Consider the following 72,089-nt stretch of genomic DNA (forward strand, 5'->3'; position numbering starts at 1 on the left):
CGCTGCGCTTGTCATCGCCGAGGCGGGTCAAGACGACGTAGGCCGTGTTCTGGTCCGGGTAGGCGTCGTTGCGCATCGCGCTGGTACGTCTCCAACGTATCTATAATTTTTGATTGCTCCATGCTATATTATCTACTGTTTTGGACATTAATTGGGCTTTATTGTCCACTTTTATATTATTTTTGGGACTAACCTATTAACCGGAGGCCCAACCCAGAATTGTTCTTTTTTGCCTGTTTTAGGGTTTCGAAGAAAAGGAATATCAAATGGAGTCCAAACGGAATGAAATCTTCGGGAATGTGATTTTCTCACCGAATACAACTCAGGAGACTTGGACCCTACGTCAAGCCAATTAACAAGAGGCCACGAGGTAGGGGGCGCGCCTGCCCCCCCCCCCCAGGCGCGCCCTCCATCCTCGTGGGCCCCCTGTCGCTCCACCGACGTACTTCTTCCTCCTATATATATATCCACGTATCCCCAAACGATCAGATCCGGAGCCAAAAACCTAATTGCAACGCGGCAACTTTCTGTATCCACGAGATCCCATCTTGGGGCCTGTTTCGGAGCTCCGCCAGAGAGGGCATCGATCACGGAGGGCTTCTACATCATCATCCAAGCCCGTCCGATGAAGTGTGAGTAGTTTACTTCAGACCTACGGGTCCATAGTTAGTAGCTAGATGGCTTCTTCTCTCTTTTTGGATCTCAATACAATGTTCTTCCCCTCTCTCGTGGAGATCTATTCGATGTAATCTTGTTTTTGCGGTGTGTTTGTTGAGACCGATGAATTGTGGGTTTATGATCAAGTCTATCTATGAATAATATTTGAATCTTCTCTGAATTCTTTTATGTATGATTGGTTAAGTCTCTTCGAATTATCAGTTTGGTTTGGCCTACTAGATTGGTTTTTCTTGCCATGGGAGAAGTGCTTAGCTTTGGGTTCGATCTTGCGGTGTCCTTTCCTAGTGACAGAAGGGGCAGTAAGGCACGTATTGTATCATTGCCATCGAGGATAACAAGATGGTTTTTTTATCATATTGCCTGAAACTATCCCTCTACATCATGTCATATGGACCACATACAGATGTATCCAGATACATTTTAGAGTGTAGATTCACTCATTTTGCTCCATATTTAGGAACGAAGAGAGTACATATTAAAGAAGAACGGAAGAGGAACATGGTAAAGAAGAGCAAGCAGATTTTGGATAATAAAATGTTGGTTGCGCAGTGCCCACACATGATGAACCAGAGCGCATTAAGAATGCAACTCCCAGCTGCCTCTCGACCATTTCAGGCGGTTGGATGAAGATCCTACGTCTCCTAACCCTTCTTCTTCCTCGTCTCTGATTCTTCCCATACAGAACACCGCACAGGCCACCGGCCGGACCACCGGCCCCCACCGCCTGTGTTCCTCTGCCACCCCGACCCCCACCCCCGCCCCAACCCCCACCCGCATCGAGTTTTCTTCGTTCGACGAGTCCCCACAACCACCCGAGCCCCTTCGATCGCACCGGCGAACTCCGGCGAGCTCTGAAAAATTGACTGACCCAATTTTCAAATTTAGTCTACTGTGATTTAACTAGTGTGGAATATAAAAGGGGAAAACCATAAGCATTGGGAGTGTAGTGTTGAGCGTGCCATGGCGGATTTGAAGGTGCAAACCGGACAAAGGAAACCTCGCAACCAAGACAAGAAATCAAAGTAAAGAAGTGGCGATCTATTTTCTTGCTGTCATAAATAAGTTGAGCAGATACGAAAGAGTACCGCCTCTGGTGCGGTGCCGTGTACGCATCTGCTGAGAATTTGACGGTGCTATGGTAGCGATGGCTGTCGGCGGCGTGGAAGCAGATCTAGGAGGGTAGACGGTGGCGGCGGGGCACGATGGACGAGACGGTCGTACGAGCGGTGCCGGCAAGGTGGACGACGGCGGGGATGAAGCGAGAGGACGGGATGCAAGGATCCCGGTCCGAAGCCGTGGATGAGAGAGGTCCATCTCTTGTAATGGACGGCGGCGTCGGGGTATCAGCTCCGGCATGGTGGAGGAGGACGGCAGTGGATGGGGTGGCGGACGGAGGAGGGTGGGGTGGAGAGGGTGTTTTGGCGCCCACGGAGTACGAATGGGGAAAAGGGAGGTAGAGAGGAAGGGGGGAACCATGTATTCAGGGCGAACTTGTCTCAAATGTGAGGAGATTTACAAACTTAGCCCCCATTTCAAATTTCTACTACATCACGGCAACATTAGTCGGCTGGGGATAGGACGGTAATCTCGCATACACCGAATATTTGCCGACGAGAGTTTGTTTTTGGCGCCCACCGTGTATGAATATGAATCGGGGAGGGAGTCGATTTCGGCCGAGGACACACTTTGTTTTGGCGCCCACCATGTATGAATCCGGGTGAGAGGCGGTTACGTCACGTTTGGGTGAAATTACAAACCTACCCCTATCGAAACCTATAGAAATCCAGCAGATAGGCTTTGCGTGGCAGGGATAGGCAGTAGTGATTTCCATCTTGCAGATTTTGGTTTCGGGCGGTTACTGCAACTTTCCCTGCTTCGTTCAAATTTTGCAGAGTTCACGTTTACCGTGCCAACTCAATTCGAATCCCATTTGTATTCTATTTTTTTGGGCGGGATCCATTTTCAATTGGAATTACATTCTATATACATCATTTTTTATATATACTTTCAAAAGCACAACAAAGAATTATGCTCCTTTATATGTATAATATGATTTACAAATACAACGATCTCGAAATCTTAAGGTTGAATTCGAAATTTTTTAACCAAATTATGTTCTACTAAAATGTATGGATCAATAATATCTACATATTAAATAACATAGATGTGCGTGAATTCATATGAGTATGCATGTTTGATAGATAAATTTTGGTTCGAGTATGGATTACATGTATCATCATCTCGAATTCAAATATTTGAATCCCTTTTTTGTTCACTCCTTTCACGCCCATCTCTCTCGCATGCATGCTCCTTCAGGTAGCTCTCACTCTCTTTTCTCCAGCTCACCCGCACGCTCACTTCATGTTTCTCCTATCCTCGCAAACATTGTCTCTCGACGTCTCCCTTGAGAAGTGTCACACTCTCCCTATCATTATACATTACACGGTTTTCATTATCTCTCACATCTCTACTGTTCTCTGGTATCACTCGGTACCTAAGCTTTCTTTTTCACCGCCACACACACAGTCTCCACTCGTCTTTCACTTTATCTTTCTCTCTATGGGATTCTCTCACACACCCAATATGTCTCTACATATGACTCATACCACTAAAATTACTCTCTCTCTCTCTCTCCTGTAGACACAACATTTGTTGCGGTCTCCTTTTCGTCTCCATCCCAGACTGACATTATTCATTTGTTTACCGATCAGACAACCCCGACTACCGTCTCCTATCTCTCTCACATAGACACACATGCAACTCCTGCTTCCACTCCCTTTCCCGACTACCGTCTCTCTCTCTCTCTCACACACACACAAAACTCTCGCTTTTTCGCACCCCGACTCGTATTTATCTCACAAACATTTATCGACTAGCTAGCCTCTAGATAGGTTTATACACCCGCACACTCATGCTTCCACCATCGCATACATGTCTCTCTCCCGCTCCTTGTATCTATGTAGATTTTTCTTCCCTTCTTGAGACACGCCCTCTCGATCGTGCACACACACACACACACTATCGCCTCATTTTAAGTTGATACCTATCGCACACACACTCCTTGTGTCTTGGTCACACATGCACTCCGCCCTCCTCCACTCTCCCTCTCTCTCACACACACATGGGCTTTTTGCAACAACTAGCAAGATGCCCATGCGTTGCACGGAACATCAAGATGCATTTGTATGAGTAGTTTATCTTGTGGGGGAAAAGGATGAACGAGGGAAGGCCTTATTTGCAAATGTGGAGAGGGGTGTGGGTATCTTTTTGCAAAATTGCCATTGTTTCCTTCCTATCCGTCAGATATAGATCGGACTGCCTATAGCAGGATGGCAGGCACACGATAATGCTTTTTATAAGAGTAGGGATAAAAAATAGAGTTGGTAATGATGGTGGGCCTGCCATCCTGCAATGTAGGTCATCCAATTTATATCTGACGGATAGGAAGGAAAATATGGCAATTTACCCGCACTCTTCACCACATTTGCAGCTAAGGCCTTCCCTCGTTCATCCTTTTCTCCCACAAGATCTTGATGTTCCGTGCAACGCACGGGCATCTTGCTAGTAAGAGTAGAAATTAGACATATACCACTTCTCGAATCTTGAAACCAACAACATTCCTCCCTTATCTCATCAAAACCGCCAAAGGAATATATTTTGAGTGAAACATAACATATTTTTAGTGATATACGTATTTCAAAACTAGACTTTTTTCTATCAAATCGGTGAACATGTATTAATCTACGTTGATCATGTGGCAACGCATTGGCACATTACTAGTAGTTTATAACTTTTTGGACACCAGACAAACGGTGGAGTACATATACGAAGACAAGAGGCGCACGCATGCAGTTGGCCTCTCGCTGTCTCGCACACATGAGTGTTACGTAAAGGCGACGTTAACAAATAAACCCTAAAACCCTAGGTGCACGATTGCTGCATTCCTGGGTACCGGGTACGTGGTGGAGCACCTTTGTAGGAATAGTCAGCTGAGAACGCCTCCTCTCCGCGTAATTGCTCTGACACGGACGCGACCTCTCATAGCGCAGGCATTGAACCAGCGCGCCGGCCAAGAGGGCCACACTCGCTGCAGGCCCGGCTGAGCACGCCTCCTCGCTGCGTGTAACCAGCTTAAGACTGCCCCGCCTGCCTTCATTGAATCCACGCGTGTGCCGGCAACACGTCCTTCCGCGAGCCGTCAGGCATTTTAGAACACAAAAATGACTAAAATATAATTAATTTACGCATGGTCTTGACTTGTTGTGCTCGCACTGGTAGCAGGAACTAGTAGAGGATTTTCTTTATTTATAACTCTCCTCACATTTTTTTGGCTTTGAAGTGAATCATGGTTGTGGACATTATGTATGAATGTGCAGATATCTATGAACATGAGTTTGATGTGGAAGTTGAACTTGGAATGTCGGGCTTGCACGTGAACTATACCATGTCCAATGCTTCGTCTATTATTGTTTGGAAAGTAATTCATGTTATTACATGACCCGAAAAATACATTTTGTGCCACATTAGTAGATGAACGGACATCACAACAGGCATGCTGACTGGATAAACATTTGAACCTAGCTATTATGAAGGAAATTTTGTATTGACAACAGTTTTAGATAGCAGGAGACGCCTAGCCTGCTCTGCCTCTGCTAGCTTATTTCTGGCTTCTTCCATCTCTTCTTTGCCTTGGGTGAAGAGAGCATCTGATTGCTCTTTTCGCTTCTTCAGGAACTCAGCTACATTCTCAAGGGCTGTTGCACGCTTTCTTTCAGCCTTTACTAATGCCACGAGGACACGAACAGCTGACGACTCCACCTGGCTTGTGTGTAATCCAGCATCATCTAGGAATTTGCACCTTGTGTCTAATCCAGCATCATTAGGGAACTGGCACCTTGTGTGTAATCCAGCCTCATTTTGGAAACATGATCTCGAGGTTGACCATACTTCCCTCCTCACAGGAACTGCATCCTGACATGTCTTCTTTTTTAGACCAATACTCAGATCAACCCAGATCCATTTAGTAGAAGCCAAATAAATAGAACTCGGAGAAGTGAATTCAAAAGGAAAAAACAGACTACAAGGTGAGAACACCCACTTCCTACATCAAGCTAAAAACGAAAGCATTACGACGATTAAGACTCTTCTTATTACACATCGAAGAACACCACGCTTAAGAGAAACAGAAACTACAACATATACACATCGAAGAACACGAGGCTACACGAAAGTAATTGAAAGGGTGTTACTTACCAAAGCTCGTTTTACAGGTTCGGTGCAGCTCCTCTTTAACTTGCCACGCCCCTTGAAGATGTCCCGAATATCCCGTGTTTGGTCTTCATTGCTCCTCTGCATGTTCGCACACGTGGTTTTAAAATCTCAACATGGCAAGAAAAATATACTACTAGTAATACTCGCGCATCTTGTGGGCAACATTAAAGCACTCGTCTGCCATGTTAGAGCATCTCCAACATAATCGCAATGCGCGGCGCTTTAAAAATCTCAACATGCTATCTCTACTCTCTTCTCTACTGTTATATTTATTTTATATTTAATATTTATCTACTTCCTTTACTGTCTACTTTTTTCTCTATACTTTTTTTTCTTGCAATATAGGTCGTCCGATTTATATCTGACAGATAGGAAGGAAACAAATGGGAATTTTCCAAAAATATACCCATACCCCTCTCCAGATTTGCAAATAAGGCCTTCCCTCGTTCATCCTTTTCTCCCACAAGATAAACTACTCATACAAATGCATCTTGATGCGTGCAACGCATGGGCATCTTGCTAGTTCTAAAAACCTTTCCATCATTTGCCACACTACTGGTTGCAGATGAAAAACCTACCCAAGCACAGCGCGATACAGGAGCGATGCACAATTACAAGCTGATATTCTATTGAACAATGGAGGCTATAACCAATTACTTTACGGGAACAATAGCACCCAGGAAATTTGAAGGGTAGGTATGAACAAAATTGGAACTGCACATGTACTTCTAAGCGATTCAATACACACATTACCAATCGAGGAGGAGAACGATGGTCGCGGCGGCCTCTATGAGTCATGGTCGGCAACGGGAGTCTGTTCATTGTCCACGACGGTGGTACTTCTGCGCTTGGCATCGGCTTCCGGGAAGCAGATCCGAGACCGTGGAAGACGATGTCAGGGAAGAGGCTCCATGTACGACGACGACGGTGGACCGGCTCCAGTGCGGCGTACGAGGTCGTCGATGAGGTAGATGCGCTGCGGTGGACGAGTGCGCCGATGTAAGGGGGAGGAGCACGAAGGCTGCGGTGCCATGGAGAAGTCAATTTTGCGGTGGGGATAGAAAATGGGGAGTATTCAGGTGTACTACTGTGGGTGCCAGGGTGGGGTTGGCTGGGTAGGGTGAACCTGAAGTTACGAAAATAGCCCCCTACCAAGCGTCATCCGTAGGCCTATTTCCGAAGGCTATGATGGTAACTTCCCACTGCTCGAATCAGGGTCGCGGGAGATTTTCCCGCTGACCTCAAAATTTTGTGACACTGGACTCCCCGTGGGGCGTGTTGAGTGATTCGTCTAAGCAACTAGCGAGTAGTAGTAGTAGTACTAAACTCTGCATATTAGGTTTGACCAAAGTCAAACTTCCCAAAGTTTGACCAAGTTTATAGAAAAATATAAACATTTACCATAACAAATATGTATGATCTGAAAGTACATTCAATAATGAATCTAATGGTATTTATTTGTTATTGTATATGTTAATATTTTTTGTTATAAGCTTTATGAGAGTTTACAAAACTTTACATTGACCAATGCTAATACGCGGACTTAAATACAAATGGAGGGAGTACGCATTTGTTTTCTTAGTTTGTAGTGAACTAATCATCTGTTGAAATTGTGAAATAAATATATTAGGCTATTGACTTCGAATGTAATGGTCTATACAATTCAATAGTTACAATCATTGTCGAATCCCAAGATGTATACAAGGTCTATAGTACTTCACAACATGCTCAAACTCACATAATCCCAGTCAAATGAGAATCTAAATGCATTTCATAGTTATTACTTTGTAGGATGCAACAAAAACAACCATAACTCTACATCAGCCATTATAGAAGCAACATTTTGACAAATCCCAATGTGCGAATGAAACGTGCAGAGAGAGCTTTTGAAGATGGAGCAGATAGGGCGGGAAAGATTGTATGTATGTGGACGAGAGAGTAGGAGACAAACCTAACGAGATAGTGAGAGAGAGATAGAGAAAGAGAGAGGAAGAAGTTAGGTCTATGAGAAAGATGGATACATGTAATATACATGAGATGCGTGTGCATCTGGATTTTGTATACATGGAAGGAGAAGAGACAACATGTTTGATGAGAGAGCTGGAAAAACATGGACGAGAGGGGAAGGATCTCGTGGGTTGAGGGATTGACAATTTTGTGCAGGGGAGAGAGGGATTGGTAATCTTGTGCAAGAGAGAGAGAGAGAGAGGGTGGGGGAGGAGTCAGTCAGCCGTCGTCACATCACCCTGCTTCCAAATGACCCCGCATTCTCTAGCATGGTGTGGTCGCCGTCTTCGATCTGCTCGATGCCCTCTTTGAAGATTGAGGTGTTGTGCATGTTGGGGTGCAAAGAAGCACAAGAGAGAGTGGTCGCCGTATAACCTTGGATGGGGATGAATTGTGTGCTCGGGGGAGTGTGTGTGTGTGTGTGTTTTGTGCTGCATGTGTCTGTCTGTGTGTGTGTGTCAGATATTGAGAGAAAACAAACCTAAGGAGAGAAATGGGTATTCACGAAGAGATTGTGCGGGCCTTGAGTGGGCAGGGGCCGGGTGAGGGTGTCAAAATGTGCGCGTTGATGCATGTGTTGCATGCGACCGTGCGAGGGACGGATGAATCGAGAGAGATGGTTGTTGTGTTACAGATGCTCCTCTCTCTGTCTCTCTCTCTCTCACACACACACAAGTAAGGCCCTATTTGGTTCCAAATAAGTCACCAACTTATAAGTCGAAAAGTGCAAAAAGTGACTTATTTTGCCAAACGGACCCAACTTATAAGTCATAAGTTGCTCCACCCCAACTTAAAACTTATAAGTTTCCCTTTTTATGTGGGTCCCGTCACCTTTACATTAAAATACAAGGTGGGAAGGTGTGGTCAGGTGACTTATAAGTCAGATGACAACCAAACAGGCGTGACTTATAAGTCACTGATTTTAAGTCACCTGACTTATAAGTCAGGTGACTTATTGGAACCAAACAGGCCCTAAACTAGAAGACCGTTCTCTCATGTATACACAACGTATCGGCATCTGTCTATGTCTCACTCATGCATGATCATTTGCACATTCACACCTCTCTATGTCTGTATCACACGCACACCGTCTCCACATTGCCCTTCCGCCACAACACACATATGGACACATACACACGTTCTCTCTCAGTCACACACACAAAATCAGTATTAAAAAAACTAGGGCGCACCTAAAACGTCCAAATCCAAATAAACACGAATTGGAGCTAAATTCAAATATATGGAAATATTGCAGCGTCAAGAACTTTCACAGGAAAAAAAGTTGAGTGATATTCGAGGATTGTTTTCACACACACAAAATGGTTCGGGGGATGTCCTTCGAGCGCGACATGGTGACGCACCGTTCGATCGACCGTGTGGCCGCGGTTCACGCGCTTGCACTGGATTCCGTATTGTGGTTGTGGTACTAACTAATAAAAGCGCTGCCTAAGTCAAATGTTTACGTGTACTAGTACGGTTTTATTTTAAGTTTGACCAAGCTTATATATATATAACTAAAGTAAGCTCCCACACGCGTACTCATCAATATGCCGCCGCTGCCGTTGCGCATGCCGGTGCCCTCCTGCTCCGGCCAAAAATTTCTCACCCATCACCGCCGTGTCGCCGCCATCCCTGTGCCATGAAGCCGAAGGCTCGCCCGCTCACGTCGTCTGCAGTCCCTCCTCGCGATGCCGCCGCGCTGCCAAGCACGCGAGCAGCTGGTGGAGCCGCGTCTATGCATGCAGCATACAAAGAGGAGGACGAGTGCGTGCTCCAGCATGCCGGCGAGGAGGAACTACCGTGTCATTGTCGTCTCTGGCCGCGCGGAGGAGGCACGCATGGTGGCTGTCGCGGCGGAAGCCGGTCGCGCGTGCGTTGAGCCCGCAAACCGGGTGCGGACGCGGAATCTACCTTCGAGACCTTGAATGCCACGTGGATCCTACAATCTGAAGGAGCAATTTGGGTCAGTCGACTCATGTGAGCCGTTTGATGCAACATGGATGGCTAGAAGGGCTTCTTCCACCTCTTCTGCCGTCTTCTTCCTTCGCTCCGTCGAACTTCTTTCGCAAATCGACTGACCCAAATTATACTACTAGTACGAACATATTAAGTACAGTAGGAACACGAAGATACGACCAGTAGTACCAACTGCAAGAAGAACAGTAGTAAGACATAGTACTAGTACTACTATACGTACTAAAGAGTTCAAATAATGAGAAAGAACATAAACATAGTTCTGATGGGGCCTCAGCACAACACACCCTTGAAAATAAACTAAGCAACTAGTCCGCTTGACACTGCAGTAGAACCAGCATGAGCGACGGCACTGCCACCTACTCGGAGTCTGAGTCCATGTCCTCGACTTCGTCCTCGTCCCTCTTCCTCTTCCTCTTCGCTGGCGCTTCTTTGCTTGAACCGAACACTGGGCTCTACTTCTTCATCCAACCCTTGTAGATATTTAAACAAAGGTAGGCATCCATTGCTGCGTACCGGATGTGATATTCATCTAATGTCTTCGACTCCCATGCATGATGAAACTCGTGATGAGGTTTCTTCAGTTTAGCGTACGAAGGATCAATCATGGCTGCTGCCAGGGTTAGCATTGAAGGTTGAGAGGAGGACACCAGGCTTGCCTTATGGAGATCGAAGGGCTAGCCTACAACGAGACCTATCCGACGCAGGACATCCCTGTCATTCTTAAAGCCTACAGTAACGAATTTCACTCTTTTGTCCTTGAGGAAGTTCTTAAAATCCTGGCACTCAACGTCGGCATGGCATATGTGGTAGACCAAGCAAACATTATGTATGCAAACCTGGATCACGGCGGGCTTCTTCCTCTCTTCATCCTTTAGATCCTTCTCTCGTCCCAGGACTGTGGTGTACTCAACATCTAGCCCAGCGACCCACTCATCCGTTGAACTGTTGAACATGTGTAGGAAGCAAGCAAGCCATGCTTTCACCGTCTCGGATCCACGTGTGTAGATGACGATGAACTGATCATCGGTGATGGCTCTAACCTGGTACTCAGCGGCGACCATGGAGATTTGGGAGGCCATGGATTTTGGAGGAGGGTTAGGAGAAGTTGAACTATTGTACCCCGCAAAAAAAACTGGGAGGGAAGTAATGTGAAAGGACGGGACGACTGGGAGTGAACTATTGTAAGGTAGAAGACGGGGACGAGTAGGGCGTGCGAACGGCGTGGGGTTGCTGGCTTGCCCGGTGGATAAACGGCTGCAAGCCCCCAAAGAGTTCTCGAGAACTATGCGGGACCCACTAGATGTCATGTCTACTAGACCCATATTGTAGGCCTGATGGTATAGCTTCTGCCTGTTTTGCACGCCATGCTGGCGCGTGGATGTAACTTCACTTAATTCCGTCAAACGTCGCGCCTCCCACGACCTTCACCTCCCTCACGCGGTCGCGCCCTTTGACACTTCGACCGACTATAAATGAGCAATTTTTTTTGGATTTTTTAGACAAGCAATTTTTTTGCCTACTCCGCATGCATGATACTCCCTCTGGTCCTTTTTACTCCCGTCAACCGTTTGCAAAGTGTTTGACCAAATTTATACTTTTTTAACACCACCTTATATTAATTAACCAGCCACACCAGTACACTCATTCGATACAATATTCACCACACAGGGCGGTACGTTATTTACAAGAATACCATCGAATCTATTGTCAAAGCTATACTTAGCGATTAAGTGTGCCACCTTATTGGCCGAACGGCTAATCTTTGACAATTGAAGATTGTTGATCAACTTCAAGATGCTCAACGCTTTCATCTTTAGGTCACGCATAGCAGACCTGTCATAGTACCCCGATGCAAGAGACGCTACCACAAAAGCGCAATCAGTCTCTAAAATTACAGGATTATGAAGAGAAATACCTATGTAGAGACCGGCAATGCAAGCCCTAAGCTCCGCTTCCTCCACGCTTTGACAGGCATCAATGAAATCCCACGACCAAATTTATACTAAAAATATCAATATCTACAATACTGATTATAATGAGTATAAGAACTACGTTTTATAATCAGTGTAAAAATATTGATTTCACATTATGAATGTTGACACATTTTTCTATAAGTCTGGTGAAGTAGAGGTACATTGACTTCAGACAAAACTTAAATGCACAATGCAGACTAGTTCCTCCGTCCAGGTGCGTGCCATGTCCTATCTTGTCATCACAACAAGGTTAGCTATTAGAGTACCACTACCTCCCTTCTAGTTTAAAGGGCTCGATTCAAAATTTTCACCTACTCTTAGCAAGATAGTAGAGGCGGTGGAATAGTTTTTGAAGTCTGCAAAAGTACTCAACTAGTGCTGTCGTTCTTCACAAAAAAATGTGTTTACCAATGCATGCATGAACACTAGTTACTCTAACCCCCCTCTCTTCTTTAATTCTTTGCCACATCAGCATGTTTGCTATTCCCATGTGCATGATACCAGCTAAGATACCACCATTATGGCCAGCCTTAATCATCGCTTGCAATAATTTAGTGCACCTTGAAATATGAACATGTGTGGGGCGTGTATGTTTTTAATGACTTGAGACTATACCTAGCCCGGCATGCAAGATGACTTATTATGCACCGTTCCCCATACATGCAGGAAGCCCGTTCGTCTCCGAATCTTTTCCTCTCCATGTGTGGAAACAATATGCCTGCCAAACTCTCCTTCTCCCTCCAGCGGTCCCACCACTCCACCCCGTGTGAAAAAATCTGCATGCATGACTCTCCTCCCCCCATGCTCGTCCAATCCATTGTGACCAGCAATATTTCCACCCCTTTGCTCCCTCGTAATTTACTCCAACAAATATGCCCACGTAGATGTTACTTAACTGTAGGTGCATTGGGTCACTGACATATGGGCCCAACCGGGGCCTGACCCACATGTCAGTGACGCAACTGGACCTGCAGTTAAGTCAGTGCAGCTCAGTCCATATCTTACGTAGGTGTGCCATTGCTCGCTATAAATAATGCGCCTCCCACGACATCGCTATCGCCTCCCCCTCGCGTTCACGTTCATCGCTATCTCCTCCTCCTCCCTCTCACGTCGATCCTCCAGCGACTCCGGCATGGTGAATGGGTAGCACATCTCGTACTTGATGTTCTCCGCCAAGGGCCAGTAGTGACCGCTGCATGCATCCGTGAGGTGATGCACCATGTCCGTCGGTGAGCCACAAAACGGCATCAGGCACTCATAGCAGTGGACGAAGGGCTCCTTGGAGGCATCGACCAGGCCGTCCATGAAACGGGAGTGGCTGTAGGGGACGTTGCACCAGTTGAATATATGAGCGAGTTACTATGAGATTTAATATGAATAAGCAGAAAGTAAATCATGAATTCTACCATGATTTCGAACAGGAAGGACAGAAACACATACGGTGCAACGGGAGCAGCACCATTGGCGTTGAGGTTGTCGCCCATGTCCAAACACCACGTAGACATGGTCTTTGAGCACGGTTCGTAGTCCTTCCACGCTTGGGCATTGAAGTTTGTAACAATTTTAGATTAGAATATACTACTCCTCCGGTGCTAGTAGTAGAGCAGAGTCCTAATCTACTACTCTACTCAAGCAAGTTAGGGCATAGCACTGTAGGGAGTATCAGTACTGTGATCACTCAAGCAAGTTGTCTGGCATCGACATGACCCTACGCTACTGGTATGTGTCTCGTAAGTCAAGCGGCGTGCTATAGTCATCATCACCTGTCCACTTCCCGCAGCACATATTCGCTTCTCCATCTTTGTCCGCACATAATCTTGTCCAATCTTCAATCCCCGCTAAGGCGCCTCCTCCCCTCGTCCGAAACCCAAGCACTAACAATGGCAGAACTGAGAAGTGTCCGCTGACAGAGTGGCTGGAATTCGCTCCCCACAGAGGTAATCAAGCTCATTGTTTCACTGTGGACAATCTCAGTACCATGCCGCTCGCCGTGTGCTCGTCGGGGTTGTACCGTTTACTCAAATCCCTTAGGCCGGAGCTTTTTAAGCCAACTCCTTGCTTGCTGATGCCGCCTGATCTTCAGAAACGGCGTGTCACGCAGCATAACGATCGTAGGGTGGCGAGCATCAACCCCCTTGACTGCGATCCGATCCCCGTCATCCTCAACTACATTAACGGTATGTACTGGGTCGGCATGAACACGTCTTGGATGGTGCTCGTCGACGGTCGCGGCAGCTGGATGCTCGTGGAGGTCTACACCAGGCGATTGATCCCCCTTCCTTCGATTAAAACTGCACTGCTTTGGCACCGCGGCCCAGAATACTCGGAATCTTATAGTAGCCAACATGATACCAAGTTTGATTTTCTCAAGGTTGTAATCTGCCAAGTGCCCACAAGATCTGCTAATTATAAAGATTTCAGGCTAATTGCGTTCTTTAACCGCGGTCTCGCCTATCTAACAGGTCACTGCGGTAAGTGGATAAATCTGCACGTCCATCGCAAGATCATACATCCTCCACGGTTCTCTGATGCCATTGAACACAAGGGCTTCATTTACGCTGTCGACTCCTTCTATGGCTGGACATATTGCTGGCCTACTCCAGTCATCGCTACAAACGGCTGTTACAGCAGTATGTTACTTTCCTATGATATCATGATGGCTTTCTTATATTACTGTCAACATTTGCTGAAAAAATATTCATGCTCATAACATGCTGTTCTTAAGATTTACTAAATCAAGAGCCCTTTTTTATTTGACTCCAACTTGATATGATGTTGTAGGCCGCCTGGTGTCCCTACCCTTCCTAATCCCAGAACCTTTCAAAGAAAAGCGGCATGGCAGTTGCAGGTGGTTCCTGGCTCGATCAGATGACGGTGAAAGATTGATGATCGTTCGCATGTACCGGACGTGTTGTTTCGCGGAATACAATCACAGTCACTGCAAGGTCTTTGAGCAGGATCCCAGGTTCTCTGGGCCTTCATGATTTTTTGACTGGAGGATGGTAAGTAGCCTTGGTACACGCTCTCTGTTTGTTGGACTGAATTATCCGATTAACCAGGAGATAACCGATGGCAAGGATCATGATGGCAGCGCGGTTTCGTTCATCAGGCAAAACTGTGTGTACACAGCGTACCATGCGTCTCTGCATGCACCATACCAAGATATGTGCCGCCACACTCTGTAGCCCAAAGTAGGAGAGAGGGTCGCAAGTATCAGGCTTCGACCTGCTGGCTGGAGTTTCCCCCGTCAGGCACCCATCTGGTTCAAGCCATCAGCCAATCTTCACGGCTTAATAAATAGTAATGTCTAACTGAGCCAGTTAGTTAGATGCGTACACTTGGTGTAGTAGGATCTTTATTTGGTTTGATGCATACACTTGTTATTTTATGGTAGCCCTTTTGTAATGATGGCTGATGTTAGGTTTGGAAGAGAGAGTTGCGTCTTCACTCTTCTGGCCTGCTTACTGCTTCTGTTGCACCCCCAGCCCTGGTTGCTGCTGCCGCTGTTTTCAATGTACAATCAGTAGTATATTTCGTCTGTTGGTTGAATAAATGTGTTGTTACAACGACAAACACAATGTTTTGGAAGTCGTTGCATGGTTTGATCCTTTAGTGCCCCGTACCGTACGTAGCGCATACTATTTTTCGTACGGAACACATTTTCCACTTGTTGATAACATGCAGCCCACTAATGAAGGCCCAATAGAGAAGCCCAAAATTAACTGGAAGGGAGGCTCTCACATGAATCCGGCCCAGGTACATGCTCATAGTCCCTTAAACATAAATAAGTAAATAAATAAATAAATAAATAAAGCTAAATGCTCATGCACAAGTTCTTTAGGAAAATAGGTAGCCCAGTATTTCTTTTTGAAGAATACCCAAGCTAGGCTTATTTGTTTTCTCCGAATTACTGGGCTGCAAATCTTTCAAGACGAGGAGGGATGCATTCCGGCCTGGCTTAAGAGTATGGTCAATGTCTGTTAAAAGTAATATCAAAAGGGGTTGAAAATTCCAAAAAAATTATAGCAAATCGGATATAAGTTTCTTTTTTTGTTTTTGTTCTTCACTGATATCTTATACGTATTTCATTGGATTTAACATGACATAGTACTAATTTATTTTTAAATTTGTTTTAGTATGGCTATTAATTTTTGGATTAAGAATATTTCGTCCGCCAGCAGAAATTTGTGAATTTTCGAAATTTCCCACATATTTAGTTAATTTTTTGACCCTGGTACTGACCAGAAAATGGCCAGCAATTCTAAAAATGGAAAACGGGCTGTAATAAATTCCATACGAAATAGAAATTGAGTAAAAATTATAAAAATAATAGCAAATGGGTTGTACACGCCATAGATTTCGAGGCTGACTTGTTTATGCAAGGCTTTGTCAGTGAACACACGATTCTAGCAACAGTGACTGTTGGATGTCCATCCAACGGCCGGCGTGCTTCTTCAATCTCTGATCTTCCTGCTCCAGCCGCCTAAACTAGCGCTGGCGGGACTGCCTGCTCCCTCCTCTTGTGGCCCGCTGTGATGCCGCGCAGGCTTCCCCGGCCCACCCTACTCCCTCAGCTGGCCTGGCCGCACGCAATCAACTGCCTCCTTATTACGCGAAAAAAATGATTCCTCCAACTGACATCTGGGGCGCACCAGTTGGGAGGCTGACCTATGGGCCGACTAAGTTGATGCGTATGCAGGGCTTGTCAACTTAGTCAACAAATGATTCTAGCAGCAGTAACCGTTGGATTTGAATCGAACGGTCCTGCTGCTTCTTCAATCGCTGCTCTTCTTGCACCAGCCGACCAAACCAGCGCCGGGGAGACCGCCTGCTCCTACCTCCAGTGGTCGGGTGTGCTGCCGTTAAGGCCTCATCGCCCCTACTACTCCCACCGCTAGCCAGGCCCTGCGGCGACGGTAGCCTCACACCGTAGCCGAACCAGTGAACCCTCGTACTGCTCTCCGCGTGGGCATCCACTGCCGCATCTTCCCCGGCTCCGCGTCGTCCCCTTCCTAGGCCTCGCCGTCATCCACCGCCTTGGTGCTCTCGGCGCGGCGTGGTCAACGACATTCCATCGGAAAGAGTACTGTACGTGGAGAGTCTGACAGCTGGGTCCATGGCCACAGCCCAGTTTTTTATGATTTGCCAAGTAAGTCGCTTTGTCAGGCCTGTTGGGCTACAAATCTTTCAAGACGAGGAGAGCTTTCATTCGGCTGGCCGAGAAAATGGCCCATCAGTAATGAGAAATGGGTTGTACATTTTTAAAACACATCAAACCGGCAATTAGTTTCAAATATCTTTTTTTTCATTTCGAGATTTTAAATTACATTAATTTTTATGCGTGGAGAATTTGTTGATATACATTTATTTTTAAAATCAGTTTGAATGTGAGACGAAATTTCGGGATTAAAAACAGTTCGGACCGCACCGAAATATGCAAAAATTCGTATAATTTTTTAACCGTGGCCACAATATGGGTTGTAATGCTAACAAAAAGAATATGGGCTCCAAAAAACCTTAATAATTAGCAAATGGGTTGTAAATTATTAGAAATAATGGCAGATGGGTTGTATGTTGTTTTCCACAGATTTGAGGCTTTCCTAAAAAAGGTTGATGCACAAGCAGTGACTGTTGGATGGCCATCCAACGGCCGTCGTGCTTCTTCAATCTCTGCTCTTCCTGCTCCAGCCGCTCAAACAAGCGCCAGCGGGACTGCCTGCTCCCTCCTTCCCGCGGCCGGCTCTGCTGCCGCGCAGGCCTCACCGCCCCACCGTACTCCCACCGCTGGCCTAGCCATCCCTCTACTCACCCACACCTGCTGTTATTCTCCGGCGATGAGAGACGAACTAGTAAACCCTCATACAGTCATACTCCCCTCTGCGTGGGAAACAACTGCCGAGTCTTCCCTGCCTCCATGTCGTTCCCTTCCTAGGCCTCGCCATCATCCACCGCCCTGGTGCTCTCGGCGCGGCCTGGTCAATGTGGTCAACGACCGACATGCATCAGAAGTGGACTGTACGTGGAGAGGCCAACAACTGGGTCCACGGCCGCATGCAAGGAAATGCCTCCTTATTACACGCAAAATAATGATTCCTCCACCTGACATCAGGGACCCACCGAAAGGGCCTCTGTATTTCGTGAAAAAATGTTACCGCCGCTGACAGCTCGGACCCACCAGCTATATCTTCGCATGCAAGGAAGTGCCTCCTTATTATGCACAAAAAAATGAATACTTCCCCTGTTAGCTGGGACCCAGTATAGTGGCAGGCTAACTTGTGGGCCTACTAAGTTGACGAGGACGGAGGGCTTTGTCAACTTAGTCAATATGCACGATTCTAGCTCCAGTGACCGTACGATGTCCATCCAACGGCCGTAGTGCCCAAACCAGCGCCGGTCGTGCCTCGTGCTCCTGCCTCCCGTGGCCGGCTGCGATGCGGCAGAGGCCTCACCGCCCCCTACTACTCCCACCGCTGGCTAGGCCATCCCTCTACTCACCCACACCCCCTGTTATTCTGCGGCGACGACGGCCTCACACCGCAGCGAACCAGTGAACCCTCGTACTCCTCAACGCGTGGGCATCCACTGCCGCGTCTTCCCCGGCTCCGCGTCGTCCCCTTCCTAGGCCTCGCCATCGTCCACCGCCCTGGTGCTCTCGGCGCAGCATGGTCAACGTGGTCAAGGAACGGCTTCCATCGGACGTGGACTATACGTGGAGAGGCTGACAGCTGGGTCCACGGCCGCAGCAAGGAACTGCCTCCTTATTACGTGCAAAATAATTATTCCTCCACCTGACAGCAGGGACCCACCGGACGGGCCACCGTATTTTGCAAAAAAACGTTTCCCCTGACTACTGGCACCCACCAGCTACACCTTCGCATGCAAGGAAGTGCGTCCGGGAAAAAAATAAAACGATTCGCCCCCATGACTGCTGGGACCCACCAGCTACATCTTCGCACGCAAGGAAGTGCCTGATAGTCGGGACCCACCTGGTCGAAGCGTACGTAGCGTTGTCATTCTGGTCGCGAATGTGTACGTACATACTGGTCGATGTAGAGGCGCGCACGTGTCGTAGTAGAGGCGCGCACGTAGCATGTACACGTACGTACAGCGGCCAGGGTGCAAAAAGAAAATACGACCACGTATGTGTACATATGGGCGGGGTCTCGAATGCCTACTCGCGCATACGTACGGCCAGGGCTCGTGTACATGGCTGGGTCGGAACGGAGAAAGAGCGTCGTCGTCGTGTTCATGGGGAGGCAATGGAATGCTTGTGTTCTTGGGGAGGCAACGGAATGCGTCGTGTTCATGGGGAGGCAACGGAATGCATCGTGTTCATCAGGATGCAACGGAATGCGTCGTGTTCATCGGGAGGCAACGGAATGCCTGGGAGCCAACCAGCTGGGTTGGAACGGAATGCATGGTCGTGTTCATCGGGAGGGCTTGGACGGAACAGGCGATGGAAACGAGGCCTGGCGTACCGCGGAACGGAGGAAACGGACCTCCTACGGTCGAAACGGGGGTCCTATTGATCGGGAGGGGTGTGGCGTACCGCAAAACGGAGGAAACGGACCTCCTACGGTCGAAACGGGGGTCCTGTTGATCGAGAGGGGCGTGGCGTACCGCAAAACGGACGAAACGGACCTCCTACGGTCGAAACGGGGGTCCTGTTCATCAGGAGGGGTGTGGCGTACCACAAAACGAGACTCCACGGGATACTTTGCATCTCCACCGTCGACCTCCTCCAACCTCCACGGGCTACCGTCGACCTCCTCCAGCCTCCACGGGCTCCTATTCAGCCAGCCTCCACCATGCGCTACTCCACTGGCTACTGTTCAACCACCCCTCCACCATCTACTATTCATCCAGCCCTCCACACCACGGGGTCCTGTTCAACCACCCCTCCATGGGCACCCCTCCACCGTCTACTGTTCATCCAGCCCTCCACCACACCACGGGGTCCTGTTCATCCAGAGGCAAGGCCACCGCTCACTGTTCGTCCAACCCCCCCCCCCCCCCCCGCAACGCTCACTGTTCATCCAATCGATCGGCTTTAGTTAGCAGCAGTAGCGAAGGAATCGCTTGGGTTCAGTTAACAGCCATCGATCGATCGCTCGGGTTCAGTAACGTGTAGCCTGCAGTGCAATCGCTCGGGTTCAGTTAGAGCCCAACGCCTCGCTCGGGTTCAGTTAGAGCCAACGCCTCGCACACATGCGTGTACGTGTACGAGAGAAACGCGCATCGCTCGGCCCCCGACCTCCCACCATAACCGGGAACTCCCCGAAATTTTCCTCGCCCTCACTTCTACCACGGTTTTTTCCGTCATGGACGGCCCAAAGAATGTCATGCAGCTACGTCTCCGGCCCGCCCAGGACGAAAATCCCATTTTTTGTCATGATTTTTTATCATAGAAGTAGGAGCCCACCACATCTATGATGATACCGGGTTTTGTCACAATTATCATCATAGAAGTGTCATATGTATGACAGAAAAAAATTTCGTTTGGCCCAAAATGTCATGGATGTGTCTTTTTTTTGTAGTGAAGAGTGTGTGCGAGAAAGAAATGTTGACGGAGAAACTACAGATAGATACAGAGATGGAAATTCTAGCTAGAGGGACATCGGCTAGTTTGAGAGTTGGAGATGACCGCCGGGTGGTTCAGAGGGTGAAGTTATGTGTGTGTGAGAGAGAAAGATAAAAAGAGGGCACTTGACTGCATGTAGAGATAAACATACATAGTGTGCGTGATAGGAAGCAAGAGTGAGGGCGAGAAAGAAGGTTGATGGAGAAACAGATAAATAGAAAGATAAAGACTCTAGCTAGTGTGCATTAGAGATAGGATTCGAGTGGATCAAAAGGCTGAGTTATGTGTGTGGGTGTAAGAGAGATGAACAAAGGGTGCATGTGACTCACATACAAACAAATATCGGAGAGAAATGAGATCCCGAGAGACAGAGTTTTGTGTCTGCGAGAGAGAAAGATATTTCACAACGAGAGTGATAGCTAGAGAGACATGAGGGAACGCAAGATATCTCTAGAGAGAGAGTGTGTGTGAGAGAGACATACAAGAGAATGGTGGATATATATGAGACCCTGGGAGATAGAGTTTGTGTTTGTGTGTGAGAAAGGATTATTTAAGAGGAAGACTCGTAGCTTCTCGTATGTAAGGAGCGAAAGACATCTCTGTGTGAGAGGGTGTGTGCAAGTGGCACACAGGAGAATAGTAGAGAGAAATGAGACCCCGGGAGACGAAGTTTGTGTTTGTGTGAGTGAAAAAGATTTCACATGGAGAATCATAGTTAGAGACACATAGCAGGGAGCGAGATATACTTAGAGAGAGATAGAGTGATGGAGGTCGAGGGAGAGAGTACCGTCAGTGTGTTACGAAGATAAAAGATCATTGTCGGAATATAGGTAGCATGAGAGATACCCGAGAGACGATGAACGTGTATAGGTCTAGAGAGATACTCATATATAAGCATGAGTGATAGCTATATGAGACGAATATCTAGATTAAAGGGGATTCAAATATTTAAACTGGAGTTCACGACATCGATAATATCATAACGCAAATTGGTGTATCAAACATGCATATTCATTTGAATTTGGGGACACGTGTAATGTTATAGAGTTTATCAATATTAGTGATCCATATATTCTTTAATTAGAGACAATGCATGGTTTATATGCAATTAATGTGTAAACAGGATTACACTATATGTTGCGTGTGTGAAACACATTATACATGTTTGAGAAGTAAAAAATAAAAACCCGCATGAAACACACAATAATTGGAGACAGTTAGCGAGGAATGCATACATTGGATTTCAACATAAAGGGTGTTGTGCTTTTGAAAGTATATATATATAAAATGGTGTATATAGAATTTTATTCCAATCGAAAATGGATCGTGCCCGAACAAAAATAGGATACAAACTGGATTCGAATTGAGTTGGCACGGTAAACCTGCACTCTTGCTCTGCAAAAATTTGAACGAAGCGGGGAAAGTCACAGTAACCGCCCGAAACCAAAATTTGCGAGATGGAAATTACTGTCTATCCCTGCCATGCAAAGCCTATCGGCTCGATTTCTATAGGTTTCGATAGGGGTAAGTTTTTAATTTCACTCAAATGTGACATAACCGCCTCTCACCCAGATTCAAACATAGGTCATATTCGAACCAAAGAGAACATGGCTGTTGGTACCCTCTTGATCGGCGCAATGCCAAACCCACCAAGGGGCTTCTTGATCGTATTCGGATCATAGCTTAACCCCTTTTGGGTCTAACTTTGATCATATTCAAATCAGAGTCGTTAAAAAACTCAAGGTCATTTGGGGGCTTCCTGTTTAAACATAGGTCGTATTCGAACCAAAGAGAACATAGTTGTCGGTACCCTCTTGATCGGCGCAATGCCAAACCCACCAGGGGGCTTCTTGATCATATTCGAATCATAGCTTAACCCCTTTTGAGTCCGACTTTGATCGTATTTGAATCAGAGTCATTAAAAAACTCTCAAGGTCATTTGGGGGCTTCCTATTCAAACATAGGTCGTATTCGAACCAAAGAGAACATAGCTGTCGGTACCCTCTTGATCGGTGCAATGCCAAAGCCACTGGGGGCTACATGATCGTATTCGAATCCTAGCTTACTGATCGTGTTCGAATCAGAAGCCTCAATTTTTTTCTCTCTGTTTGACTTATGTTTTTTGAAACAGTCTTTTGGGTTTGTCTTGCGACTTTTTGCTCATATCTGAAGCATATATATATATATATATATATCTGTGTGTGTGTGTGTGTGGTTTCTATTAACCCGGCCTGGCTTTCGATGACAAGTCGCTAGCATATGACAATATTAATACTTGGAAGGTTTGGCTTCTAAGTTTTGGGTTATCACCCTTACTGCACAGGTATCATAAGCCGGCAATACGATTCAATATCACAGGTATGATATTGTTTATACATGATTATGTTTAAACCGGCCCTGGCTATGGATTTTAAGCCACCGGTATATTTTGAATTGCGCCGGCCGTTGGAATGATGCGCATATCAATCATTGGATTATTGTCCTTATTGGATACGGCGATATAAGCCGGCGGTATGAGCCAATTCCACAGATAAGATTTTCAAAGTCGCTTTAGTGCAATGGCTATTATATTATCAATGGATATGATTTATTCTACAATGGAAGGAATACTCCTGAGTCGCTGCAGGCTTACAACCCGACACTTGGGGGCTACAATTATTCAAATTGAGATTACATCAAATATGCAAGTCTCATGTCACTGCCAGCATGCACCATGGCACTTGGGGGCTAATGCAAGGACATTTCTTACTTACCTCATTGAAGACCCGACTCATCACATCGTAATGAGCCGGCCCTTGGGGGTTACCAATTGCTCTTGTCGAAAATTCAAGGTACACAAGCCTTAATCCATCATATTGAAAGATCCACTACTCAGTTGGTAGAGTACAAAGCTCTTAACCTTGTGGACATGGGTTCAAGCCCCATGGTGGAGATTACATCATATGATGTTATTATCAATGAATCATATACAAAAGTCCCAGCTCAGTAATATCCTACTGAGCCGGCCCTTGAGGGCTACACGTTGCTGCTCAAGTTTACATGATCATATTTACAAAGTCCCTTCTCATTATTGCATAATAACCGGGGTACACTGGTTGAAATTTTTATGAGCATAAGGCAATTACAAGTCCCAGGTTGCTACAAGCATGACAACCCGGCACTTGGGGACTACAGGTGATATGCATATAAGGAAGGAATAACTTCAAATTCTCAGTTTTGAGAAAATCAGATATTATATTATTATCGGAGAAATATGCAAAGTTTATGACCCGGTGTCATCATAAGATTAACCCAGCATCAGCAACAATTACATGACCCAGCATCATTTGTTTATACCCCGACAATTTTGGCAATCATAAATCGGCAAGATCTACATCTTTAAGCCGGTTGAATATCAGTTGAATATTTCAAGACCAATATTTTTGTCAAATCAGAGCATTGAAGGCCGACTCAAATGGATTATTTCTTATAATATTTCTTTATAAGAGCCAATGTCAGCAAATGGATTATGAAGCTGGACTATTGACCCGGATTTCCAGGAGAAAATGTCAAGGACATAAGGATGATCAGGTGCCGGATTACAAGAATATTTAACCCGGAGCACAACCTGTCAATTTTGTTCTTGTGTTTATTTTACAGGGTCAGTTTAACATGGATAAATCCAAATTAAACTGGGGGCTAATGTCGGGGATATACCCCGTGGTATGACCCGGCTGGAAGTATGACCCGGCCGGATTTGGCGACTCACTAGTAACCCGCCCTTACTTGGCGACTCACGAAGTGACCCGCCCGGATCTCTCCACTCACTGATGACCTGGCTGGGCCTGGTGACTCATTGGTAACCCGGCAGGCAGGTCAGAGGAGTGACAAGACCCGGTGGCCCAATGGGCGGTTCATGGAAGGCCGGCTCGTATTACGGTGGGCCGGCTTAAGAGAAAAGGCATAAGGAATATTCCCTTACAAAGGAAGCAAGACTAGGACTCCACTTGTAATAGAGTAATCATAATCCTAATAGGACTAGTCATGTAAGCCACCCCTTCAACATATATAAGGAGGGGTAGGGCTCCCCAAGAGGGACAAGTTCCACAAGTTAGACAGATTAGGGTTAGACAAACAAGTCTATAGCTCTCGAGTTAGAGCACCCGTCTAATCGTGATCATCATCATCAATATCAATGAAGCAAGATGTAGGCTTTTACAACCACCGTGAGGGGCCGAACCTAGGTAAAACCTCGCGTCTCTCGTCCCACTCAACCCCTCTCAAGATACCACATAGATGTGTTGGCCTCACGAGAAAGTCCTCACACTAGGACATCTGTCATGACAACTCCATGACAGTGGGCGCCAAAACACAGTGTCTCCTCAGCCGAAATTGACTCCCTCCCCGATTCATACACGGTGGGCGCCAAAAACAAACTCTCGTCGGCATATATTCAGTGTATGCGAGATTACCGTCCTATCCCCAACTGACTAATATTGATGTGATGTAGGAAATTTTAAACGGGGGCTAAGTTTGTAAATTTCCTCGCATTTGAGACAAGCGCGCCCTAAAGACATGGTTCCCCCTTCCTCTCTCACTCCATTTCCCCATTCATACTCCGTGGGCGCTAAAACACCCTCTCCACCCCAGCCTCCTCCGTCTGCCACCCCATCCACCGCCGTCCTCCTCCACTATGCCGGAGCTGATACCCCGACGTCGTCGGCCATTACAAGAGATCGACCTCTCTCATCCACACCTTCGGACCGGGATCCTTGCATCCCATCCTCTCGCTTCATCCCCGCCATCGTCCACCTTGCCGGCACCGCTCCCATGATCGTCTCATCCACAGCGCCCCGCCGCCACTGTCTACCCTCCTAGATCTGCTTCCACGCTGCCGACAGCCATCGCTACCGGAGCACCATCAAATTCTCGGCAGATGCATACACGGCGCCGCACCAGAGGCGGTACTCTTTCGTATCTACTCAACTTAGTTATCGCAGAAAGAAAATAGATCGCCACTGCTTTACTCTGATTTCTTGTCCATCACTTACTTGTTAGTGGAAAGCAAACATTGGTTCCGAAGTTGCCTTTGTCCGGTTTGCACCTTCAGATCCACCATGGCACGCTCAACACTATACTCGCAAAGCTTATGGTTTTCTCCTTTTATATTCCACACTAGTTAGATGACAATAGACTAAATTTCAAAATTGGGTCAGTCGATTTTTGAGAGCTCGCCGAAGTTTGCCGGTGCGAAGGAAGGGGCTCGGGTGGGGACGGTGGTTGTGGGGGCAGTGGTGGGGCCTCGCCGAATGAAGGAAACTCGACGTGGGTGGGGGCGGGGCTGGGGTGGTGGTGGCGAAGGAACATAGGCGGTGGGGCCGGTGGTTCGACCGGTGGCCCGTGCGGTGTTCTGTATGGGAAGCACGGTATGTTCCTTGTCAGGAAGGGGAGCAGGGACATCTACAGTCAACACCTCTATTGGGCCGGTTCTGCTAAATGATTTCGCACTTTGAGTTGGTCTGCCATAATACCCCAGAAATGGTGGGAGCCTCGCGGTCTTTGATAGACTAAACTGATAGTAACAGCTGTGTGCCTTCAGATGAATAGAGCTGGCCTGTAGGTGATCGATAGGCTGCATATTAGTAGCGGCAAAACCCTATGTTTTCCAGCCAGTTCCGCTTTCCTGATTTATTTATGGTGGTTATGGTGTAACCTTATTATCTACACTACGATATGCCTACTAGCTCTGCGCTCTCGCTATCATGGTTTGGCAATAAACTTTCTATACGGTATATTATGAACCTATCATCTGCCAACTATCCTTACATCTGGGGCCCCCAACAGGGAGCCTATTTTTTGTGTAGTTGTGCCAGATTATATTAATCTACTCACCATATTACAGCACACATGGGCTCTCTCATCAGAATCCAGTGATAGCACACAAGGGTTTACAGGGAGCCTCTATTATATTACAATATTATCTGCATTACAAAGATAATCTCACTACTATTTGTGTTTTCATGCTTTACATATATTGTACGTAATCACAATGAATATAAGAATGCGCACATCAGAAGAATATTGCGGAACAGTTCAATGGGTAACAAACTTGGCATCAAGGGATTGAGGTCCATTGTGGATGCAATGAAACCCACATGCTCCCGACCTATAGATTCGTATTCAGAATATGATCCTAATGACTATTCTGAGCTCAAGGAGTCAAAGGAAGATGGCCTATCCTGTTCACCCAATAAGGTGCCTGTTCTAATTTGGCAAGGTTTTATTGGTTGCACATATCTTGCATAAGGTGTCTTGCATTTCTTTTGCTTCATTGCACCGCCATCTGCTTAGTTTACTCATGATATATGTGAAGATGTCATGCCCATACATTATCAACACCTATTCCATTTGTCGGCATACCATGTTTTTCCATTCAGATGTTGTTCTTGTGTTTCAGACATCCAAAAGGAAGAGGGTGATTGCGGAACCTGAAGGAGTACAAGCAAAGTCCTTGAAAAAGGTGGTGCTACCGGAGAAATCACATAGCACCCGACGTATATTGCTAATAGAACCAGCACCGCAAAACCTAGGATATCGCAACTATGTTGGTCACTGCTTTGCTCTTTTGAGTACCTATTATCCTATCGATGTCCTTACATTCATACCTGGTGGATTATGTGACATCATTGTGCATTATAGCTTGCTTATCCACTGTTCACTCCAAATTATCAGATCTATATTAATGCTTAAATTAATGTAGAATAAACCCAATGCCTATGAAGAAATTTAGTTCTGCATTGTTCTTGTAAGTATCTGTTGTCCTTATATTTGTCAGCTAGTTGTTCATGTACACTTTGCAGCTTATTTTCCCTTGTCCTCCATTTTTCTACACATCAGATCTACATTTACTCTTGCCAAAATATTGAATAAAACAAATGTTACTGAAGAAGTTTAGCTCCGCATTGCTCTTGTCAGTGCCTTCTGCCTATATGTTGTATTTACATTTGTACTCTGCATCTTAAGTTAAATAATCGCCATTTGTTCCTATATTTTCACATCTATATTTACTCTTAAGAAAATGTATAATAAAGGCAATACTCTTGAAGAAGAGTGTGAGGTAAACTTCTTGAATTGCCCCCCCCCCATCAATATGGACAAGGCCTTTATAGAGCCTGTCTTCACTACTAATGTAAGTTTATCCTCCTCGAGCCTTCAAACTTTGTTGTTTATATTTGGATAGATATGAGTGCAAATGCTGTTTATTTTTGTCGCCTGCATCAAATTGCTTGTTCAAAGTTTATAAAGTAGAAGTACATAAACATAAGTTTGTCCTTCTCAATTTCAGTCTTTAGTTGTACAATCTAGTTCCTTATTCGTACCATGTAAATTAAACTAAACATAGCAAGTTATCTTCTTTAGCACTATGTGTGTGCTTGTGTTCTTGATATGTAATCCAATGGTGTGGTGAGACTACCAACAACAGCACAATGTCATATCCTGCTATGTCTCAACTATGAACAATGCCATATTATATTAATGTTATTTAAATCGTGTCTCTTTATTTACCAATCTGAAATGGTATAAATTTATAGTACACTCACCATTCATGCTTATACGTTGTTTAGAACTACATCTATGCTTGTGTTCCTGATCTGTAATCCAGTGGTCTGGTGAAGCTGGCCGCTCCTGCACAATGCCATTTCCTGCCGTCTTAACTATGAACAATGCCTATTATGTTAATGCTATTTTAAACCGTGTCTCTTTATTTCTGACAAAGAAATGAGATGAATTGACAGTGCTGATCCTTATACGTGCAAAACCTGTTATCTACCTACTTGTTTCTCTTTTAGGGTGACAACACTGCTGCTAGGAAGAACTACCACAATGATAGTGAGACGAACCCATTTTTTGTCCCTCTAACACATATTCCAGAGGAGAAGGCAAAACATACTGAGGGTAGGGATACAACCACGAAGTCACATCTTGATGTAGTGTCAAACTTACTCAGTGACACAAGCTCGATGAAGTCGCCGCATGAATCTGTTCGACTTCTTCAGTCTGAAATTCAAGCAAAAATACATGCTTCCGCTCAAATACGACTCGAACTCCAATCGCTATGCAAGATTAACTGTAAGTATAGGACGTTTATTGATGCTATGTAGCTTAAGTTGGTGGATATGAGCGCCAAAGAAGCGCAGTCTCATCAGGTTGCTAAGCTGCTTGCGCTGAAGCTGCTGGGCTGGGCTAACCTTTCTTGAATTGTGTTGAGGTGCTCTCGATTCTGCCTATTATATTGTCCGCCTATTAACTTCCACTAGTGGCGACCTGCCCAGTTTATGTAATCTGTAGTCTGGTTGCCCTTTATTATCACTAGCGGCGAACTTTGATGCCGAGGGGATGTAATATGTTGTAATTTCTTTGTTGTATAGTCTAGGTTTATTCTTGATCGGTATGTTGTAATTTAGGCCAGAAGGATTAGTGGATCTCAGTGTTGTCGGTCTTCAGGGCAGCCCGTTACTCATATGGGCCAAAACGTGGGCCTATAATCATCTTGGGCCATTAGCAGGTCTAAACCTTATGGTTGTTTCCTGCCTTTTACACGCCAAGTAAAGTTCTAGCCAGCTGGGCCAGAGAATACAATGGGCTTTTAACAGGCTAAAACCTAGATTGGGCTAGCGTTGAGCCGAAAAATTTATGGGCCAATACAGGCCGAAACTGCCTAAGGCCCATGTTTGGTCCAAATAGGACGAGCAGTTAACAGGCCAAAATATATCTCGGGCCCGTTTGGGCCAATAAAATTATGGGCTTCAAGCAGGCCGGTATCCACGTGGGCCATAGGCCCAAAAGTGTCACGGGCCATTATCAGATGGGTTGTAAGCAGGCCGGATTCAACGGGTGTTGTAATTAGGCCCAACTGTTACACGGGTCATTAATAGGCCCATAGGCCAGTTGGGCTGAAATTTATCCACGAAGACTACGAGCCATTAAGAGGCCTAAAGTTACTTTGGACAAGAAATAGCCCAGTTTCTGCGTGGGCCGTTAAATGGCCTAAAGTTAAATCGGGCCGACAACGTCCCAGATACTCCACGGGCCGCTAACAGGCCGAAACTATTATTGGGCTGAACTGGTAAACATGCATTTAATAGTCAGAAATACAAACCTGTCTTAGAATGGGCCCAAAGTTACAGTGGCCTGTTAACGGGCCTGATCCGATATGGGCCGTAATTTGGCCCAAAACTTGGCAGGCTGTGAATGGGCCTGATCTGATATGGGCCTCAATTTGACCCAAAACATGGCAGGCTGTTAACGGGCCAGCCCACTAGTGTCTGAAAAAACATGGTGGGCCTTTAGCTGGACCGGCCTTTTCATCAGAATGGGCCTCTATTGGGCCATCCATGTGTCGACGTATCATAGGCGCCTCCTGTCCAATGAGTGGATGAAATCTGTCCCAACAAGGAGCTGACACATGGTTCCATCGGCCAATGAGAATTTTACACGTGGAAAATCCCCATAGGTCCGGGCTGTTAATGGGTTATCGGATCCAAAACCGGACCCGGTAGCTTAACAGCGAGCCGTTATGGTCGATGCCACATGTCGGTCACCCTTGACGAAAGAACTTCTATGACGCGTGATTTATCGTCATGGAAGTGGACACTTTCGTGATGATAGTTTTGGTAATGTCATGGAACACTTCTACGACAGCACAGGTATGACTATCTTGATTCTGTCATAAAATCATCATGGATGTACATTCATGACAGAAAACGTGACCTACTATGACAAACATGTATCATCATGGAAGTGTTTTTTTTGTAGTGCTAGAGGGGGGTAAGGACTCCAAGATGTGTATCAATGTTGCTCTGATCCAAGATGTTGTAGGGTGGAAACCTAGTTCATGATCTTTTCAAACTTGGAGGGGGAAAGGTGAAGAACAATGAGAACAACAAGAAGAATAACTCAAACAAAACCCAAATCATGCATCCACTAGAATAGCATACATAAGATCTGCATCTATGACACAAACAATCAAGGGAAAATAGCACAAAGGTAAGGTTCTTCTCAAATCCAAAGGAGATGGGGTCTTGGTGATAGTCTTCTACAAGAGGAGGTCTTGAAATACACTTGGGACCTTCTCCCAGGAAATCTTGATCTCCAAGAGGAGGCGTAGATGAGGAAATCTCTCTCTAGATAATCTCATATACTTTGCTAACCCTAGCTAGGAGGAGCGGTCCTGTATATAATCTTTGACGGAGTAAGAGAGAAGGAGAGGGTTACATGGGTCTCTAGCCTGGCTACGCATGCACAGGTGTGGGATGACCACGCTGGCAGCCAGATATCCAGCGGCTCATGAGGCCCTGAATGTCCGGGGCAGGGGCTGGATGTCCGGCCTGGGACTGGTCTAATTTCGGTAGGCTTTAGTGTCATGTCTGAGGCGGTCATGCCGGATGTCCGACTCTTGGAGCTTTTCCAGCGCTGTTCTATTGTTGCTGCTATCCCAGGGGCGCCGGATATCTATGCTAGTGGCCGGATGTCCGACCACTGTAGCCTTTCCATGATCCCTTGTCGTGTTCCTTCGTCCGCCTCCGTGGTAGCTTGATATTCATTTCGAGTGTCTCCGAGGTGGTCTTCTTCATACCTGAGCACACATAGTATTTCCGCTTGAGGAAGTAGCCATGCCTCATGTGGTTCATATGGAAGCTCATTAAGGAGAGATGTCATCTCCGTCTCGATAGCTCTTGCACGTGGTCGTGTCATCGGTCCACTTGGCGCTTGGGGAGACGGCGGTGGGTCCATGGGTATGACTATGGGATGCTCTGCATCACACACACAGAGAAAGGAATGTGTACATGTTAGAGAGAGACCTAACTAAATATATATATAGGGCGGGGAGAAGGAGAGAGGTGTGTGTGTGTGTGTTAAGAGAGAGAAAGAGAGAGAGAGAGGTGGGTATAGCTAGAGAGAGGGGTGTTCATGTGTATGTTGGAGAGAAAGACCTGGCTTGGTAGAGATTGTGTCCGTCTTGGGGTTAGACCTAGAGAGATAGGGGAATGGAGGGACCTCGTGGGTGGTTCCTTCAAGGACGTTGGTAAGATCTTTGACGTTGGCAACACGATGGTTGGTGGGTGGGTCAAAAAATCAACTCTCACCAGGAGTTCCACGATCTGATATGACACTAAGATATGGAAATCCAACTTAGCGAGCTCCTAAACCCGATCTAACATCAAGTCCAGGAGAAGTTTCTCACGCTTCTCTCGGGCCTGATCTGACATCGCCCTAGAGAAGCAACTTTAAGATCTGATCTGACATTGCTTCACACTCTTCAAGGGCCTAATCTGACATCGTGCCTAGGGAGAGCGGTTTTAGGATCCGATCTTACATCGATCCCATTGAAGATTTATCACGCTCTTCTAGGGCTTGAGTTGACATCGTGCCCGAGTAGAGTGACTTTAGGATCTTATCTGACGTGGATCCTCGTAAAGGTTTCTTACACTCTTTAGGGGCCTGATCTGACATCATGCCCGAGGAGAGCGGCCCGTGCTGCTCTCGGATTGGGCGAGAAACCAAATCCATGAAGAACAACTCTCCATGGTGTACTCCATTGGAGCTAAATACGGAGAAGTGCATCTTCAGCGTGCCATCCGGGTAGGTCCTTGAGGACGCGACCTTGGTGAGCCCATGATCCACCAAGGACGCTTCACAACCCACGTCGATGGCAGTCGCGCCACATGGACGCCGAGTCATGAAGCCTAGTTATGGCCCACGCCACATTGCTGGTGTGTTTCCGCTTGTGAATCCCGCACTTTTGCAACGCCCGACGTCTGCGCACACAGGCGCCACGTGCCACCATGTTGTCCATACCATGATTGCCGACGCCCTTGGGCCACCGCGCCACCATGTGCGTAGCTGCACTCAGATCTACACCAGCTGCCACATTGCAGTCGCGCCAGATGTGTGCCCTGGGCCAGCACCGCGATCACGCACCTCCTCCCTCATGTCGCCTAGCACATCGAGAAGCAAACACCGCGCCGAGCCCATTTCTCCACCAGATCAAACTATCCAGCGACGTTCAACATTGTACCAAAGGAACAAAATAGCCTCGCTGCCGCCGCTATGTTGGCTTTGTCCGACGATGCACCCCAACGACAGTGAGGGGAGCAGGTGCAATGGAGGCTACCCGACGACGACTAGAATTTTTCTTCTCACGAGGGGAGGAGGTGCAATGGAGGCTACCCGACGACGGTGAGGATTTTTCCCTCATGAGGGGAGCAGGTGCAGTGGAGGCTACCCAGTGATGGTGTCTAGATTTGTGAGAGGTTTCCATGATTGGAAGACAGTTCACTTGGGCGAACAGTCTTCCGGAACCGACATATGAGAAACTAGATCGCGTATTAATGGATTCCGACTGGGAATCCAGATTCCCTATGGTTTCTGTACGCGCTCTACCTCGTATAGAGGCTATCTTAGACCACACACCCATCATTTTAACTACTGGATTGCCACCAACGCAGCACACACGCAAGTTCAAGTTTGAACTGGGTTGGTTGCATAGGAATGGATTCCATGGCATGATCAAGAAGGTGTGGAATAAACTGGTTATGGGGCTTACCCCAATACACAAATGGAACAACAAAAGTGTGCATTACGTAAGTTCCTTAGTGGCTGGGCTAGGCACACTAAGGGTATCCTCAAAAAGGAGAAGCTTCTTCTTTCATCTATCATTGATGAATTAGAAGCTTTGGCAAAGGTTAGACCTCTATCTGAGCATGAAATCGAGATCAAGAGTCATTCAAATGCATAGATAGCTAGCAAGTTGCGTGAGGAGGAACTCAAATGGTACCAATATAGTAACTCTCAATTTATCCTGAAAGGTGATTTGAATACTAGATTTTCCATGGAGTCGCTAATGGCAGACACCGGAAGAAAAACATTCATTCCCTACAACAGGATGAGGGCACGATTGAGGGGCATGAGAAATTTAAATCTTACATCACTAATTATTATAAAAATTTGTTAGGAGCCCCATAGGAAGGAAACTTCTCAATGGATGAGTCCCGAACGGATGACATCCCCTAGGTCTCTGATGAGGAAAACGGCCTTCTAACAGCCCCATACTCGAGGAGGAAGTTAGAAAGGCGATTTTCCTAATGGAGCACAACAAAGCCTCTGGTCCAGATGGTTTCCCCGCTGAGTTCTATCAGAACTTCTGGGAAGTCATCAAGCCGGATCTCCTACTTTTGTTTAGCGACCTACATGCTGGCCATCTGGAATTGTTTCGTTTAAACTTTGATGAGATTATTTTATTACCTAAGGTTGATGAGGCTGAAAGGATACAACAATATAGACCTATCTACCTCCTTGTTGTTAGTTTTAAAATATTCTGGAAGGTTGCGACTATTAGGCTAAATTCAGTTGCTGAACATGTGATTCATCCTTCACAGACTGCTTTTATGCAAGGAAGAAACATCCTAGATGGAGTTGTTATCCTTCATGAAACGGTCATGAATTACATCGGAAACAGTTGAATGGGGTGTTACTCAAAATAGACTTTGAAAAAGCGTATGACAAATTCAAATGGTCATTTCTTCAACAAACTCTCAGCATGAAAGGATTTTCTGCGGAGTGGTGCGCCATGGTCCATAGCTTCATTTCTGGAGGTAGTGTTTCCATTAAGGTCGCTGATGATGTTGGACACTATTTCCAAACAAAGAAGGGATTGTGACAAGGTGACTCGGTATCACCCATGCTATTCAATATAGTGGCAGATATGCTAGCGGTCATGATTGAGTGTGCCAAGGTTGATGGCCAAATTGATGGGTTAGTAAGTCATCTAGTTGATGGTGGTCTCTCTATACTTTAATATGCCAACGATACGATTCTCTTCATGGATCATGACCTCAAGAAAGCGAGAAATCTGAAATTAATTTTATCAGCATTCGAGCAACTCTCAGGTTTGAAGATCAACTTTCATAAAATTGAATTGTTTTCTTTTGGTGAGGCTCAAGACGAGGCCCACCTGTACGTTGAACTGTTCAGATGTAGGTTGGGCCAATTTCCGATCACATATTTGAAGGAAATATGCCCTAGAGGCAATAATAAAGTTGTTATTTTATATTTCCTTATTCATGATAAAGGTTTATTATTCATGCTAGAATTGTATTGATCGGAAACCTTGATACATGTGTGAATACATAAACAAACACTATGTCCCTAGTGAGCCTCTACTAGACTAGCTCGTTGATTAAACATGGTTAGGGTTTCCTAACCATGGACATGAGTTGTCATTCGATAACGGGATCACGTCATTAGGAGGATGATGTGATGGACAAGACCCATATGTTAGCTTCTCATAATGATCGTTCAGTTTTATTGTTATTGCTTTCTTCATGTCAAATACATATTCCTTTGACTATGAGATTATGCAACTCCCAGATACCGGAGGAATGCCTTGTGTGCTATCAAATGTCGCAACGTAACTGGGTGATTATAAAGATGCTTTACAGGTATCTCTGAAGGTGTTTGTTGAGTTGGCATTGATCAACAATAGGATTTGTCACTCCGAGTATCAGAGAGGTATCTCTGGGCCCTCTCGGTAATACACATCATAAGATTGCAAGCAAACAACTAAGGAGTTAGTCACGAGGTGATGTATAACGGAATGAGTAAAGAGATTTGTCGGTAACGAGATTGAACTAGGCATGAAGATATCGATGATCGAATCTCGGGCAAGTAACATACCGATGGACAAAGGGAATTACGTATGTTGTCATAATAGTTTGACCGATAAAGATCTTTGTAGAATATATAGGAACCAATATGGGCATCCAGGTACTGCTATTGTTTATTGACCGGAAAGGTGTCTCAGCCATGTCTACATAGTTCTCGAACCCATAGGGTCCGCACGCTTAACGTTTGATGTCAATTTGGTATTATATGAGTTATGTGGTTTGGTGACCAAATGTTGTTTGGAGTCCCAAATGAGATCACGGACATGACGAGGAGCTCCAGAGTGGTCTAGAGGTAAAGGTTGATATATAGGACGATACTATTTGGTCTCCGGAATGGTTTCAGAATGCACCAGAAAGTTATCGGAATACTGGAAGGGGTTCCGGAGGCACCAGGAGAGTATTGGGCCTTATTGGGCCTTGTAGAGGGAACATACTAGCCCACATGGGCTGGTCGCCCCCTCTAAGACAGCCACACCCAATTAGATGGAAGGGGGAGGCGCCACCTCCTCTTACCATATCCCGGAGAGGGGTGGATGGAAAGAAGGGGGCGCCTCCTCCATTTCCTTCCCCCTTGTGCCAATTTTTGGCAAGGGGGCGCACTAACGGGAGGAGCCCTAGGGCTGCCGTCGCACCACTTGGGGTGCCCATGGGGCTGCCTCCTCCCCTCCCACACCTATATATATATATATGTGGGGAGGGGTGCCACACAATACACAACTTATTCCACGCCGTGTATCGGCACCCTCCGCCTCTAGTTTACTCCTCTGCTCTAGATCGTCATAGTGCTTAGGCGAAGCTCTACGGGATTGCTTCACCACCACCGTCAGCACGCCGTTATGCTGACGGAACTCATCTACTACCTCGCCCCGCTTGCTGGATCAAGATGGCGAGGACGACACCGAGCTGAACGTGTGCAGACACGGAGGTGTCATGCGTTCGGTACTTGATCAGGAGGATTGCGAAGGTGTATGACTACATCAACTGTGTTGAATAAACGCTTCTGCTTACGGTCTACAAGGGTACGTAGACATACTCTCCCCCTCGTTGTTATGCATCTCAATGGATAGATCATTGCGTGTGTGTAGAATTTTTTTGTTTTTCCATGCAACATTTCCCAACAGTGGCATCATGAGCCAGGTCTATGCATAGATGATATGCACGAGTAGAACACAAAGAGTTGTGGGCAGTGATAATCATACTACTTACCACCAACGTATTATTTTGATTCGGCGGTATTGTGGGATGACGCGGCCTAGACCAACCTTACATGTCCACGCACATGAGACCGGTTCCACCGACTGACATGCAACTAATTTTGCATAAATGTGGCTGGTGGGTGTCTGTTTCTCCTACTTTAGTTGAATCGAATTTGAGTGCGTCTGGTCCTTGAAGGTTAAAACAACAAACTTGACGAAACACCGTTGCGGATTTATGCATAGGTAAGAACGGTTCTTACTAGAAGCCCGTAGCAGCCACGTAAAACTTGCAACAACAAAGTAGAGGACGTCTAACTTGTTTTTGCAGGGTACGTTGTGATGTAATATGGTCAAGAAATGATGTGATATACGTTATTGTATGAGATGATCATGTTTTGTAAGTTATCAGCAACCGACAGGAACCTTATGGTTGTCTCTTTATTGTATGAAATGCAAACGCCATGTAATTGCTTTACTTTATCACTATGCGTTAGCGATATATGTAGAAGCAATAGTTGGCGAGACGAGCATGATGCAACGATGGAGATCAAGGTGTCGAGACAGTGACGATGGAGATCATGACGATGCTTTGGAGATGGAGATCAAAAGCACAAGATGATGATGGCCATATCATGTCACATATTTTGATTGCATCTGATGTTTATCTTTTATGCATCTTATTTTGCTTAGTCCTGCGGTAGCATTATAAGATGACCCCTTCACTAAATTTCAAGGTAAAAGTGTTCTCCCTAAGTATGCACCATTGCTACAGTTTGTCGTTTCGAGACACCATGTGATGATCGGGTGTGATAGACTTTACGTTCACATACAACGGGTGTAAGAAAGTTTTACACATGCAGAATACTTGGGTTAAACTTGACGAGCTTAGCATGTACAGACATGGCCTCAGAACACTGTAGACCGAAAGGTCGAACATGAGTCATATAGTAGAAATGATCAAAATAGAGATGTTCACCATTGATGACTTCAAAAATGTTTTGAACGCCACGGAGCATATGAGATGTTCCAAGAGCTGAAATTTTTATTTTAGACTCATGCCCGTGTCGAGACGTATGAGACCTCTACTTTTCCTACAAGATGGAGGAGAATAGCTTAGCCAGTGAGCATATGCTCAGAATGTCTGGGAACTACAATCACTTGAATCAAGTGGGAGTTAATCTTCCAGATAAGATAGTAATTGACAGAGTTCTCTAGTCACTATCACCAAGCTACTAGAACTTTTTGTTGAACAATAATATGCAAGGAATGACAAAAATGATTCCCGAGCTCTTCGCGATGCTGAAATCAGCGAAGGTACAAATCAAGATAGAGCATCAAATGTTGATGGTTAACAAGACCACTAGTTTCAAGAAAAAGGGCGAGGGAAAGAAAGGGAACTTCAAGAAGAATGGGAAGCAAGTTGCCACTCCCGTGAAGAAGCCAAAAGCTGGACCCAAGCCTAAAACTGAGTGCTTCTACTGCGAAGGAAATGGTCACTGGAAGTGGAACTGGCCCAAATATTTGAGGGATAAGAAGGATGGCAAAGTGAACAAAGGTATATTTGATATACATGTTATTGATGTGTATTTCACTAGTGTTCTTTGTAACCCCTAGGTATTTGATACCGGTTTAGTTGCTAAGATTAGTAACTCGAAACAGGAGTTGCAGAGACTAGTTAAAAGCGAGGTGACGATGTGTGTTGGAAATGATTCCAAGGTTGGTATGATCACCATCGCGCACTCCCTCTACCTTTGGGATTAGTGTTAAACCTAAATAATTGTTATTTGGTGTTTGCGTTGATCATGAATATGATTAGATCCTGTTTATTGCAATACATTTATTCATTTAAGTTAGAGAATAAGTGTTGCTCTGTTTACATGAATAAAACCTTCTATGGTCATACACCTAATGTGAATGGTTTATTGAATCTCGATCGTAGTGATACACATATTCATAATATTGATGCCAAAAGATGCAAAGTTGATAACGATGGTGCAACATACTTGTGGCACTAACGTTTAGGTCATATTGGTGTAAAGCGCATGAAGAAACTCAATGCAGATGGACTTTTGGGATCACTTGATTATGAATCATTTGATACTTGTGAACCATGCCTCATGGGCAAGATGACTAAAACTCCGTTCTCCAGAACAATGGAGCGAGCTAATGACTTATTGGAAATAGTACATACCGATGTATGCGGTCTGATGAGTGTTGAGGCACATGACGGGTATCGTTATTTTCTGACCTTCATAGATGATTTGAGTAGGTATGGGTATATCTACTTGATGAAACACAAAGTCTGAAACATTTTAAAAGTTCAAAGAATTTCAGAGTGAAGTGGAGAATCGTCTTAACAAGAAATTCAAGTTTCCATGATCTGATCATGGAGGCGAATATTTGAGTTACGAGTTTGGCCTTCATTTAAATCAATGTGGAATAGTTCCACAACTCACACCACCTGGAACACCACAATGTAATGGTGTGTCCGAATGTCGTAACCGTACTTTATTAGATATGGTGCATTCTATGATGTCTCTAACGATTTACCACTATCGTTTGGGGGTTATGCATTAGAGACAGCTGCAATCACACTAAATAGGGCACCGTCTAAATCCGTTGAGACGACACTGCATGAACTGTTGTTTGGCAAGAAACCTAAGCTGTCGTTTCTTAAAGTTTGGGGTTGCGACACTTAGGTCATAAGGCTTCAGCCTGATAAGCTCGAACCCAAATCGGAGAAGTGCGTCTTCATAGGATACCCTAAGGAAACAATTGGGTACACCTTCTACCACAAATCTGAAGGCAAGATCTTTGTTGCTAAGAGTGGATCCTTTCTAGAGAAGGAGTTTCTCTCGAAAGAAGTGAGTGGAGGAAAGTAGAACTTGATGAGGTAATTGTACATTCTCTCAAATAGGAAAGTAGCACATCAGAGAAATCCGTTCCCGTGATGCCTACACCAACTAGAGAGGAAGCTAATGATGATGATCCCAAAAGTTCAGATCAAGTTACTACTGGACCTCGTAGGTCGAACAGGGCACGTTCCGCACAAGAGTGGTACGGTAATCCTGTCCTCGAAGTCATGTTACTAGATGACACGTCTCCAACGTATCTATAATTTTTGATTGTTCCATGCTATTATAGTATCTACTTTGGATGTTTTATATTCATTAATATGCTATTTTATATGATTTTTGGGACTAATCTATTAACCTTGAACACAGTGCCAATTTCTGTTTTTCCTTGTTTTGGAGTTTTGCAGAAAAGGAATACCAAACGGAGTCCAAGCAGAATGAAACTTTCGCGATGATTTTTCTTGGACCAGAAGACATCCAGAGGACTTGGAGTACACGTCGGGAAAGCCAAGAGGCGGCCACAAGGACGGAGGGCGCGCCCAGGGGGTAGGGCGCACCCCCCACCCTTGTGGGCCCCTCATGACTCCACTGACCTATTTCTTCCGCCTATATATTCTCAAATATTCAAAAACCTATGAGGAGAGCCACGAAAACACTTTTCCACCGCCGCAACCTTCTGTACCCATGAGATCCCATCTAGGGGCCTTTTCCGGCATCATGCCGGAGTGGGATTCGATCACGGAGGGCTTCTACATCAACACCATTGCCTCTCCGATGAAGCGTGAGTAGTTTACCACAGACCTACAGGTCCGTAGCTAGTAGCCTTTTTGTGGTATGTTTGCCGAGATCCGATGAATTGTGGATTTATGGTCAGCTTATTTATGAATATTATTTGAATCTTCTTTGAATTCTTATATGCATGATTTGATATCTTTGCAAGTCTCTTCGAACTATCGATTTGGTTTGGCCAACTAGATTGGTTTTTCTTGCAATAAGAGAAGTGCTTAGCTTTGGGTTCAATCTTGCGGTGTTTGATCCCAGTGACAGAAGGGGAACCAACACGTATTGTATTGTTGCCATCGAGGATAACAAGATGGGGTTTTCATCATATTGCCACTGGTACAACGATGTCCTAAACAAACAGTTTAAAACCCCTTTCTGCGACGGCATTTGGAAGCGTCGCCAAGTGAGTGTGTGCGATAGGGTGTCCTTCCCACACGACCCAGAAATCGTCGGGGATAGGCCCTCCTGGGACCAGGTTGGGGCCGTGTGCAATAGGGAGAGGCATCGAAACCCAATCATTTTCATTGGTATGTACATCCCACATGATGAATCCCAGAAATCATTTCCATAGGTATGTACATCCCACATGGTGAATCCCAGAAATCATTTCCGTAGGTATGTACATCCCACATGGTGAATCCCAGGAATCATTTCCGTAGGTATGTACATCCCACACGGTGAATCCCAGAAATCATTTCCGTAGGTATGTACATCCCACACGGTGAATCCCAGAAAATCATTTCCATAGGTATGTACATCCCACACAGTTCTTTGTGTGGAAATGTTTGTGCAAGGTGGCCTAACGCAAACAGTTCACTGCCGGAAGCCGTGTGATTATTAGTTGATCGAACACGCCTACTTTCTAGAAACCGTGCGGGTTGTCTGAGTTCATCGCCAGCGGTGCTATCTGAGTAACCATTTGCAATAGAAAACCTCAATAAGCAGGGTAATTAGCCTATTATTGATAATCCATGTACTAATCAAACTGATATTTCTTGTAAAACATGCCAGATATTTCATATCCGTATAAAAGCAACCAGGATTTCATAATCGAATTACATTCAGATAGCTTCGACACTCAGTTACGCCATTACACAACAGCACCAAATTTCACATGCAGGATCAAAAACCTTTGGAAAGTAGCATCATACACGGTAAATAGACAGATGAATCTCATCTGGGAAACTGCAGAAGCGGAAGGCAAATATTGAGCCTTCAGTGATGTTGAATGCCCTTGCAACTTCAGGCCAGTGGCTATGGATAATTGCCCGCCCAACCTTCGTCCTCTTCAGCAAGACTTCAATATTGTACCGTGGGTGTTGAATGAATACCTTCCTCACCTCTTGACCATGTAGGTGGTTTGAGAGGTAATCATCGGTGAACTGCTTTGAAAAGTACTGAAAATAAAGCTATGCATAAATCGCTGTTGTAAATTTTGAAATGGCGCAAGGGGTAAAAACAAGGTAAAAGAGTTGGTACCATCCTATAGTTGACTGATGTCTTCTTCATTGTGCAAACAAAGATCTTGTTGTTATTCGTCACAAGTTTCTTCATCCTAACAATCTTTTTGAGTTACTTGACTTGACTGATATTCATGGACATCTCATTTCCCCATATGCAAAATGGGTCGAGCAGTGGGTCTAAGCCTCTGACAGCAGGACATGTGCAAGACCAAACTGTAAGAAACCTAAATATTAGAATGATTCCTGCAACTGCACAATAATGTGCTATTAGCCAAAGGACCCTACTTGAACAAACCTCGATGGTAAACCGTAGTGTCTCCCATTGTTTCCCTGCAACACACATAAGGAAGATCTTGATCAGGTTAACAGAGAGTTGCCATACTATCAGTACAATATGTATTGAGTACAGCCAAATTCGATTGGTGTCACATGCATAACAATACAAAATTGTACCCACAGCAAATGAAAATCAAACTGCAGAACTGAACCAAACAATTAAATGGACAGCAGACCAAATGAACCAAAATAGTTAACTAAGCATGACATTGCAGAATAGAAACATCTACTAGAAGATAAGATAGTTAACAAAACAAAGAATGCTTGAGAACAGTACTACGAAATGTAGCAATTGTTTGACCAAAGTGTTAACTGAACATTACATTTCAGAGGACCAAACTATTAACTGAACATCAGATTGCATATTAACATTACAAAGGACAAATCACTAGAAGGCACTGGCGATGGCCTCGAGAAAACATCATGAACTGTATTTTAAAGTAGACAACCGCGCGGCGGTGTCGACGGTGGCCTCGAAGACTTGGTGCTCCTCCAAGATATGGCGGTCAACACGCATGTCAGCCATAGCGACCTCGTTTGTGCGTGAGGTCGCATGCTACTCAGCTCCACGTTATACTACACGTAAAATGGATGTGGGCGGCGCTTAATTGGATGAGAGGCAGTGATTTCGGTGGAAGGTGTCGCTCCGTCAGTCGGGGCATGTGGGATGGGAAAGGAGGAGGATGGTGTGGGTGGGGTGTGGATTACCTGACCAGATCGACGAGGCCGCACAGCAAGAAGAAGGGTCGGCGGCGAGGAGGACGTGCAGCAAGAAGGGTCGCTAGCGAGGAAGCGGCGCTGCAAGAAGAAGGGTCGCCAGCGAGGAGGCGGCGCTGCAAGAAGAAGGGTCGCCAGTGAGGAGGCTGAGCTGCCAGTAAGCAGCAGTGAAGGTTTTGAACTTGGAAAGCAAGGAGGAACGGTGGAAATGTGGCTTTTGGTAGGAGGGAGGGGCCGTGAGATAGATATTTCCGCGGTGGCAAAAAACTTCGCTTGGTGCCGTGAGAAACTGGCGCGCAAGTGTGGTTCAAGCGGGGGCGTTGGACTATAGACGACGAAGCTTCCTGCATAAGCCAGACAAGATGGTGCGCCAAGATATTTTATATCGCAACCCACATGATTCTTTCTAGTAAACTGTTTGTGGTATACCTGATATTTTCATTATGTTTTGAAAGACAAAATGGTGTTACGGACAGATAGGATGGTGTTTGAATTGCTAGAACATTTACGTACAGTGAACATGTAACTAGTACATGAGCGTCGTGTTTAAATTTGGAATTATTTCAGGTTCGTTTGGCATTTTTATGCATTAATTGAGTTTCTGGGCATTTAATGTGCATAATTCAAATTTGAACTACAAGCACATGCTCCAATGCACCAAAGTTTGCTGAAAAATCACATGCGTGTCTTTGGGTGAATTTATAGGTCCCATGCAAGAAATGGGAATAAAATTCAAACATCTGGGTGTCGTGGCTCGGCCGGAATGATTGATAAACTTAGTTTTTTAATTCCTATAAATCCAAAACACGACTGAAAATCAAGAAACTTAGCATGGTGTCATGAAATGGCACCAACATGCTGCAGTAAATTTTTTGGCCGAGTTAGGACAAGCTTCTTGCAAACCGGAGCTTCCCTCAAGAAGGCTCCTCGTTCCAAGAGAGAACGTGTCACCTCCGTGTGCGAAACGACATACGTACACTGCCTTCTCTCGCCTTAATTGTTTTACACAGGAAGGTTAGACCAAATAGAAATATCGTGCTAAATTTTGGAATTCTTCTGTGTTTGTTTTGGCCTTTTTTATACATTAATTGAGTTTCTGCGCATTTAATGTGCATAATTCAAATTTGAACTACAAGAACGTGCTCCAGTGCACCAAAGTTTTTTGAAAAATCACATGTGTGTCCTTGGGTGAATTTCTAGGTCCCATGCAAGAGATGGGACTGAAATTCAAACATCTAGGCATCATGGCTCGGCCGGAAAGATTGAGAAACTTGGTTTTTTAATTCCTATAATTTCAAAACACGCCTGAAAATCATGAAACTTGGCATGGTCTATTGACATGGCACCAACATGCTGCGGTAATTTGTTGTCCAAATTGGGACAAGCTTTGGTGTAGGCTTCTTGCAAACTGGAGCTTCCCTCAAGAAGGCTCGTGGTTCTAAGAGGGAACATGTCACCTCTGTGTGCGAAACGACATGCGTACACTGTCTTCTCCCGCCTTAATTTTTTTTACACCGCTAGATTAGACCAAATAGAAGTACCGTGCTAAATTTTGGAATTATTTCGGGTTCGTTTGGCCCTTTTTATACATTAATTGAGTTTCTGGGCATTTAATGCACATAATTCAAATTTGAACTACAAGCACAGGCTCCAATGCACCAAAGTTGTTTGAAAAATCACATGTGTGTCCTTGTGTGAATTTCTAGGTCCCATGCAAGAGATGGGACTGAAATTCAAACATCTAGGCGTCGTGGCTCGGCCGGAAAGATTGAGAAACTTGGTTTTTTAATTCATGTAATTCCAAAACACGCCTGAAAATCATGAAACTTGGCATGGTGTCATGACATGGCACCAACATGATGCGGTAATTTTTTGGCCGAATTGGGACAAGCTTTGGTGTAACCTTCTTGCAAACCGGAGCTTCCCTCAAGAAGGCTCGTGGTTTCGAGAGGGAACGTGTCACCTCCGTGTGCGAAACAACATACGTACACTGCCTTCTCCCGCCTTAATTTTTTTACACAGCCAGATTAGACCAAATAGAACTACCGTGCTAAATTTTGGAATTATTTCGGGTTCGTTTGGCCTTTTTTATACATTAATTGAGTTTCTTGGCATTTAATGCACATAATTCAAATTTGAACTACAAGCACAGGCTTCAGTGCACCAAAGTTGTTTGAAAAATCACATGTGTGTCCTTGTGTGAATTTCTAGGTCCCATGCAAGAGATGGGACTAAAATTCAAACATCTAGGCGTCGTGGCTCGGCCAGAAAGATTGAGAAACTTGGTTTTTTAATTCCTGTAATTCCAAAACACGCCTGAAAATCATGAAACTTGGCATGGTGTCATGACATGGCACCAACATGATGCGGTAATTTTTTTGGCCGAATTGGGACAAGCTTTGGTGTAACCTTCTTGCAAATCGGAGCTTCCCTCAAGAAGGCTCGTGGTTCCGAGAGGGAACGTGTCACCTCCGTGTGCAAAACAACATACGTACACTGCCTTCTCCCGCCTTAATTTTTTTACACAGATAGATTAGACCAAATAGAAGTACCGTGCTAAAATTTGGAATTATTCCAGGCTCGTTTCGCCATTTTTATACATTAATTGAGTTTCTGGGCAATTAATGTGCATAATTCAAATTTGAACTACAAGCCCATGCTCCAGTGCACCAAAGTTGTTTGAAAAATCACATGTGTGTCCTTGGGTGAATTTCTAGGTCCCATGCAAGAGATGGGAGTGAAATTCAAACATCTTGGTGTCGTGGCTCGGTCGGAAAGATTCAGAAACTTGGTTTTTAATTCCTGTAATTCCAAAAGACGCCTGAAAATCATGAAACTTGGCATGGTGTCATGACATGGCACCAACATGTTGCTGTATTTTTTTGCCCAAATTGGGACAAGCTTTGGTGTAAGCTTCTTGCAAATCGGAGCTTCCTTCAAGAAGGCTCGTGGTTCTGAGAGGGAACGTGTCACCTCCGTGTGCGAAACGACATACGTACACTGCCTTCTCCCACCTTAATTTTTTTTACACAGCCAGATTAGACCAAATAGAAGTATTGTGCTAAAATTTGGAATTATTTCGGGTTCGTTTGGCCTTTTTTATACATTAATTGAGTTTCTAGGCATTTAATATGCATAATTCAAATTTGAACTACAAGCACATGCTCCAGTGCACCAAAGTTGTTTGAAAAATCACATGTGTGTCCTTGGGTGAATTTCTAGGTCCCATGCAAGCGATGTGAGTGAAATTCAAACATCTGTGCATCGTGGCTCGGCCGGAAAGATTGAGAAAGTTGGTTTTTTAATTCCTGTAATTCCAAAACACGCCTAAAAATCATGAAACTTGGCATGGTCTCATGACATGGCACCAACATGTTGTGGTAATTTTTCTGTCCGATTTGCGAAGGCGCACACATTAACAATCAACAAAGTCATTTTGGAACAAGTGATGTCACATTACAAATCAAAAATGCAAGTATTATTGAAACCGTGGGCGTTCGACTTACCAATTACGCGCGGCCACGCGTCCCCTTTTTTTATTGGCTAGGAGGTGTTGTGTGTGGTAGCTATTTGAGTACGGGAGGCGTGCGATCAGACCCCTGCGCGTGCTCATCGGGAGAAGAGCCCTTTTGACCGCTACCCGCCGCGCACCTCCCTCTCAACGTCTCCATTAATGGCGCACGAGCACCTGTTCTACGACGTGGCTATATGTCTCACTGGACTAAGATTTAAGAGAGAAAAATGAAAATCTGAAAATAATGTTTTGCACGGATTTTGATGTAAGATCCGACGGACCTATATAGCATCGACTGCGACTTATAACAAGCATGATGAATATAAGGACGATGACATTGGATAATAATTGTCTTACATATTTATAAACATAATTAAAAAAAGCCACATGCGGCAACGCCGATATACACAAGGGCAAAAGAAGAAGGAAGCCACAGTAGGAACTAGTCTCCGCGACGGGCGGCGACGAGCTCTTTCTTGTCCTCAAGATGCTGGTTGAGAGCATCCACAGATTCCTCCACCAGCCTTCTGCGCTCGATGCGTAGCATGGCATTCTCATCCATAAGTTTCTCGATGATGACGCCAGTCCTCTTCAATAAGGCAGTGGTCTGCTCCTGCTGCTCCGCACTTCCGACGATCTTCGCCCTCAGCAGGTCATGCTCGGCCCGGAGCTTCGCATTGCTCTCATTTAGTTGCCGGATGACGTCGGTAGACTGTTCAAATGAGGCTTGCAGGTCATCCTGCAACCTCGCCCACCTGGAGATCTAATCCATCTGCCTGAGGACGAGGGCACGCATGTGCCTGTAAGAGTCCTCGCCTGCCCACGAGGCAATTTCCCAGGCCGCCGCGGCGTGGGAGGACATATCTGCTGCATTCGCGGTGCGGTGGGACATATCTTCTGCTTCCGTGGCGCGGCAAGACCAGTCTGCTGCATCGACGGTGCGGCGGGTCCTTCGTGCTGCTTCAGCGGCGCGGCCGTACCTCTCTGCTACTACGGCCATGCGGCGGGACATGTTGGCTGCTTTCGCGGCGAGGCGGGACATCTCTCGTGCTCCCGCTTCCAGGCTCGCCTCTCCCTGGTGGCAATCTCTTGACCTAGAACTCACGCTGGCCATGACGGACGCAAGGGAACGATGATGAATGACTTTTTTGTTTTCGACTTTTTTTGGATGAGGAGGAATGTGCAGTCATCTTGGAGTAGTAGTATTTATAATCGTGTAGTAATACGCTCCTAAGTGGGAACCCGTTTAGGTTTTGATCGGTGTGAACAGGTTTGCAATTTGGAATGTGACGGGACGCATGCTCAAAATTTACTGACGGTTATAAGTATGGCACTATTCCCGGAAGGCGTAACATGGGCACGTATGCCTTCTTGGCCGCGTACATGGCGTTTGCACCATAGGGTGGACCGCAATAGGCAATGTCAGCACCATCGTGCACAGTTTTTTTAATTAGAATGTGTGTACCCGTCTAGCGCACACACGTTGATCTATCTAACTGTTTCAGTTTGTTCTGGCTAATTGCAAACAGTTCATCCATGTGAAGTGTATGCCATCAATTGCAGACACTTTGATCTGGCTGACCCATTTATGTTCTGTTGCCTAATCGCAAACAGTTAATCCTTCTAAAGCATATGCCCACAATCACACACACCTTGATCTAGCTAACCATTTCTTTTGTGTTGCCTAATCACAAACAGTTCATCCGAGTGAACCCTATGATGTGTATCGCACACGCCTTCATCTGGCTGCCCGTTTCTTTTGTTCCTCCTCATCGCAAATAGTTAATTGAACTGAACCGTATGCCCTTCATCACACACTCAACTAAAACCTGAACCGTGTTTGATGCATCCGTCATCGCAAATGTTTTATACATTTCCAACGGTTTTCATACAGCACTGTTTGCGATTATTGCATCGCGCATAGTTTCTCGAAGGGTCTCTGATTGTAGTGTCGCGTTAGCAGCATCCTGCAGTAGTGTTCTTGAGTTTATCCCGCTACATCATGTCATCTTGCTTAAAGTGTTACTCTTTTCTTATGAACTTAATACTCTAGATGCAGGCAGGAGTTCGTCGATGTGTGGAGTAATAGTAGTCGATGCATGCAGGAGTCGGTCTACTTGATACGGGCATGATGCCTATATTCATGATCATTGCCTTAGATATCATCATAACTTTGCACTTTTCTATCAATTGCTCGGCAGTAATTTTTTTACCCACCAAAATATTTTCTATCTTAAGAGAAGCCTCCAGTGAAACCTATGGCCCACGGGTCCACTTCCCATCATATTTTCCAATCTGCAATCTTAGTTTCCTTTTTACTTTCTTTGCAATCTTTAAATTTCCGTTCCATAAACCAAAAATACCGAAACATTACTTTACCGTTTATCCATGTCTATCAGATCTCATTTTGCAAATAACCGTGAAGGGATTGACAACCCCTTTATCAAGTTGGTGCAAGTTGGTGTTTATTTGTATAGATATTCGGTGACTTGTGTGTTATCTCCTACTGGATTGATACCTTGGTTCTCAAAACTGATGGAAATACTTACTCTACTTTGCTGCATCACCCTTTCCTCTTCAAGGGAAAAACCAACGCAAGCTCAACAAGTAGCAGGAAGAATTTCCGGCACCGTTGTCGGGGAGATCTACGCCAAGTCAAGACATACGAAGTACCCATCATAAACCTCATCTCTTGCATTACATGAGATTGTTGCTATTGCACCCATACTTGATAGTTCCTTGAATCAAAAGCATGATTGCAATGATGTTATTATAAATCCTATTAATGTCAATTATGCTAATAATTTGCAAAACCCTAAGCCTGGGGATGTTATTTTTGCTATGTCCACTACTTATGGTAATGATCATGATTGGGGTGATTGTTCTTTTGATCTTGAAAATTTATTTAAGCCTCATGATGAATATGTTTGCGATAATATTGAAAGTGGGTTTGGAAGAGTGTCAACTTTAAGTAAAAGAAATCCCACATATTTGGAGAGTGTTCAATCTTCTGAAATTTTTGATAAAAGTGGGTTTGGAGAGGCCATGACTTTATTTATTGATATTCCCACTATTTTGGAAGAGTGTCAACTTTGCATGCACGTGGATCATGTAGAGAAAAATTTATGTGATAGATATATTGTTGAATTTGAATATGATACCGCATTTAATTATTATGAGAGAGTAATATATGGTTGTAGAAATCTTCATGTTACTAAATTACCTCTCGTTATGTTGAGATTGCTATTGTTCCTTTCTCCTTCCTTGCATATGCTATTTTTTGTTTGCCTTGATAATTTGTTTGCTTATAAGAAGCCTATGCATTGGAAGTATGTTAGACTTAGATGTGTTTTTCACATGCTACATGATGGTCTCTTCATGTTTCAATTGCTATCTTTCATGTGAGCATCATTAAAATTATCAATGCCTAGCTAAAAGGCTTTAAAGAAAAGCGCTTGTTGGGAGACAACCCAATATATTTCCTTTCTGTTTTTGAATAAATAATTCATCTAGACTCTGGTTAGATGTAGTTTTGTGTTTTAATTAGTGTTTGTGCCAAGTAAGACCTTTGGGATAGCTTACGGTGATAGTTGATTTGATCTTGCTAAAAAATAGAAACTTTTGTGCTCAGGAAATTAATTTTCATTTTTAGCAGAAGCGCGATAAAATACTGATTATTTTGACGAAGATTAATAAACAAATTTCTTAGGTCGTCATAACTATTCAGAATTTTTGGAGTTATAGAAGTATTCGAAATATCCAGATTCCATTTTCTATGTGTTGTTTGCTTATTTTGATGAATATATGGCTAGTATCTGGGGGTATCAACCATCGAGAAGTTAGAATAAAATAGATATTACACCTATATAAATAAATAATGAGTTCACAATAGTACCAAAACTGGTGATTTATTTTCTTATACTAACGGAGCTTATGAGATTTTCTGTTGAATTTTGTGTTGTGGAGTTTTCAAGTTTTGGGTAAGGATTTTATGGACTATGGAATAAAGGGTGACAAGAGCCTAAGCTTGGGGATGCCCAAGGCACTCCAAGGTAATATTCAAGGATAACAAAGAGCATAAGCTTGGGATGCCTCGGAAGGCATCCCCTCTTTCGCCTTCGTCTATCGGTAACTTTACTTGAGGCTATATTTTTATTCACCACATGATCTGTGTTTTGCTTGGAGCGTCTTGTATGATTTGAGTCTTTGCCTTTTTGCAACACCCCATATGTAACATGCCATAATTGTATTCCAACTCTTGCCATTTCCGGCACTAAGTTATTTTATTTCCTTGTTGTCGGGTTTTTGTCTTCGTGTTATTTTGTCTTTGTCATGCATCTCATATCATGTCATCATGTGCATCGCATTTGCATATGTGTTCGTCTCTTGCATCCGAGCATTTTCCCCGTTGTCCGTTTTGCATTCCGGTGCTCCTATGTCCTTCGGTGTCCCTTTCTACCTCTTTTCGTGTGCGGGTGTTAAACGTTTTCGGATTAGACTGAGACTTGCCATGCGGCCTTGGTTTACTACCGGTAGACCGCCTGCCAAGTTTCGTGCCATTTGGACTTCGTTTGATACTCCAACGGTTAACCGAGGAACCGAAAAGACCTCGTGTGTGTTGCAGCCCAACACCCCTCCAAAGTGGCCCAAAACCCACCTAAGCCTCCTCCATCACCTAGGCCGTTCGATCACGATCACGTGGCCGCAAACCGTGCTCAATCTGGAGCCTCCTAGCTCCCTCTACCTCTATAAATAGGTCTCTCCCCGAAAATCCCGGGTCTCCTCCACTCCTAACCCTAAAAATCCCCTCGCGCCGCCGCCGGACACGTCCGTTTCCGGCCGGACGCTTCGCGCCGCCGCCCCAAGCCAATAGCAGTGCGCCACATGGCACGCCGGATCTCCCCCGCCGCGCGGCTCGCCGAGCCCCCCCCCCCCCCCCCCCCCCCCGGCCCGAGCCGCCGCCAACCGAGGCCCCGCGCCTCTGTTCGCCCGCGCCGCCGCCTCTCTCTTCCGCCGTCGCCCGGAGTTAGCACCGACCGCCGCGCGCCCTTGCCGGCCTCGTCGCTCCGGCGAGGCACCGCCGTCAACCACGCCGGCGAGCTCCGCCACCGGGTCGCCACTGCTCCGGCCGCCCTGCTCCGCCGCGCCTCACCGCCCTCCTCGCCGTCCGGCGACCTCTCCGTCCTCCTCCCGGTCGGATCCGGCGAACCCCTCCTCCGGCGACTTCGGCAAGTCAGGTGACAGCTCCTGTTCCGGCGAGTTCCTCACGAGCTACAATACCCGGCGAGATCCCGATCTGGATCTGACCTAGGGTTGAATTTTTCCTTCCTCCCTAATATTTTTTGCACTTGTTCATCAGCTCATAACTTCATCACCGTTGCTCTGATTCGTGCGTGTAGCATATCGAAATGTTCGCCTCGACGAGTACATCATTTCATCTCATTGCATCATTTTCATTTGAGATCATATTAATGCCCGAAATGCTGTTGGAAGAGGGCTATGTGATGTTAGTTTCATATTATTATCAGCAAATGCACTTTTGTCATTTTTGCCATGATTATTGTGTGCATGCTATGATCTTGAGCTCTACATGTGATTTGAAGTATGCCATGCCATCTTTACAGGGGTATATGCCATGTATTTTTTTGATCTTTGTGGTTACTAGCACAAGCATGCAAAGTAGCTTACTTATTGTTGCTGATTTCAGGGACTTCGAAATATTCTAAGTCTCTGCCCTATCTTTATTTTTATGCCATATGTTCATGTTGCTACCAAGTGATATGTGCATCTTTTGAGCATGATCAGTAAGGATGTTTTGTAGATATTGTGGTGCTCTATCCATCCATGTATTTGTTTGCATTTATGGAGCACCCTAGCTTGACTCAATCGAGCTCTACTTTTTTTATAAAATGTTCCTAGCAGATTGTTAACTTGTTTAGCAATTTTGCCGAGGTTGTTGTAGTTGATCCGTGCATGTTATGTTGTTGTTCTCGCCATGTATAGCTTTCATGCCATGTCTACTTGCTGGGTGTATGCTTATTTATCATGAAATGCCTTGTAGTGAGTGCATCAAGCTTGTATACATGCCTACTCGATATTTGTTTTGCCATGTTCCAGTTTTTCACTAAGTCTGAATCGGTTAATGACAATTGCTATGTTCACATGGATGCCATTGTATTTTCTGATCCCTTTTGGCTTATGGTCAGTAAGGGACTTTTGTTGTATGCTTTGAGTAGCTTCATGCCATGCTTTGCTTTGCCATGATATATTCCTGTAGCATGTCATTATCGTGCTCTAAACATTGCTTCCTGATGTTAAATTCCTGGCATGTTGTTATTTTCACTAAGTCTGTAACCTGTTATCTTTTGCACTTTTGCCATGCTTGTTTGAACCTGCTATTGAGTGAATTAGCCGTAGCTTAGTGTTCATCTTTTGTCAAGCATCTTGAGTGGATCCCTGCCATGTATTTTTTTGTCATGTTAGAGTGTTGTAGCATGTTGTTCTTGATGCATTTAGAGGGCCTCGTGCTGTTAATCGCAGACCGGTGCCATATTTGTTTTGCTTGTCATTTCCAAACCGTGCATCCGATTCCGGTGATCTTTATATCGATTTCGACCGAAATCAACTCCTGTTTCCAGTGGCACTCTTAGTTTTACAAGTTGAGGCCAGGTTCAATCATTCCTTTCCAAATCATGCATATGCATCACATATCGCATCCCGCATATCATGCCATGTTTTGCATCATGTTGTTTGAGCATTGCACGTGGTTGATTGTGTCTCCCTTTGCTTGTTGTTCTTGCTTGGGTAGAGCCGGGAGACGAGTACGTGATCGAGGAGCCCGTTGAGTATGTTTACGAGGATCAAGCAAACGTCAACTCGGAGTACTTTGCAGGCAAGATGACCATACCCTCGAAATCACTTCTATCTTTGCTTGCTAGATGCTCGCTCTTTTGCTATGACTATGCTACGATACCTACCACTTGCTTATCATGCCTCCCATATTGCCATGTCAAACCTCTAACCCACCTTGTCCTAGCAAACCGTTGTTTGGCTATGTTACCGCTTTGCTCAGCCTCTCTTATAGCGTTGCTAGTTGCAGGTGAAGATTGGAGTTTGTTCCTTGTTGGAACATGTTTATTGTTGGGATATCATTATTATATCTTGTCTATTTTTAATGCACCTATATACTTGGTACAGGGTGGAAGGCTCGGCCTTATGCCTGGTGTTTTGTTCCACTCTTGCCGCCCTAGTTTCCGTCATACCGGTGTTATGTTCCTTGATTTTGCATTCCTTACACGGTTGGGTTATAATGGGAACCCCTTGACAGTTCGCCTTGAATAAAACTCCTTCAGCAATGCCCAACATTGGTTTTACCATTTGCCACCTAGCCTCTTTTTCCCTTGGGTTCCGCGGACTCAAGGGTCATCTTTATTTAAACCCCCGGGCCAGTGCTCCTCTGAGTGTTGGTCCAACCTGTCAGCCGCCGGTGGCCACCAGGGGCAACTCTGGGCTGGCCTACCGGAAGTTTGGACAATCTGGTGTGCCCTGAGAACGAGATATGTGTAGCTCCTATCCGGATTTGTCAACACATTCGGGTGGCTTTGCTGGTTTAGTTTTACCATTGTCGAGATGTCTTGTAACCGGGATTCCGAGTCTGATCGGATTGTCTTGGGAGAAGTAATATCCTTCGTTGACCGTGAGAGCTTGTGATGGGCTAAGTTGGGACTCCCCTGCAGGCATTTGAGCTTTCGAAAGCTGTGCCCGCGGTTATAGGCAGATGGGAATTTGTTAATGTCTGGTTGTAGAAGACCTTAAACTTAAGCTTAATTAAACTGAATCAACAGAGTGTGTGGCCGTGATGGTCTCTTTTCGGCGGAGTCCGGGAAGAGAACACGGTCTCGGGTTATGCTTGGTCGTAGGTTGTCTTAGGATCACTTCTTGATCATAGTTGCTCGACCGTGCCTTTGCCTTCCCTTATCGCTCTCATTTGCGTATGTTAGCCACCATATATGCTAGTCGCTTGCTGCAGCTCCACATCATACCTTTTTACCCTTCCTATAAGCTCAAATAGTCTTGATCGCGAGGGTGTGAGATTGCTGAGTCCCCGTGACTCAAAAATTACTTCAAAACCAGATGCAGGGACCGATGATACTGCTCCAGGTGATTCGACTGAGCTCAAGTGGGAGTTCGATGAGGACTCGGGACGATACTACATTTCCTTTCCATACGATCAGTAGTGGTGCCCAGTTGGGGCGATCGGGGACTTTGTCACTTTTGGGGTTGTTCTTTATTTTGGTTCCGTAGTCGGACCTTGAGTGTAAATAGATGAATGTAATTATATTTATGCTATTTGTGTGACGTGGCGAGTGTAATACAACTATGTATCTTTTCCCTTATTTATTACATGGGTTGTTGTGAAGATTACCTCACTTGCGACATTGCTTTCAATGCGGCTATGCCTCTAAGTCGTGCTTCGACACGTGGGAGATATAGCCGCATCGAGGGCGTTACACTTTTAGTTTGACACAATCATCCTTGCTGTACACACCTTTTGAGAGAGACACGCATGAATCGTGATTTATTAGAATATTCTATGTGCTTCACTTATATCTTTTGAGCTAGGCTATATTGCTCTAGTGCTTCACTTATATCTTTTTAGAGCACGGTCGTGGTTTTCTTTTATAGAAATAGATGAACTCTCATGCTTCACTTATATTATTTTGAGAGTCTCTAAACATCATGGTAATTTTCTTCTGTTATAAATTTTGTCCTAATATGATAGGCATCCAAGAGGGATATAATAAAAACTTTCATATAAAGTGCATTGAATACTATGAGAAGTTTGATTCCTTATGATTGTTTTGAGATATGAAGATGGTGATATTAGAGTCATGCTAGTAAGTAATTGTGAATTTGAGAAATACTTGTGTTAAAGTTTGTGGTTCTCGTAGCATACACGTATGGTGAACCGTTATGTGATGAAGTCGGAGCATGATTTATTTATTTATTTATTGTATTCCTTATGAGTGGCGGTCGGGGACGAGCGATGGTCTTTTCCTACCAATCTATCCCCCTAGGAGCATGCGTGTAGTGATGACACACAAGTGTAGGGGGTCTATCGTAGCCTTTTCGATAAGTAAGAGTGTTGAACCCAATGAGGAGCAGAAGGAAATGGTAAGCGGTTTTCTGCAAGGTATTCTCTGCAAGCACTGAAATTATCGGTAACAGATATTTCATGATAAGGTAATTTGTAATGAGTAACAATTAATGCAAGTAAATAAGGTGAAGCAAGATGTCCCAATCCTTTTTGTAGCAAAGGACAAGCCTGGACAAACTCTTATATAAAGGAAAGCGCTCCCAAGGACACATGGGAATTATCGTCAAGCTAGTTTTCATCACGCTCATATGATTCGCGTTCGGTACTTTAATAATTCGATGTGTGGGTGGACCGGTGCTTGGGTACTGTCCTTTCTTGGACAAGAATCCCACTTATGATTAACCCATATTGCAAGAATCCGCAACTACAACAGAAGTATTAAGGTAAACCTAACCATAGCATGAAACATATGGATCCAAATCAACCCCTTACGAAGCAACTCATAAACTAGGGTTTAAGCTTCTGTCACTCTGGCAACACATCATCTACTTATTACTTCCCAATGCCCTCCTCTAGGACCAAACAATGCTGAAGTGTCATGTAGTCGACGTTTACATGACACCACTAGAGGAAAGACAACATACATCTCATCAAAATATCGAACCAATACCAAATTCACATGACTACTTATAGCAAGACTTCTCCCATGTCCTCAGGAACAAACGTAACTACTCACAAATCATATTCATGTTCATAATCAGAGGGGTATTAATATGCATAATGGATCTGAACATATGATCTTCCACCAAGTAAACCAACTAGCATCAACTACAAGGAGTAATCAACACTACTAGCAACCCACAGGTACCAATCTGAGGCTTTGAGACAAAGATTGGATACAAGATATGAACTAGGGTTTGCGATGAGATGGTGCTGGTGAAGATGTTGATGGAGATTGACCCCCTCCCGATGAGAGGATCGATGGTGATGACGATGGTGATGATTTCCCCCTCCCGAAGGGAAGTTTCCCCGGCAGAACAGCTCCGCCGGAGCCCTAGATTGGTTCCGCCATGGTTCCGCCTCATGGCGGCGGAGTTTCTTCCCGAAAGTTTGCTTATGATTTTGTTCTCGACGAAACACTCCATATAGCCAAAGATGGGCATCAGAGGGATGCCAGGGGACCCACGAGGCAGGGGGGTGGACCCAGGGGGTAGGGCGCGTCCCCCACCCTCGTGGACAGTGGGTGGCCCCCCTCTGGTACTTATTTCGCCCAATATTTTTTACATATTCAAAAACATGCTACCGTGAAGTTTCAGGACTTTTGGAGATGTGCAGAATAGGTCCCTAATATTTGCTCCTTTTCCAGTCCAGAATTCCAGCTGCCGGCATTCCCCCTCTTCATGTAAACCTTGTAAAATAAGAGAGAACGGGTGAGGGAGTCCTGGATTAGGGGGTGTCTGGATAGCCGAACTATACCTTCGGCCGGACTCCTGGACTATGAAGATACAAGATTGAAGACTTCGTCCCGTGTCCGGAAGGGACTTTCCTTGGCGTGGAAGGCAAGCTTGGCGATACGGATATGTAGATCTCCTACCATTGTAACCGACTCTGTGTAACCCTAGCCCTCTCCGGTGTCTATATAAACCGGAGGGTTTTAGTCCGTAGGAACAACAATCATACCATAGGCTAGCTTCTAGGGTTTAGCCTCTCTGATCTCGTGGTAGATCTACTCTTGTACTACCCATATCATCAATATCAATCAAGCAGGACGTAGGGTTTTACCTCCATCAAGAGGGCCCGATCCTGGGTAAAACATTGTGTCCCCTGCCTCCTGTTACCATCCGGCCTAGACGCACAGTTCGGGACCCCCTACCCGAGATCCGCCGGTTTTGACACCGACATTGGTGCTTTCATTGAGAGTTCCTCTGTGCTGTCGCCATCAGGAAGGATGCCTCATCCCGTCTTTAAAGACGGCACCATTGCTAAGGGAGCTTTGGCTGTCGACCAAACTCTCCGGCTAGGTGGTTTCCTTATGACCGCCTGTTCGGCTGCTGCGCCGACGATGACCTCTTGGGTCATCGAAAGCAATCTTCACGTCAGCTCGGAATTCGCCGAGCAGCTAGATCCAATGGAGCTCTCTTCCCTAAATGAGCTCTTGGATCGCATCGCCACCCTGGGAGTCGCTACGGATTATGACCAGATTGGGCCTAAACCCGATCTGAGAGAGATTAACTCTCCCCAGGTCACCCATCACGTTGTCGTGGTAGAGGGACAATGCGGTGACCCTTCATCTATCTTAAGGACTAGCTATGTCCGGATTCCCGATCCCTCCAAGCCGGATACCCGCGGAGGGGAGGACATCACTCAAGACCTGAACTTAAAGTCAGGCGACGGGCTAGATTCATTGGGCAGCATCCAAGAATCCGAACTTCCGAGTTCGGAAACTCCTTGGCCCCTGGGTCTCAGATTGGGTGAGGTTTCGGATTTGATTCCACCCACCCACCCGTACATAAGCGATCTATCCCAAACTAGGCAAGAGCCCGAAGAAACAGTACATCATTACTGGGCCAGATTCCTCCTGGTTATGAACAGGATAAAGGACTGCTGCGAGGAAGACACAATTTCATTCTTCTGCAATAATTGCACGGACAAGGGAATCCTCAACGCCATAAGTCGTCGTGATATTACATGCTTCGCTGACTTGGCGTCCATAGTACGAAAGTACTGTGCGATGGAAAGCGCCTGGAAAACCAAAATAAAATTTTGGGACAATCCGGCCTTGAATACAAACCCAGTCCGAAATAAAAGGGTGCATCATCGCCAGACACCCGGGTTAAATACCAAAAAGCAAAAGCCCTCTACAGGGCACAGAACCGCGTACTGGAATGATGGCTTGATGGACCCTGTAAAATTCACAGTGCAGAGGGCACCACACCAACTCACAGCCTTAGAGCATGTTGGATACTCCAGCAGGTGGCAAAAATTGGCGAAGATCTTCTAATTCCAGAAGCCACAGAAAGCCACCCCAGAGAAACCAGTACGGTATTAACAGTCTTCGAGACTTTCGCATCAAATAATATGCGAAAAAGAACACTCCGCAGCCTTGCCGAAGTCTACCAAGTAGCAACAATAAACCCATGGAGTGACACGGCTATTACTTTCAACGCCAGTGATGAACCTAAATTCCGAACAGCCTGAGCACCAGCCGCATTGGTCCTCAGTCCAATAGTGGACGGCTTTCGTCTTACCAAGGTACTCATGGATGGCGGCAACGGATTGAACCTCATTTATGAGGAAACCCTTCAAAAATGGAAATAGACTGGAACCACATTGAGCGAAGCAGCACAACCTTTAGAGGAATAATCCCCAGTCGGGAAGCGCGCTGTACAGGAAAAATCACACTAGATGTGGTGTTCGGCACGCCGGATAATTACAGGTCCGAAGAGGTCACTTTCCAGGTGGCCCCGTTCAGTAGCGGATATCATGCTCTGCTAGGGCGGGAAGCGTTTACAGTCTTCCAAGCAATACCCCATTACGGGTACATGAAGCTCAAGATGCCCGGGCCTAACGGAATCATCACTCTCGCTAGTGATCCGGACATAGCACTCCACGTCGAAAACAAGACAGCCGCACTAGCCCTCGAGGCGCTATCCGAAGCCCTAGCGGCTAAGGAACTGACTGCGCTGTGCTCCATGGTGAATAGGGACGATGTGATACTCGATAAAAGATCCAAGTCCACCTCCTTTAAACCGGCGGACGAAATAGTCAAATTCCAGGTCCATCCAACGGACCCCAATAAAACAGCTTCCATCGGGGCACAGTTAAACCCTGATGTAGACGCCGCACTACGAGAGTTCCTATGAGAGAACTGGGACATTTTTGCCTGGCACCCTTCAAACATGCCAGGAATCCCACGCAGGCTGGCCGAACACAGCTTAAATATCCTAAAAGGATTCAAGCCAGTCAAACAGGCTCTTCGGCGTTTTTCCGAACCTAAGAGACAGGCCATGGGAGAGGAACTAGCCAAGCTATTGGAGGCCGGATTCATCAAAGATATAAAACACCCGGACTGGCTAGCAAACCTGGTGATGGTACCAAAGAAGGACAAATCCTGGCGCCTGTGCGTTGATTTCAAAGACCTTAACAAGGCTTGCCCAAAGGATCCCTTCCCTCTCCCCCGCATCGATCGAATTATCGATGCTACCGCAGGACACGATTCATTGTGTTTCCTCGACGCATACTCCGGCTACCATCAAATAAAGACGGCATTCATCACAGCATACGGCCCATTCTGCTTCAACACAATGCCCTTCGGGCTCAAAAACGCCGGCGCAACATATCAGCGCATGATTCAGACATGTCTGGCAAACCAGATCGGCAAAACAGTGGAGGCATACGTAGATGATGTGGTCGTTAAAACAAGACATGTCGAATCTCTAGTAGACGACTTGAGGCTAACATTCGATAACCTCCGAACATACGACATCAAGCTCAACCCGGAAAAATGCGTTTTTGGTGTTCCAGCTGGAAAGCTCTTGGGCTTCATTGTATCCGGTAGAGGAAATGAAGCAAATCCAGCCAAGATCCGAGCTCTGTCACAATTGGATATCCCGAAGGACCTCAAACAAATAGAAAAATTAACTGGGTGCGTGGCGGCTCTAAGCCGCTTTATCTCCCGCTTAGGAGAAAAGGCCCTACCCCTTTACCGCCTCCTTCGGCGCACCAAACACTTCAAGTGGACGGATGCAGCCACGGACGGACTCGATGAAATAAAAGCCATCTTGGCAACAAACCCAGTCCTGGCCGCGCCAAACATTGGCGAACCAATGCTATTATACATTGCAGCAACCCATCAGGTCGTAAGCGCAGTGCTCGTCGTCGAATGAGAAACGGACGGACACAAATTCCCCCTTCAAAAGCCGGTCTACTATGTGTCCACTGTCCTTACTCCGTGCAAGTCACGGTACCCGCATTATCAAAAGATTGCGTACGCGGTATTTATGGCATCCCGGAAGCTGCGACACTACTTTCAAGAGTGTTCAATAACAGTAGCCTCGGAAGTGCCACTTAACGATATTATAAACAACCGCGACGCGACGGGCCGGATTGCAAAATGGGCCATTGAGATCCTCACGGCGAGCTATCAAGTCGCAAGTTTTGGCCGACTTCGTCGCAGAATGGACGGAGGCCGAACTCCCTAAAGAGTACGGCACATATTCAAACTGGGTCATGCACTTTGACGGCTCCAAAATGTTGGCCGGTCTAGGGGCTGGCGTCGTTTTGACGTCCCCCATAGGAGACACAGTTCAATACGTACTCCAGATAATGTACACAGACTACAACAACGCAGCCGAATATGAGGCCCTTTTACACAGACTACAACAACACAGACTACAACAACGCATTCAACGCCTAGAGGTGCGTGGGGACTCGAACCTTGCAATATCCCAAATAAATGGAGACTTTGATGCCAAGGATCCAAAAATGGCAGCTTATCGCAACGCCATCCTAAAAATGTCAGCTCGGTTCGAAGGGCTCAAATTTCACCATATAGCCCGGGAAAATAATCAGGCGGCAGATGTCCTGGCACGCATCGGCGCAAAACGCGATGTAGTCCCCCCCCCAACATCTTCTTGGAAAGGCTGTTCAAGCCGTCCGTAGTATGGGAAGGGGAACCTGGCAATAACAGCCCGGACCCAACCGCACTGCCCGACACCGAACACTCTGACATAATTGGAGGCTCTGCCAATGAAATAAAACCTTCAACCCACGTAATAATGGCCGTCATCGGCCTGTGGATAGAACCATTCCTCGCCTACCTTACCAGCCAGGAACTCCCTGAGGACCAAAATGAGGCACGCTGCATAGTGCGGCGATCTAAAACCTATAAAGTCCATGAGGGAGAGCTTTATAAGAAAAGCACTACCGGAGTCCTTCAAAGGTGCATCTCCGAAGAGGAAGGGCGGAACCTCCTGGCTGAAATTCATGCCGGACTCGGTGGTCATCACGCTGCAGCTCAGTCCCTTGTAAGCAAGGCCTTCCTTACAGGCTTTTATTGGTCGATGGCCCGGGCAGACGCCTAGGACTTAGTCCAACGATGCGTCAGTTGCCAGCTTTTTGCAAACCAAAGCCATATGCCACCCACCGCCCTCCAAACTATCCCCATCACTTGGCCCTTCGCGGTCTGGGGGCTTGACATGGTTGGACCCCTTAAAGGCAGAACCCACAAGAAAAATACTTACTGGTCATGGTGGATAAGTTCACCAAATGGATAGAAGCCAAGCCTGTTAAGACGGCCGAATCCGGACCGGTGATAGACTTTATATCCGGTGTTGTACACCGTTACGGCGTCCCCCACAGCATCATCACTGATAACGGCATGAACTTTACGGCCGGTGAGGTAAAACTCTGGTGCAAAAACATGGGCATCAAGCTCGATTATGCTTCCGTCTATCACCCACAAACTAACGGCCGGGTCGAACGTGCAAATGGTCTTATCATGAGCGGCATCAAACCCAGATTAGTGCGGTCCCTAAGGAATCTAATACGCACTGGTTAGAGGAGCTCGACTCCATACTCTGGGGGCTGCGGACCACGCTGAATCGCACCACCGGTTACACACCATTCTTCATGGTGTACGGCGCAGAGGCAGTTTTGCCCTGCGACATAATTCACGACTCACCTTGAGTGCGCATGTACGAAGAAAGAGAAGCCGAGCTCGATCGGCAGGACAGTTTGGACGCCTTGGAGGAAGAGCGAGATGTGGCAAAAGCCCGTTCCGCATTCTATCAACAGCAGGCTCGAAGATACCAAAGCAGAGAAGTACGGGCCAAAAATTACAACGTTGGCGAATTAGTTCTACACCTGCCGGACAAGAAAAAGGACAAACTCAAGCCCAAGTGGGAAGGTCCCTTCATAATTGACGAAGTCCTAACTGGTGGAGCGTATCGCCTGCGAGATGCATCGGATAACCGACTCGAGCCGAACCCATGGAACGCAGCCCGTCTCCGAAGATTCTATGCCTAGCGCCGGACTCTGTGTTCGTCTCCTTCCTCTGTCCATTTTTTATATACTTTCTGTCTTACATTTCTCTCCTTCTCCTCTCTTTCTCTTATAGCCTTCAAAGGCTCATAAAGTGACGCGCTATCCATGCTCATTAAACCTGGGGGCTTCTTTAAACAGAAGCTTATTTATACGGGCTTCATGCCCAACACATGTGTCACACTTCCGCATGTACCTTTTATTCACCATTATATGCATCGATATGACTTAAGTTTTGGCCAAGCTGGGTTGCCTGGCTCCTGTGCTTACCCCTACGTTCCCGATTGTTCGGCTAGGTGGTAAAGGGAGCACCTCTATGATTGTTACTGCCGGGTCAGCCGGATGTGTACCTCAGACTGGGTGAAGCCGAAAGCTTGCGTTCTTAAGGGAATATTCGGTCGGTGAACTAAAGATGATCTTTTTCACTTATTTATCTATACGCCCCCATTTGTTTTTCCTGCGTCTCTTTTCGCAGAATGGACATGCACCTTAGGGCATGCCTCCCAGGGAAAGGAACCCCTAACGGACCTATTCTCCCTGGAAGATGTTTCTTACTAACCATGTAATATAACATAACTAGTTGGGCACTTGTCTGTTCAAGCACTAATGACCCCTACGCCTGGTCTCCATGCATAACCCGGTTCTTATATAACCGCGAGGGTATTCGGACACACTACGGACCGTCAGGTCCCGAGGTTGAAGCGAAAAGGTCGGCCATGACAAACAATCTACAATCCGGCTAGAAGGCATTACACATGTCAATTATAATTACATAGTCAATCTGACTGATTGTATTCCTCTTCAATACCATCTAACAGGCTGTCTAGTTTACAGTCCTGTTGGGAATACATTACGGCCAATTCCACTTGGCCGTATACTAAGCTCACAGGGAAATCCTTCCCATCGGGCCCCATGGGTCCGACCTCAGCCATGTGGTTCGGGTCAGCCTTCGTGTACCGCGTCTTCACCATGGCCCAGGCCTCCCTGGCGCCTTGACGGCAGGCCGAGATCTTCCACAATCGGAAGCGCCGCCGCGCTCCCTTCAGCTTCTCTACAAGCTCTCCAAGGCCTTCGGGCATGGAGACGGATGGCCACAAGGCCTGGGCGACGCTTTGCATCACCTGCCGAACTCGCTCGTGCAGTTGTGAGAGCTCAGGAAGAAGGTCACCCGTAGAACCGGGCATTTCCTCTGCAGGACGCCCTGTTAGCATGCCTACAGACATTCCTCTGTTAGTCGACTTCCCCACCGAACTCTTTTTTCAAAGTTTGTTTAAGCACTTACTGATTCTCCTTCACGGAGTCCAACAGCTGGCCACGAACATCCTTCAGTTCAACGCGCAGCTTGGTGTTGGCATCTTGGAGATCGTTCTTCTCCCGCCTCACCTTTGTCAGCAGGCTCTCACCAGCCTTCAGCTGGCGTCGGAGTTGTTGCTCTTCCGGATTTAATCTAGCGCCATCTGCAATTTCATTTGTCAGATTTGCACCCACGCCGCACTTCGCAAAATACTTATCTTTCGAAGTGTATATTACCAGAGGGGGTCTCCTTGGGCTCCCCTGCCGCGGCTAGTGCGGCCTCAAGCTGGGCTTTGCACTCTTCCAGCTCCTGGGACAGTAGGGTATTCTTTTCTGTAAGAACCTGCATAACAGATGAACCTTAAATCAGTTATTCTAACTGTTTCAAGTCTCGGGGGCTACTGGTATATATATACAACAACAACAACAACAACAACAAAGCCTTTAGTCCCAAACAAGTTGGGGTAGGCTAGAGGTGAAACCCATAAGATCTCGCAACCAACTCATGGCTCTGGCACATGGATAGCAAGCTTCCACGCACCCCTGTCCATAGCTAGCTCTTTGGTGATACTCCAATCCTTCAGGTCTCTCTTAACGGACTCCTCCCATGTCAAATTCGGTCTACCCCACCCTCTCTTGACATTCTCCGCACGCTTTAGCCGTCCGCTATGCACTGGAGCTTCTGGAGGCCTGTGCTGAATATGCCCAAACCATCTCAGACGATGTTGGACAAGCTTCTCCTCAATTGGTGCTACCCCAACTCTATCTCGTATATCATCATTCCGGACTCGATCCTTCCTTGTGTGGCCACACATCCATCTCAACATACGCACCTCCGCCACACCTAACTATTGAACATGTCGCCTTTTGTGGCTACTGGTATATATATAATTACCAAAATTTTCTTACCCGTATGTCTTTTACATATTGCTCCGTGGCTCTGGCTAGACCATTTTGAGCGGCATGGAGGTACGCATCTCCCTAATTGAAGGCATACAATGCCTCTTGGGAGAAACAAGCGTCGCGAAGAACTGTCCGGCGACGCCTGTGGTTCATGGCACTCTCCACCTCGGAATTGGTGGCAGACAACCTGTCCGCATCCTCTGTCAGAGGAGCGTCCGGTGCGCGCCTCGTGTTCGCCTCCGCTTCCGGACCAGGCTTTGGAGCCTGGCAGGTGGAGGCGCAATTGGCAGCCTCTCTGGATATAGTCCGACGAGGTCTCTTCGTCCTGAAGAGAGCACGAGCGTTAGTATGCGTTGAAGGAATAACACCTGGGAATAAGATGGCGCGCTATACCTTTGCGCCGGCGTCTCAGTCCGGACCGCACTTCTTTTCAGCCCGCGGGGCCTTGCCGCCCCTTGTTGGCTAGTCGCCGCAGGCTCGGCCTCCCGTCTCAAGGACCTCCCCTGCAAAACACGGTTGTCATACGGCAATCGAAAACACGCGAGGATAGATCCCTTTTCAGGGTGCTGGGACTTCGGTCTCAGTTACCTGTGAGGCTGGGAGTAGCCCTGGGTAATCGGCCGTAATGGCCACCAAGGCGTTGTCCTTGCTCAATTGATGAAACACCCCATCAATCAGCTCCACAGATAAGTCCGGATCCTCTTGAGAGTCCGGGTCGAGGGACCGTCCCGGATCCTCGGGTTGTGGAGGAGGGATGTTCATTTCTTTAACAGCCTGGCGCAGTTCCTGCGTTGAAGTTGTTAGACTGAATATTTAACAATGGGAATATAAAACGGATGGGCAAGTAAAAGTTTCCACTTACCCAACTTGGGGGAGTGTACATAGAAAATCCACCCTATGGGTTGACGCGGAGAAATTCCTCCTCTTCTCCCTTGTACAAAGCGGACAAGGTCTTTATTAGAGCGGCAGCCGAATCCAGCCCCTTACGGCCGTAGCGGGTGGCGTCGTCCTCCCCGTTGAAGTCCCACATGGGGCGGCCTCTATACTGAAGCGGCTGCACCCCTCGCATGATGCATGCGGCCATGACCCCGATCATGGTCAGTCTGGAATGAGCTAACAATCTTATCCGGCCCATCAGGTAAAGAACGTCCCTGTCGCATTCTCTCTGAGGGCTCCGTGGGCGCCATCTTAGGCGCTTCTTTAGGGGAGAACTGTCGAACTCAGGGAGGCCGATCCGGATAGGATCTGGCAGCGGGACGTCCTCTATATAAAACCATTCCGAAGGCCAGTCTTCGGACGCCTTCTTTGGGGTTCCGGATAGATATCCGGTCCCGGCGATGCGCCACACTTCGGCTCCGCCCACTTGATATATTGACCCCTTCTTAGAACGGGGCACGAGGCGGAATAGCCTTTTCCACAGCACGAAATGAGCCTCGTAGCCCAAAAACAACTCGCAAAGGGCTACGAAGCCTGCGATATGCAATATGGAGGCAGGCGTGAGGTTGTGCAGCTGGAGGCCATAGAACTCCAAGAGCCCCTGGAGAAACGGATGAATTGGAAATCCGAGCCCTCTTATTAAGTAAGGGACAAGGCATACCCGCTCTCCTTTGGAGGGATTTGGGGCGCTCTCCACGTGCTCTCCGCCATTATAGGTGGCAAGTCTGGCTCGAACTGGGACCATATAGGCCGGGGGGAGAAATCCCTTGGTCTGGAGCGTCACTAGCTCGCTGTGCGGGATGGAGCACCTCTTCCAATCTCCAGGCTGAGGGCTGGAAGGGCGAGAGGAGGAGCTGGGGTGGCCGGCCATGATAGAATGGACCTCTGTCGGATACGCTCTGATGAATACTCGCGGAGGGGAGAAGGTGTGGTTTGGATCTAAATCCTCGTCCCCTTAAATAGGCGGCTCATTCACGCGGCTGGGGGTGTAAATATAAAAAAACATCCTGACTTTTCGTAATCGTTTGACACGTGGAAGACGGCCATTATTGGGTGTAGAAGCCAAGGAGTGCTACATTTACAAGAAACCGGACACTATTCAACAGGTACACGGAATTTGGAGGAGAACCCGCCTTGCAATGACGAAGACAATTTGCGCGTCGGACTTGTCGTCATTGAAGCCTGGTTCGGGGGCTACTGAGGGAGTCCTGGATTAGGGGGTGTCTGGATAGATGAACTATACCTTCGGCCGGACTCCTGGACTATGAAGATACAAGATTGAAGACTGTCCCGTGTCCGGAAGGGACTTTCCTTGGCGTGGAAGGCAAGCTTGGCGGTACGGATATGTAGATCTCCTACCATTGTAACCAACTCTATGTAACCCTAGCCCTCTCCGGTGTCTATATAAACCGGAGGGTTTTAGTCCGTAGGAACAACAATCATACCATAGGCTAGCTTCTAGGGTTTAGCCTCTCTGATCTCGTGGTAGATCTACTCTTGTACTACCCATATCATCAATATCAATCAAGCAGGACGTAGGGTTTTACCTCCATCAAGAGGGCCCGAACCTGTGTAAAACATCGTGTCCCCTGCCTCCTGTTACCATCCGGCCTAGACGCACAGTTCGGGACCCCCTACCCGAGATCCGCCGGTTTTGACACCGACAACAGGCATAAGTATTGTGACATAATGTGTAATAACAGCCCATAGTGAAATAAATATCGATATAAAAGCATGATGCAAAATGGACGTAAAAACTCCCCCAAGCTTAGACCTCGCCTGTCCTCAAGCGAAAGTCGAAATCGAAAAATATATCCACATGTGTAGAGATAGAGGTGTCGATAAAATAAAATACAAACATGAGGGCATCATGATCATTCTTAGAACAGCAACATATACATATATTGTCATATGATCTCTTATGCTAAAGTAACAATTCAATCACAATTTCAAGTATGAATCATGAACTTCATTGAGAACCAACAATCTATAATCTCGGTCATTGAGGCAATTGCAATTTATCATAACATCAGAAAGAGTCAATAGGAGCTTTTCAGCAAGTCCACATACTCAACTATCATTTAGTCTTTCACAATTGCTAGCACTCACGCGATATTTATGGTTATGTAGTTTTAATCGGACACAAAGAAAGATAGGGGCTTATAGTTTTGCCTCCCAACCTTTTACCTCAAGGGTAATGCCAACAATAATAGTTCATGAAAACTCACATCCAATTAAGTATATATATCAGGATCTTTCCAACACATTGTGCTTGCCAAAGGATAAAATGTAAAAAGGAAAGGTGAAGATCACCATGACTCTTATAAGAAGTATAAGACAAGAATAAAAGATAGCCCCTTCGCAGAGGGAAGCAGAGGTTGTCATGTGCTTTTATGGTTGGATGCACAAAATCTTAATGCGAAAGAACGTCACTTTATATTGTCACTTGTGATATGGACCTTTATTATGCAGTCCGTCGCTTTTATTTCTTACACATCACAAGATCGTATAAAGCTCATTTTCTCCACACTAATAAATCATACATATTTAGAGAGAAATTTTTATTGCTTGCAACGATAACAACTTACTTGAAGGATCTTACTCAATCCATAGGTAGATATAGTGGACTCTCATGGCAAAACTAGGTTTAAGGATGTTTGGAAGCACAAGTAGTATCTCTACTTGGTGCAAAGAATTTGGCTAGCATGAGAGGGAAAGGCAAGCTCAACATGTTGGATTATCCATGACAATATAATTTATTTCAGATGTAAGAAAACATAACCCATTACGTTGTCTTCCTTGTCCAATGTCAACTCTTTAGCATGTCATATTTTAATGAGTGCTCACAATCATAAAAGATGTCCAAGATAGTATATTTATATGTAAAAACCTCTCTTTCTTTATTACTTCCTATTAATTGCAATGATGACCAAAACTATGCTTGTCAACTCTCAACAATTTTTATTCATCATACTCTTTATATGTTAAGTCATTACTCTCCATAAGATCCATATGATCTCTTTATTTCTTTTTATTCTTTCTCTTTTATCTATTCCCTCAAGATGATAGCAAAATAATCAAGGCCTTGACTCAACACTAATATTTATTATATATAGCTCACGGACTCGGTTACATAGAAGGATCATAAAGAAAAACTCAAAACTAGATCATACTAACACTTTATTCTACTATATCAAGATATTACCAAAAGGATCAAACTATGAAAAGCGGTAAAGATAAAAGTGATGGTGATACGATACCGGGGCACTCCCCCGAGCTTGGCAGTTGCCAAGGGGAATGCCCATAGCCATGTGTTTATGTCTCCTTCCTTGGAGGTGGTGATGATGGGGTTGTTGATGATGTGGGCTTGTCTTCCATCTTCCAAGGCATAGCCTCACCATCATAGAAGGATGATCAAGTCTCCGGGATCCTCAAATCTGCAGCCAAACTCATCCTCTTGAATCTATATTCATACTCACAGTTTTGGTTTTGTAGGTCATAGATCTTGGCTTGGAGCCGCTCGATTTTCTCGTGAAGCTTGAAGATGGCCTCCCCAATGTTCTTGTCATCCAGCTTGTGGTTGTTGGTGAAGTCCGTGATCATTATATGATTGGAGTCGAGTCCACGTTCCACCATCTCCTGGCACTTGAAAACTTGTTGCTCCATTGCCTCGAGCCTTGTCTCCACGCTTCCGGTCCTCCTTGGTCCCTCAACATCGCGGATGTGCAGCAACCCCTCACGCATCTCAATGGTTTGAAGGTGTTGCAGCACCTCCGCGAGGTAGGGGTTGATGACCTTCTCGAAGAACTTGTCCTTGGGGGCACTTGAAGACGCCATGGCGATCTAGATCTGTCAGAAAAACTGCTCAAAACAAGCATAGAAGATATTTGCGTGATACGGTGGTCAAAACCTTCAGGAATTATATGAAGAATTTTTACCAACCAAAAGAAGTATCGTGCAAGAAAACGGAGTGCGGAGAGCACACAAGGCAGGGGGCGCGCCCTCCACCCTCGTGAACGCCTCGTGTCCTTCCCGGACTGCTTCTTATTTTTATATTTTCTTAAATATTCCAAAACGGGGGAAAATTTCCATTAGAACTGTTTTGGAGTCGGTTTACTTACCGTACCATGTACCTATTCTTTTTCGGAGTCTAAAACATTCTGGAAAGTGTCCCTTATGTATTCCTCCGGGGTTACAGTTTCAATAACATTGGTTTCAACATTTATGGGATTACCTGACATATAATGTTTGATTCTTTGATCGTTTACTACTCTCGGATTTGTGCCTTCGAAGTTGTTGATTTTTATGGCACCGGAACGATAGACCTCCTCGATAACGTAAGGACCTTCCCATTTAGAGAGGAGTTTTCCTGCAAAAAATCTTAAATGAGAGTTGTATAATAATACATAATCACCTACATTAAACGCCCGTTTCTTGTATTCTTTTGTCATGCCATATTTTAACCTTTTCTTTAAACAGTTTGGCATTCTCATAAGCCTGGGTTCTCCATTTATCAAGTGAGCTTATGTCAAAAAGCCTCTTCTCACCGGCAAGTTTGAAATCATAATTGAGCTCTTTAAAGGCCCAATATGTCTTATGTTCTAGTTCAAGAGGTAAGTGACATGCCTTTCCATAAACCATTTTATACGTAGACATACCCATAGGATTTTTATATGCAGTTCTATAGGCCCATAATGCATCATCAAGTTTCTTGGACCAATTCTTTCTAGATCTATTAACAGTCTTTTGCAAAATTAATTTAAGCTCTCTATTTCTAGGTTCCACTTGACCACTAGACTGTGGGTGATAAGGAGATGCAATTCTATGATTAACATCATACTTAGCAAGCATTTTACGAAAAGCACCATGAATGAAATGTGAACCACCATCAGTCATTAAGTATCTAGGGACTCCAAACCTAGGAAAAATAACTTCTTTAAGCATCTTAATAGAGGTTTTATGATCAGCACTACTAGTTGGAATAGCTTCTACCCACTTAGTAACGGAATCAACAGCAACTAAAATATGTGTGTACCCATTAGAGGAAGGAAAAGGTCCCATATAATCAAAGCCCCGTACATCAAATGGTTCAATAACAAGTGAATAATTCATAGGCATTTCTTGACGTCTACTAATATTACCAATTCTTTGACATTCATCACAAGACAAAACAAACTTACGGGCATCCTTGAAGAGAGTAGGACAATAAAAACCGGATTGCAATACCTTATGTGCAGTTCTGTCTCCAGCATGGTGTCCTCCATAAGCCTCAGAGTGACACTTGCATAGGATCTGTTCCAATTCATGCTCAGGTACACAACGTCTAATAACACCATTTACTCCTTTATAAAGATGTGGGTAATCCCAAAAGTAATGTCTTAAATCATAGAAGAACTTTTTCTTTTGCTGGTATGTGAAACTAGGTGGTATAAACTTAGCAACAATATAATTAGCATAATCAGCATACCATGGAGCAGTATGAGAAGCATTTATCACAGCTAATTGTTCATCAAGAAAGCTATCATCAATAGGTAGTGGGTCATCAAGAACATTCTCTAACATAGACAAGTTGTCTGCAACGGGATTCTCAGCTCCCTTTCTATCAATAATATGCAAATCAAATTCTTCTAGCAAGAGAACCCATCTAATAAGTCTAGGTTTAGCATCTTTCTTTCCATAAGATATTTAATAGCAGCATGATCAGTGTGAACAGTTACTTTGGAATCAACAATATAAGGTCTGAACTTATCACAAGCAAATACAACTGCTAAAAATTCTTTTTTAGTAGTAGCATAATTTCTTTGAGCATTGTCTAGAGTCTTACTAGCATATTGAATAACATTTAATTTATTATCAACTCTTTGTCCTAGAACAGCCCTGTCGGTGTCAAAACCGGCGGATCTCGGGTAGGGGGTCCCAAACTGTGCGTCTAAGGCGGATGGTAACAGGAGGCAGGGGACACGATGTTTACCCAGGTTCGGGCCCTCTTGATGGAGGTAATACCCTAAGTCCTGCTTGATTGTTCTTGATGATATGAGTATTACAAGAGTTGTTCTACCAGGAGATCGTAGAGGCTAAACCCTAAAAGCTAGCCTATGGTATGATTGTCTCCTGTCCTACGGACTAAACCCTCCGGTTTATATAGACACCGGAGGGGGCTAGGGTTACACAGAGTCGGTTACAAGGGAGGAGATTTACATATCCGTATTTCCTAGCTTGCCTTCCACGCCAAGGAGAGTCCCATCCGGACACGGGACGAAGTCTTCAATCTTGTATCTTCATAGTCTAACAGTCCGGCCAAAGGATATAGTCCGGCTGTCCGGAGACCCCCTAATCTAGGACTCCCTCAGTATCCCCTGAACCAGGCTTCAATGACGATGAGTCCGCGCGCAGTATTGTCTTCGGCATTGCAAGGCGAGTTCCTCCTCCGAATACTCCATAGAAGATTTTGAACACCAAAATAGTGTCCGGCTCTGCAAAACAAGTTCCACATACTACCATAGAGAGAATAATATTTCCACAAATCCAATCTGCTGACACGTTTGACAACATGACATCACGTCATGGCCCGGTCATTATTCGAACCGTTTTTCTTAACCAGCACCGCACATAATGCGGGGCGGTTTTCTTGACACGTCTTGTCAAAGCACAGATCGTGTCCCCCTTATTACGGGATTCTCATCAATATGGACGTGGGTAACCCACTCGTGCCCGTTGGCATGACTCCTCGATTTTAGGCGAGTCCAAAACGGCCGCGAGGAGG

This window comes from Triticum urartu, chromosome 7, assembly GCF_003073215.2.
Source record: "Triticum urartu cultivar G1812 chromosome 7, Tu2.1, whole genome shotgun sequence".
Taxonomy (NCBI): domain Eukaryota; kingdom Viridiplantae; phylum Streptophyta; class Magnoliopsida; order Poales; family Poaceae; genus Triticum; species Triticum urartu.